Here is a 65,633-nt window from a genome sequence, read left to right on the forward strand (position 1 = left end):
AAGTTTCATAATTTTTTAAATAATATTATGTCACTTTTGTTGGTGATATCTTTTTCAATAATATTATGTCATTTCTAATGGCAATATAATATATTTCTTGAAAACTCTCCTAGAGTTCAAGTAGATATTTTACTATAAGATACTCAACTTTCATAGAAATGATAATGAAATAAATATTATCTAAATGAATCTAATATCCATAAATAGTTTTTTCTCGTAATATCAAGGGTCACAAATTCAAACTTTGACAAATTTGACATACTATAAAAAAAAATGCATGGGTTAGAAACAAGAAAGCAATTATTATGATAAAATATCAATAACAAAATTATCTTAGAGTATTCTTAGTAATTTCTTAATGTGGATAACAATATTTCCTTTTAGCCAGGTTGTTGTAAATCACCAAATGTCCAATTGTCCAATCTTAGTGCCTTTGAAACTGTAGAGAAGAAAATATAAAACCTATATATGATTGAGGCTTGAGAATCTTGCTGATAATGTGTTATAAAAAAAGGTAAAACTAAGAGAATAATAAAAAAGAGAATATTGATAGAAAGTAGATTTCTCATTGATTTTCAAGTAAGTGAAACATTACATACAATGCCTATATTTATAAGTATACGAGAGAAGATGGAAGGTTCATAATTAATAAAGTACTTAATGAAATACATTAAATATATTGAGAGAAAATGAGGAGTTTGAAATTTTAAAATGCTAATGGACATCCACATAAATATATTCATAACAAAATATAATATTTCAAAAAATAAGTGGTGGGTTTTTTCATTATCTATTACCATTTCTTATTATTGATTAACACTTGTTTGACTTGACATTTTAAATTAAGTGTCGAAATTAACAATGGATTTGAATACGTTAGTAATTTGTGAGATATTAAAAAATTTAAGTCTTAAAATTATTAATGGAATTCAAGATCCATTGGTAATTTACCAAAGAATTTTGAATTCGTAGGCAGTTTGTGAAACATAAAAAAAAAAAAAAAAAAAAATTACGTGTTATATAATTTTTGAAGGAAAAAATCCAGCCTTTTTAGTCTACCTTTCTTTCATTTACCAACATATTACCAACTAATTTTGAAATTCGATGGTATTTTGCCAATGAATTTCAAATTCTATTGCTAATTCTTGGGAAAAAAAATTACCGATTTTTTATATAATTTAGTAGCAGATTTGTAATTTGTTGATAAATCTATCGATAGTTCACATGTTTATATTTACAAACACTACATAACATATTGCATCTCGATAGCAGATTTGTAATTTGTTGACAGGTATGTAACCTTTAATATAACATTCATTTTTAATATTTTTCTTTTCCGATCACTATTTTGCTACTTCTGGTGGTGAGATGCAATATTATGGTTAGAATAGTAATTATTATGACCACCACAATTGTGGAAAATATATCAATTTCAATCATATTCATGTTTATGGTCACGATCGCATCCACGAATTTTATTAAATATTGTCACATTCACTTTAGGAAATGGATCATAATCAGATGAATAAGTTTCATAATTTTTCAATAATATTATGTCACTTCTATTGGTGATATCTTTTTCAATAATATTATGTCACTTCTAATGGCAATATATTTCTTGAAAACTCTCCTAGAGTTCAAGTAGATATTGTACTATAAGATACTCAACTTTCATAGAAATAATAATGAAATAAATATTATCTAAATGAATCTAATATCCATAAATAGTTCTTTCTCATAATATCAAGGGCCAAAAATTCAAACTTTGACAAATTTGACATACTATAAAAAAAAAATACATAGGTTAGAAACAAGAAAGCAATTATTATGATAAAATATCAATAACAAAATTATCTTAGAGTATTCTTAGTAATTTCTTAATGTGGATAACAATATTTCCTTTTAGCTAGAATGTTGTAAATCACCAACTGTCTAATTATCCAATTTTAGTGCCTTTGAAACTGTAGAGAAGAAAATATAAAACCTATATATGGTTGAGGCTAGAGACTTTTGCTGATAATGTGTTGTAAAAAAAGGTAAAACTAAGAGAATAATAAAAAAGAGAATATTGATAGAAAGTAGATTTCTCATTGATTTTCAAGTAAGTGAAACATTACATACAATGCCTATATTTATAAGTATACGAGAGAAGATGGAAGGTTCATAATTAATAAAGTACTTAATGAAATACATTAAATATATTGAGAGAAAATGAGGAGTTTGAAATTTTAAAATGCTAATGGACATCCACATAAATATATTCATAACAAAATATAATATTTCAAAAAATAAGTGGTGGGTTTTTTCATTATCTATTACCATTTCTTATTATTGATTAACACTTGTTTGACTTGACATTTTAAATTAAGTGTCGAAATTAACAATGGATTTGAATACGTTAGTAATTTGTGAGATATTAAAAAATTTAAGTCTTAAAATTATTAATGGAATTCAAGATCCATTGGTAATTTACCAAAGAATTTTGAATTCGTAGGCAGTTTGTGAAACATAAAAAAAAAAAAAAAAAAAAAAAAAATTACGTGTTATATAATTTTTGAAGGAAAAAATCCAGCCTTTTTAGTCTACCTTTCTTTCATTTACCAACATATTACCAACTAATTTTGAAATTCGATGGTATTTTGCCAATGAATTTCAAATTCTATTGCTAATTCTTGGGAAAAAAAAATTACCGATTTTTTATATAATTTAGTAGCAGATTTGTAATTTGTTAATAAATCTATCGATAGTTCACATGTTTATATGTACAAACACTACATTTTCTTTTATCATTTCATTCATTAAACAATTTTCTTCTCTCCCATTTCAATTTTCTTCTCTTTCCTCTCATTTTTCTTTTTTTTTTTTTATCTTATTTTCTTTCACTTTCTCTCATTTTTTTCTTTTTCTATCATTTTTTTTCTCTTCTCTCATAATTTTCTTTCCTTTATTCTTGTTTTCTTTCCTTTTCTCTCATCATTTATTCTTTTTTTTTTCCGTCTCTCATCATATCTTCCCTTTTATTTCATTTTCTTTTCTTTTCTCTCATCATTTATTCCCTCTCTTATTTTTCTTCTCTTCCCTCATCATTTCTTCTTTTTTTTTATCTCATCATATTTTCTTCTCTTTTCTATCATTTTCTTTACTTTCATTTTTTTTTCTTTTTTCCTTTTAATGGTTACCTTATATTTTCCATCTTCATTAATATAATTTTCCCTCATTTAATTTCCTCATTTTTATTTTTTTCTTTTTTCAAATACATTTTTTCTCTCATTATAATATATTTCTAATAATTATTAATCATAAAATAAAAATATATTTATAATATTAAAATTATTTTAAATAATAAAAAATATCTAAAAATAATAAAAAAATTTATTATTTTAAATGAAAATAATTTTTAAAATTTTTTAAATTACTAACGGATTTTTTTTTTATTTTTATCTTGATTTACCAACAAATTTGAAATCCATTGATAAATACCAATGAACTTGAAATCTGTTGATAAAAAAAAAAAAATTACTAACAAGGTTTATTGCAATCAACATAATCCATTGGTAATTTTAATTACCAACTAACTTTAAAAGATTACCACAATAAAAATTCATTGGTAAATCCTAAGAATCTTGTAGTGTCTAGTCTCGGTTGCTCCAAGAAATGCTTCTCTCATCAGTTATTTGGGTTCAATCTCTGTTTTTCTCTTCTCGCTGCTTTGGGTCTCTCTGAGCTTGATGTCTCTCATCTCTCTGAGGAAGCCTCCCCTTACCTCCTTCACCGTTTTTTTATGTTTTGAAGTCTTTTCTTTATTATTATTATTATTATTATTATTATTATTATTATTATTATTATTATTATTATCTTTGTAGTCTTGTTTCTTTGTATTTTTTTTTTCTTTCCTTTGTATTTCCTGCCAGTTCTTTGGCTTGTTTAATAATTTTTTACTTGTATAAAAAAAAAAACTACTCTTGCAAGGAAATTTGAAGTCCCTGTCTGGAGAGAGAAGTATTTGATCCTGGAACACTGGTACCTTAAAGTCACTTCTGGGGACCACTAATGTAGAAAGGGTACTTTCTTTTTCATTAATGGAAGGATAGTTTCAAACTATTTCTATCTTTTAATTTATCTTTCTATATATGCTATCATGTGGCCCTTATGACTTGCAAAAAATAAATGAAAAGATTCTCAAAACTAAATTGATAAAACTTTTTTCTTTGTCCTCTATAAATTTGTTTGGAATTTCATGTTGAATGAAATCTTTACGATCAAATTTATCCTATTTACCCTTAGTTTAAGGGCCGTTTGATTTACCAATTGGACACACTCAATAATAGCTGATTGTGGGTAATATATAGCTTATTGTACATAGCTGATATATCCTAAACATTTTACCACGTTTGTTCAATTTATGTCTAATTATTATTGTTGATAAATGACTATATATATTATATTATTATTAACATAAACATATAATTATTAATTTATTATATAACTGTTAGCATAATTACAGCAATTAGCATGATTATAGGAGATTTGTGTAGCATAATTACAGTAATTATTATTTTTGTCTAAATTAGCTCATATTCTCATGTATAAATAGATGTAATATCTCTGTAAATAAGACACAGACAAATGCACAATTCTTTCCTTCATTACTTGTATTCTTTTTCTAACATGGTATCAGAGCCGTAAAACTTTTATTTCTAGTTTCTGGGGTCTCTCTTCTCTCTCTACAACCTGTTTTGGTTCATTTTTTTATTTCTGTTATTACACCATTTTTTTTTCTCCTCATCTTGTTATCAATGGATAAATCTGATATTTCAAAATCTATTGCAACAGTTCTGACTAGTTCCAACTATAATCTTTGAGTTCAAGGAATGAAAAGTTTTTTGATAGGTCGTACATTAGCATAATTATAGGAGATTTGTGTAGCATAATTACAGCAATTAGCATGATTAGAGGAGATTTGTGTAGCATAATTACAGTAATTATTATTCTTGTCTAAATTAGCTCATATTCTCATGTATAAATAGATGTAATATCTCTGTAAATAAGACACAGATAAATACACAATCATTTCCTTCATTACTTGTATTCTTTCTTCTAACAATAACATATATAAGAATTAAAAATATAATTATTTTTAATGTATATACATTTTTTCTACCATTTAAGAATGAATATTATAACTAGTTTGATTATTATTTATAATATTTTTATATTTATTTATAATTTAAAATAATTTATTAATGTAAAAAAAATTAATTTGAAGAGATAAAAATTAACATAGTCTAAACAAAAAAATAAATCAAATTAGCTACTAATTAATGAGAAAAAATTTCAAAAATAGAATCAGTAACTAATTCAAACTAAAATCAACTATCAATAGTTGATTCGTAAATTTTACCACATAGATATGAAGTAAGAAACAGTTACAAGCTATTCTAAAACGCTAAACCAAACAACACCTTCTTAATATTTTTAAATGGAGTATGATATTGGTTAAATATATAGTAAAGGAAAGACCCCTGCTATATGCAAATTCTGTCTGCTCTTTCTAAAATGGAAGGTAGATGGCTCATCATTCGGAACACTAGGTCCTAGTGCGAGCCTTTTGTCAAAATTATGTAAAAAAGAAAAAAAAATTCTCAAAATTGTGTGGAAGGGAAAATATTTCCCAAAGCAAGGTGAATATGTACACATTGAAAGGATCAAAGAGCATGCCGACAATAAGAGTGTCAGCATTTCATGCATAGTTGGCAACAGCTATTAAAAAATTAAAAGGGAAAAAATCAAACAGTATGCCGACAACATTACGGTCGGTAAAGTGAGTAAAAAAATTTTTTTTAAAAAGAGTAAAGGCATGTTGCAGAGATTGCAGGGTCCTCACAATATAATAAGATCGGCAGATTGTGTGCAATGCTGAATTTGATAGTATCGGCAACTATTACCTCCCCTTCCTGCCACACGTTACAACAGGTAGTAAGAAAAAAATTTTTAGAACTCTTAGCCGAGCAGTTCTCCCAACACATACCGTCTCTCTTAACTACGATCATATATGTAATATTCTTAATTTTTAAATAATTATTTTATATGTAAATATTTTATTCTAACTCTGGTATTGTGGGCTTTACATAGGTACTTTCGTTTCGTTGAAATTCGATCATCGCTCAGATGCAGTAAATTTGAGTCGGATAGGCAGTTCTTAGGAAAAACTTCAGGTCGAGGTTATAGGCTACCCCACCAATTGCAGATGCCCTGGACGTGTTTCAAGCATTGGAATTGGCATAGGTAAACCCAAACCCAAAGTTTTTCAGTATTTAGTGTCGGGTTTAGATTAAAAATTCATAAAATATTCGTTGATAGTTAGAAAATTATAATTCCTTTTGTATTAGCTTAGTAATATTGCTAAGAACCACAGGTAAATTTTTTAGAATTTTTAGAGCTCCTATGAGTAATTTTTACAGAATATAAGTTTTAGGGGTAAAGATGTAATTTTTGATTTTGTGAGATTTTGCTTGGATTGGAGAGCCCAAGAGGGGCCATGTATTGTTGATGGGATATGGGTTGACATATATGATATAGAAGTGTATTTTTAAGCCATTTTGCAGGTTGGGTAGGTCCTAGGTATGGGGGACTCTATCGTATTTTCGGCACGACTTAGGGTGTCTTTGGTTCTTTTTAAACTTGTATTGAGTCAATTATATTAAATAATTATAATAAAATTGTCAAGTGAGCCGGGACAGCCTTTCTCCTCGGCCCAGCCACCACATTGACTTTGTCTGTGAGTAAAATATTAATTTTAATTATAGTTTCAATATTATTATATGTCCAGGCATTCTCATGCATTACTTATAAATATGTATCTATGTAGTTAAACACTAAGCACGTTTTATATTGCATTCTTAATTGATGAAGTGTCATGAATGTTATTTATGATAATTTGGAGCAGTGTGCGTGCGTTGGCGTGCGTGTGGTGTGTGGTATTGGATATGGATAGGACGGGTAGACGCGGCTTGAGAGACACTCGCTGGAACTCAGTACTTTATGGATAAGTCGGGGTAGGCACAGCTTGAGAGACACTCGCTGGCCCCCGCATTTGGTTTATCAAGCGAAAGTTTGGCTTGAGAAACACTCGCTGGCAAAGGTTGGATTAAGAGAACTGTATAGGGGATCAGCTCCCATATATGTACTGTTTGAACATTATTGGGTGTGTGAGTACTCCAAATTGCCTTTTTGCTGTTATAATGTGATTTGTATGAAATTTGTGAAGGTGTTGCATTCCATTACTCAGGATGTATTAGCTTTAGATAGCTATAGAAATTGTAGTTAAAATTTGTATTTTACTCTCTAAGTCGAACGCTCACTCCTGTTCACCTTATTTTTCTAGGTTACAGGAGAATTATTTATTGTGACTAACTTGCTCCTCTTCTTCGTAGGTCAATTAATAATAATTAAATGTATTCTATTCAATTTAGCTAAATTCTAGAACTCCGCGTATGATAGGAGTATTTTAATTAGTTTGAAACTATAATATAATATTATGTGGAAATTATAAGAACATTAAATGCATGTATGATTGGACTGGATGAGGGAGCTGAGCTCCCATTGGATTGTATACCATTATGAGTATATGGAGGGTGAGCTGAGCTCCTCAAATTGTTATATATTGTGTTTATAGTTAGTGCGAGTCAAAAACTCCCCGTTGTATGGTCCATATTATGATCGGACTCTGTCCGGTTGAATTCTTGAAATTGGGCCTAAAATGGGCCTTAGGATTAGGTTAAGGAATAATTAGGCTTACTACGGGTCTCGGGAGCTTTAGGCTAGCCCAGGTCCTAATGCCGGTCCGACCCATAGGTTGGGTCGTGACAATATAGCTCTCTAAGGTATGAGTATTAATATTATATATCGATTTGTTATTATCTATTGGTGATGCTGGACCCTTTCTCTTTCCCTAGAATTGCTTGAAGGATCATCCAGACGATCTGCTTTTCCTCTAATACGGGCTCTAATGCTTCAAACATGAATTCAAGCAACAATCCAATCCATGCAGTTTAAAGGCAGCTTTGGCAGAGATGAGATTGTAGCTAGGTTTATTGGGTACTGATGAGCTCGGGACATTACTGTTTATACAAGACAAGAATGTGGAGTCTGTTTTACTTATTCCTTTGTGGGATACTTCGATAATATTTTTTTTCCTAGTATTTTTTTAATTGCAAAAGTGTATTACAAGGCTCTCACAGTATCAAGAGAGCAAATTCTAACAAGAGAACTAGGAACATCAATAAGTCAATTACATGGCAAAGCAAAGCTTTGCAAGATGATGAGCTGCTTCATTAGAATTCCTTTTAATGAGTTTAAATTCCACTTGAAGGAAATCGGCAGCCAGCTTCATTATAGCACCAAGTGTTGCGTGAATATCCACTATAATGGAAGAAAACCTCCTGCATTTGGCTAATTGTAAAGCCTGAAACACAGCTACCGCTTCTCCTGCAAGAGCCGAAGCACAAAAGATCTAGCTTCTTGTCAGAAATTATTTGAATCTTTAAACATGATCAGCACTAATCTAAGTAGTTTATTCGCTGTTTCTTTCCTAATTTTCTAGCATTAATGCTCACAAGTTATTATTTATCGAAAATTAGTTGGGTGATGGAGAAATTTGTCTCTAAATAAAGCCAGTCACTCATTTATTCCATTACTTTTAAATTGAAAATATTATTTATTTGTTTAAAAATAATTTATAAATTATGATGTAATCAATAGTTAGTGTTAATTATTATGTAAACTTCACTATTAAAATTTAAGAGAAAATGTTTTGTATGCATTTTATTATTATTATTTTGTTGCAACTGGACGTGCACATTCATGCATAAACAAATTTGAAAAATGACCACATTGTGTGTGGCCACCCTGCAATCTCTGCAATACGCCTTTCATTTTTGATATTGTTGCCAGCATACAGTTTTGCCGACTATAAAACTATTGGCATGAAAATGCCGAAGCTCTTAATGTCGGTATGCTCTTTGATCCTTCAGATGTGTACACATTCACCTTGCTTTGAGAAATATTTTCCCTTCCACATTATTTTGAGCAAATTTTTTTCCTTTTTATACAATTTTGGCGAAAAGCTTCATGTCCTATGCATTTTCTCTTCTCCTGTTAGAATTACAGACTCTAATGATGCAGAACTACAAGCAATCAATAATAGACCCTTGTGTTATCTTTGCATCATTCTCCATTTTGGGTAGGTTGTCATAGAATTTTAATTGAATTAGATTCTAACTATGCAATATTCAAGGAAACCACCAACCCAATTCGATCTCACTCAACTCAAAGAGATCTATAATCTGTTTTAAATTTATAGAAAATCCATAATAATCCGAAACCAAGTGACTTACAAAAGTGAGGATTTAATTGAGAGTTAATATGACTCAGAATTGACATGTTTGGATTAATTAATTAATTAATTAATTCAAATTTTGAACCGAAAATTAAATTAATAAAAATTAATTTTTATAGTAAAAATGTTTTGATCCAAAATAACTCGTTATTTGCCAACTAACTTGAATCCGATGTGAAACCCTTTTTGTATAGAGATACCATGAGTAACTTGAGTTGATCCTCAACAAAAATGACTCAACCTAAACCCAGCTCGAAAAGATAAAATTTGAATGATCCACCTCCTACCATAACTTGACCGTGCATGACTTGAATCTGAACCTGCCCGTTTTGCCACCTCTAAGTCCACAAACTCCGAGGAGGCTAAGTTAAATGATTAATAGCATCTTAAATGCCTTGCCTCTCTTCCACCTTGCAGCAATTTAGGAGGCAATTGATATTTTAAAAATAGTAATTTATCAAACATCAAAACTTATTTTACACTTTTTGCCTCAACATTTCCAATATTTTGCAAGAATGTAATGTAAACGTATTAGTGGATTCTCTTGTTAAATGAGGTGTCAATAGAGAGTTGAATTTATAGCCTGCATGTTAGTTGTCTTCTGATATCTTTTGTTTCTAAATTAAAGTAGCAGCAACAACAACAGTCGATCTAAGCTTTGCGAGGATATCTATGCCATTAATTCCTCACACTCTTCGCAACTGGTCCATTTTATTAGTTGAACTGCTTAGCTTTTGTAATATTACTAGCTTATGAAGCTTGGCTTCATTAAATATTGTGTTTCATTCTTGGAGGATGTGTTGCCAGTGATTAGTTTGATGTCATGATTAATCATCCTTAGGCTTTTTCCACTTAGATGCCACACCTGGATTAAGTATATGCTAAAGGAAAGTTTGCTTTACATGGAAGAATGATGTGTTGATGCTAAATTTTTCTTGGGTTATATAATTATTTATCTAATAATATACTTCTACTTGAAAAAAAAAGAAATCCATTCAAAAGTTAGAAAATGGGAGGAATGAGATAGAAATATTTCAAAATCCAAGTGAGAATTACTCTTAATACAAACATGATAGCTTTTACTTTAAAATTATTTTTATTCTAAATACCTTTTTCTCATAAGTAAAAATTTTATTAATTATAAGATCAGGAAAAATTTAAGGGTCGCCTACTAAACCAGGCCGATAGAATATCCCCAAACTAAGCATATTTATTTAGCATATTTATTTAGTACCCTAATATGACAGCTTCTTGCGCAAACCAAGTCCACCACATATTATGCCAACCCAGGCGTAGCAGTCATATCTTTTGAATAAGGAGATTCACACCATGCTCGGGCTCCAAAAGCAGACCGTAAGTAGGCGAGTGTTGATAATTGGGAGAGATTGTAAATTTGAATTTGGAGAGTATGACAGCAAAGAACACCTTCAATTCTATCACAGCCAAATTCTGCCCAGGACACACTCGAGCTCCCAAGCCAAAAGGTATATAGGCTTGTGAAGACTTGCAAGCTCCTGTAACTCCATTTATGAACCTCTCAGGATTAAATGTGTCTGCATCAGGTCCCCAAAGCTCTGGATCACGGTGCAATGATAGCAGCCAAATCCAAATGCCCATACCTTTTGGAACCTGCAAATCACCAAGTTTCACATCTTGCATTGCCTCCCTTGTCGCCAATGTCACCGCTGGATAAAGCCGTAAAACTTCTTGGATCACCATTTTTAACTGCATGAAAACACAAATCAGTTAAATCCTGATGAAGCGCAGCTTTTCAATTGATATCAACTTATGTGTGTAAATATATACCACTTTCATCTTGCTGAGAATATTGAAATCTAGGAGCTGTACTTGTCCCTCACAAACCTCTAAAACCTCAGACCGTGCACGATCTTGCCACTCAGGATGTGAAGCTAGCAACATTAAACCCCAAACTGCAGCTAGAGCAGGGGGTAGGTATCCACCAAGGAACATATTTTTGCAATTGTCACCTATGAACTCATCTTCTGTTAACGTCCCAAGCTCACCATTCTTGGAACCTTCAATGATAGCTTGTAATAAGTCCTGATGAGATATAGATCCAGTTCTCTCCTTAGCTATCTCCATAATGATCCCACGGATCTCTTTTGCTAATCCCCATGATTTTCTATTTCTTTCTATGGGAAGAAATCTTATTCATGAAAACAATGAGTATGGACGTGTAAGTGGTCGATGTGGATCAAATAAACAATGGTAGGACAAATATGTATATGTAAACAAAAAAGCAATTAATTATAAATTAAGGGTGAGGTTGATCTAACATAGACTTGAGTTACAGATATATGAATCTCTTGTATTTTACATTTAGGCTCTGTTTATTTCATGGAAAATATTTTTCTGAAAAATATTTTTTATATTTTTTAGCATCCGGAGTACTTAGGAAAATTGATCAACAGAAAATATTTTCCCAATTAAAAAGAAAACTAAGTCATTTCTTAGGAAAATGACTTCCATTTTCAAAAGAGGAAGTTATTTTTTATTTTCTATTATTAAAATGTAAATACACTTATACATAAATTGACCGTATATCATTAATTTAACATTGCAAACAAACAACGAAAAATATTTTCATGATATTTTCCATAAAAATATTTTTTTATAGAAAATATTTTCCATAAAAAATATTTTCAATATATAAATTATTTTCTGTAAAACAAATGGAGCCTTAGATCTCATTGTACATGTTATGTTTTGAGTTAACGATAGACCGAGGCTAGACTCAAATTTTTTAAAAGGGAAGCACATACATACCTTAAAAATGGAATCCCAAGAGTTGTGGTTGTACCAATAGCCTTGAGAAGGGCTTCACATTTGGGAAATATTTTTATTCCTTTATGATGATCAGATCCAAATATTATTTTTGAGGCTATATGAGAAGTAAAATTTTTCACATGCTCATCCACCACTATATCAACAATTCCACCCTCACCATTTGCATCAATTATCTTCTCCCATGATTTAACAAGTATGCTACTAGACTCCACCATCAGATTCACCATTTCCTGTAAATATTATTATTATTTCTGTAACAAATAATTTTGAATCTCTAATTTTTTTTTATTCACTAGTTTTGATTGGAATTAGTATTATCTTCTAGTCAACACTATAAACTAAATTCAAAAGTTTAAATTACCTTAACCTTGTGCATGTAGAGCGGGGGAGCAACGGTCTTTCTCTGATGATACCAAACTGCACCATTGGTGACATTAAGGCCTTTACCAAGTAAAGCTCCTCTTTCATTTCGTAGGTAAGCAGGTTTTCCAAGCTCCAATGATGTGAAGCTATTAATTTCCTTCACAATGCTCAGATTATTCACGTATAACAATTGTATCCTCCAACTGCAAACTTGAATAACTTACCTGTCATAAATGATTATTAATATTCAAACCTCAGTTGGAGTTCAGTAAAAAATAATGAAAAAAATACTGATAAAATTATGAAAATGATTATGAGTTTCTTTGTCATTAGGTAAGAGGAATTGGGAAAGCGGGGACTTAAATCTGGCTCTGCCAAATGGAGTGATGTGACTTTATTACTGAACTAAGTCAGGTTAGGGAAAATGATTATGAGTTAAGAGAAGGAGAAACTGAAATTTGAAAAAGTGCACAATATCATAATATGTATATGGAAAAATATGTATATGAAGTACCATAGATGTTGGTCCAATGCTTGAAATATGGTAAGACAGTCAAGGAACCATCTATTTTTGGAGTTTCAGGATTTTGAGACATCATTCTCTCCATTTCTGGTAAGTTTCCCAATAGCAATGAAGGCGGAGGACCTGTGATCCCTTGCTTTCTAATAAGCTTCATTTTATAACTCTCATGCTTCCACCACAAATACAAATAAACAAGAAAACTCCATAGCAGAACTAAAGCACCAAACCAAATAGGCAAGTATGTATGATTCATCGTAGATAGCATCATGTGATAGAAATTTACAACACTAACTTTGCATAATGCTGGATTCAGGACGTTGCTTTATATAGACAATGCGCCTGCATGCACCTTACATTACAACATATCAGCAGTAATTGCAAGTGATAAATATGTTAGGTTCATCCACGACTCTCATGCCATTAATTGGATGTAATAAATAGGTAATAAAAATAAGCCAATCAAGATGAATGGACTTTAGCGCAAACTTTAGCTTAATAGTTGAAGTCTTCGTCGAAGACAATAGTATTAAAAATTTAAAAAAATAAATCAGAGATAATCTAATTGGCCTTCTTTAATGATTTGTTTGGAAAAAAGTTTTTAAAAATAAGATATGAATTTTTAAAATACTATGCTTGTTTGAAAGAAGGTTTTTTTTTTAAAAAAAAAAGATGTAAGATTTTTGAAGATTTCAAACTCTCACTTCTTAAAAATGTAAGATTTTTTTTTAAAACTTTTAAAATGCTCAGAAAAATTTTAATATGTTGCCTTTTATTACTTTACCTTACGTTACTTCCGTTGTTCCTCCATTGAATACAAAATTATAGTGCAAATAATTTAATCTTATTTATTTATAATAAAATTATAAAAAAAAATTATCATGTAAAATTATTGTAAATTTAATTCTGGTTTGATTTCTTGTTAAACTTTTTTTATTTATAATCTAAACAAGTGAAATAAAATTTTATATGAAAAATATTTTAATAGTTAATTGCATTTTTTAATCTATAAATTTATGTTTATTCATATTTTATTGCAATTGATTTATTTTTATTTGACATAATATTTTAATTATAAGATAATCTTTTAAATAAAAGTAATAGTAATAATTATAAGATTAATATACTATGCTTTTATGTGATGATTTTTAATTTTTTTATTTAAAAATATAAACTAATGCCCATTTCAATGATTAAACTAACATTTTATAAAGAAAATATAATAACTTGAGAGTAGACTTATATATATACACGTATGTATGCATATATATAGAAGTTTTTGCATTTTCAGAAGTTTTTTTTTTTTCTATAGGAATACGGGACAATTCCTCCACATCAACTTGATATATTGCCTCTAGTTAAATCAAACCCTAATTAATAAACAACAGTAATTTTATTCTTATCGATTAGACTAACTCTACTGAATTAGACGAGAGAATAATTCTTTTGAACTTATGAATTGTGGTATGTATTTATGAGTATGGGTTTATTTGGTTAAGAATGTACATAAATCAAATTTATGCTGTCCACTAGTGATAAGACATAAAAAAATAAGTTTAAATCATTGATCCAGTGGTAACTACAAATACTTTGAATATAGAGACTCAGGTTCAACTTTGCTCTTTTATATATATAATAAAAAAAATTAAAACATGTATATTAATGTTATATTTTAATTTATAATATATAGGCATGATTTATAATATATAATTTTTCTTGGGTTATATAATATTTTATCTAATAATATACTTCTACTTAAAAAAATAAATAAATAAATAAATCCATTCAAAAGTTAGAAAATGGGAGGAATGAGACAGACATATTTCAAAATCCAAGTGAGAATTACTCTTAATACAAACATGATAGCTTTTACTTTAAAATTATTTTTATTCTAAATACTTTTGTCATAAATTTTATTAATTATAAGATCAGGAAAAATTTAAGGGTCGCCTATTAAAAAAGGCCGATAGAACATCCCCAACCTAAGCATATTTATTTAGCATATTTATTTAGTACCCTAATATGACAGCTTCTTGCGCAAACCAAGTCCACCACATATTATGCCAACTAAGGCGTAGCAGTCATATCTTTTGAATAAGGAGATTCACACCATGCTCAGGCTCCAAAGGAGACCGTAAGTAGGCAGTGTTGATAGTCAGGAGAGATTGTAAATTTGAAATTGGAGAGTATGACAGCAAAGAACACCTTCAATTCTATCACAGCCAAATTCTGCCCAGGACACACTCGAGCTCCCAATCCAAAAGGTATATAGGCTTGTGAAGACTTGCAAGCTCCTGTAACTCCATTTATGAACCTCTCAGGATTAAATGTGTCTGCATCAGGTCCCCAAAGCTCTGGATCACGGTGCAATGATAGCAGCCAAATCCAAATGCCCATACCTTTTGGAACCTGCAAATCACCAAGCTTCACATCTTGCATTGCCTCCCTTGTCGCCAATGTCACCCCTGGATAAAGCCTTAAAACTTCTTGGATCACCATTTTTAACTGCATGAAAACACAAATCAGTTAAATCCTGATGAAGCGCAACTTTTCAATTGATATCAACTTATGTATGTAAATATATACCACTTTCATCTTGCTGAGAATATTGAAATCTAGGAGCTGTACTTGTCCCTCACAAACCTCTAAAACCTCAGACCGTGCACGATCTTGCCACTCAGGATGTGAAGCTAGCAACATTAAACCCCAAACTGCAGCAAGAGCAGGGGGTAGGTATCCACCAAGGAACATATTTTTGCAATTGTCAGCTATGAACTCATCTTCTGTTAACGTCCCAAGCTCACCATTCTTGGAACCTTCAATGATAGCTTGTAATAAGTCCTGATGAGATATAGATCCAGTTCTCTCCTTAGCTATCTCCATAATGATCCCACGGATCTCTTTTGCTAATCCCCATGATTTTCTGTTCCTTTCTATGGGAAGAAATCTTATTCATGAAAACAATAAGCATGGACGTGTAAGCGATCGATGTGGATCAAATAAACACTGGTAGGACAAATATGTATATGTAAAGGAAAAAAAAAACAATTAATTATAAATTAAGGGTGAGGTTAATCTACCGTAGACTTAAGATACAGATATATGAATCTCCTGTATTTTATATTAAGGCTTCGTTTATTTTATGGAAAATACTTTTCTGAAAAACATTTTTCATTGTTTTTTGCATTTGGTGTACTCAGAAAAATTGATCAACAAAAAATATTTTCCTAGTTAAAGGGAAAAAAATTGATTAACAGAAAATATTTTCTTAGTTAAAGGGAAAACTAAGTCATTTTTTAGGATAATGACTTTCATTTTTCAAAAAAAAAAGTCATTTTTTCTAAATTTTAATAATATTATTAAAATATAAATATACTTATACATATACGAAATTGAACACATATCATTAATTTAATATTGCAACCAAACAATGAAAAATATTTTCATGGAAAATAAATTTTTACAAAAAATATTTTTCATGAAAAATATTTTATATATACAAGCTATTTTCTGTAAAACAAATGGAGCTTTAAACTCCATTGTATATGTTATGTTTTGAGTTAATGACAGACCGAGTCTAGACGCAAATTTTCTGAAAAGGAAGCACGTACATGAAAGGAAGCACATACATACCTTAAAATGGAATACCAAGAGTTGTGGTTGTACCAATAGCCTTGAGAAGGGCTTCACATTTGGGAAATATTTTTATTCCTTTATGATGATCAGATCCAAATATTATTTTTGAGGCTATATGAGAAGTAAAATTTTTCACATGCTCATCCACCACTATATCAACAATTCCACCCTCACCATTTGCATCAATTATCTTCTCCCATGATTTAACAAGTATGCTACTAGACTCCACCATCAGATTCACCATTTCCTGTAAATATTATTATTATTTTTGTAACAAATAATTGTGAATCTCTATTTTTTTTTTTATTCACTAGTTTTGATTGGAATTAGTATTATCTTCTAGTCGACACTATAAACTAAATTCAAAAGTTTAAATTACCTTAACCTTGTGCATGTAGAGCGGGGGAGCAACGGTCTTTCTCTGATGATACCAAACTGCACCATTGGTGACATTAAGGCCTTTACCAAGTAAAGCTCCTCTTTCATTTCGTAGGTAAGCAGGTTTTCCAAGCTCCAATGATGTGAAGCTATTAATTTCCTTCACAATGCCAGATTATTCACGTATAACAATTGTATCCTCCAACTGCAAACTTGAATAACTTACCTGTCATAAATGATTATTAATATTCAAACCTCAGTTGGAGTTCAGTAAAAAATAATGAAAAAAATACTGATAAAATTATGAAAATGATTATGAGTTTCTTTGTCATTAGGTAAGAGGAATTGGGAAAGCGGGGACTTAAATCTGGCTCTGCCAAATGGAGTGATGTGACTTTATTACTGAACTAAGTCAGGTTAGGGAAAATGATTATGAGTTAAGAGAAGGAGAAACTGAAATTTGAAAAAGTGCACAATATCATAATATGTATATGGAAAAATATGTATATGAAGTACCATAGATGTTGGTCCAATGCTTGAAATATGGTAAGACAGTCAAGGAACCATCTATTTTTGGAGTTTCAGGATTTTGAGACATCATTCTCTCCATTTCTGGTAAGTTTCCCAATAGCAATGAAGGCGGAGGACCTGTGATCCCTTGCTTTCTAATAAGCTTTATTTTATAGCTCTCATGCTTCCACCACAAAACATAATACAAATAAACAAGAAAACTCCATAGCAGAACTAAAGCACCAAACCAAATAGGCAAGTATGTATGATTCATCGTAGATAGCATTATGTGATAGAAATTTACAACACTAACTTTGCATAATGCTGGATTCAGGACGTTGCTTTATATAGACAATGCGCATGCATGCACCTTACATTACAACATATCAGCAGTAATTGCACGTGATAAATATGTTAGGTTCATCCACGATTCTCATGCCATTATCATGTAAAATTATTGTAAATTTAATTCTGGTTTGAATTCTTGTTAAAATTTTTAAATATTTGTAATCTAAACAAGTGAAATAAAATTTTATATGAAAAATATTTTAATAGTTAATTGCATTTTTTAATCTATAAATTTATGTTTACTCATATTTTATTGCAATTGATTTATTTTGATTTGACATAATATTTTAATTATAAGATAATCTTTTAAATAAAAGTAATAGTAATAATTATAAGATTAATATACTATGCTTTTATGTGATGATTTTTAATTTAGTTATTTAAAAATATAAACTAATGCCCATTTCAATGATTAAACTAACATTTTATAAAGAAAATATAATAACTTGAGAGTAGAGTTATATATACACATTATGAAAAAGCAGTTGAGTGATGAGTTTGAGATGAAGAATTTGGGTGCATAAAGAAGATATTGAGAATGGAAATTACCAGGAATAGAAGTGTTGGGAAGCTTTTCTTGTCTCAATAGGCATATGTTGATGAAGTGCTTAAGCGTTTTAACATGAATAATGCTAAGCCTGTGACTTTTCCATTTGCTGCCCATTTCAAGTTATCTGCAGATATGTCACCAAAAATAGATGAGGAGATTGAACATATGTCCAATGTTCCTTATTCAAGTGCTATTGGTAGCATCATGTATGCTATGGTTTGCACTTGACCTGACATTTCACATATAGTTGGTGTTGTGAGTAGATTTAGTGGGTGATCTTGGGTTGATACAGAACAAGCCAACAGTGTTTTGTGACAGCCAGAGTGCAATACATCTCACAAAGAATCAGATGTACCATAAGTGAACTAAGCATATTGATGTCAAATATAACTTCATTCGGGATGTTGTATCTCGAGGGATTTAGTTGTGCAGAAAGTCTCCACACATGATAATCTAGCAAATATGATGACCAAGGGAGTCCCAGTTAGTAAGTTTAGGCATTGCCTAAACTTGATTGGTGTTTGCAGTGCTCAGTAGTGCCCTTACAAGGGCATATGGAAAAACAGAGTATTTGTGGTTATTTTGTTCATGATGGAGGGATTCAAGCCAAGGGGAAGAATTGTTATTTTTTATGGCTTAAAGTTTGGATATGTTTTCATGGACTCGAATTGTGACCTGACCTGAAAGCTTCGCTCTGCAACTCAATTAGGATAAAAAGTGAGAACTGTGGTAGACTAGCATAAATATTGTAATATTCTGCCCTTTGTGGTAGAGTTATAAGATATTTAGAAAATACACTGAAGTTAGGGTTTGAGAGTTCTGAGTGATTGTATCTTGCTCTTTTTATCATAGTGGAACTTTTTCTCTTGTCTTGCTCATGGATGTAGATCTTACGGTTAAACAACATTAAATCCTGTATTATTCTTTTTCTCTTTTTTATACTGTGTGCTTGTACGATTTTGTGTGTGCCTTAGATTTGTGTGCCTCTTAGAACAGGAACATTTTCCATATTTTTTTACTTTATATCAGAATCTTTTAGTTAGAGATATAATTAAGTATACGGATCAATCAAATAATAAAGAAAAGTTATTATCCTGCAGGGATTTGTGTTTAAGTACTAAACTATGTGATTGAAATGATTATTTGGGCTAACCAATAGGTGCAAAATTAAGGGTAGTAAACTAAGGTATATGTAAATTAAACTAAATAAGGAAAGCTAATTAAAATTAAAGCAATAAGTATGCAATTAATTGTAACTAAATGGGCAAATTAAAAGAAACAAAAAAGGCATCAATAAGTTAAAAAGCAATCCCAAAGTTTGGGGATTCACACTCCAAATAACCAGGCATTCCTCTAATTAATCTTGAATGGGCACTAACAATCCTTGAAGGAAATTAATTCTGAAATAACTAAGATTCTTTCTCAAGCAATCAAAGAAATATTTTAAACAAGTCAATTACTACTTTCGCTCTCATGACTTAGTTAAAACCCTTTAAACTTTGTAATTAATTTATAAAATCCTCTCACAAATTTTTGTTTATCTCTACATATAAATTTGTAGGCTCTAAATCTTGGTTTTCCACTAATAAATTTCATCTCTTAGTCCATCAATTAATTACTTAAAATAATACTTTGAGAGGCCTAACACAAAGTATGTAAAAATAAGTTACAAGCCAAAGAATCAAAGTGTAACACCCATTTCACTAAACCAAATCATATTAATACCATAGTTAAAATAGAGTATTACATTCCAAACTTTGAAATCTATAAAAATCGACTCACTTGTGCTTGGATTTACAATGAAAACTATGTGGAAAAATACTATAAACATGAAATAAAACTAGACAATCAAAGAACCCAAATAAGGAATCAGTCTTGATGATGGATATAGGTTGAAACCAATCTGGTGCAGTAGAAAATAATGAATCTCCAGCTTCCATTCTTTAAATCCAAAAGAAATAAAAATTGTTCCTCTAAATTTCTCTCCCTTTCCAAATGCAGCATTTCCCAATGGAAATTGCTTTGCCAAAATTTTATCAACATTATTAGAGGCACAAGCAATCCACAAGTCACAGAAATTTAAGATACAAAGCAAAATTCTCAAGTTCAAGTTGATACAGTTTAAGATTTCAAGAGGCAGTCAATGGGTTTTCTTACATCCAATGTCCCAAAAATTCACATAAGCTCAATTTCACAAGAAAAATCAAGGTATCATGTGGAATGGTCAAGAATATACAATATCAATTTCATTAAAGGTTCATTATTCAAAAAATTCTGATACTCAAATTCTCCAATTTTTATCAAAAGTTTGTTACCTAAAAAATCTAATACTCCTAATACAGGAAAAAATTCACAAGAGAATTCATCTTTTTCCTTGATTTTCCTTCCTTTTCCTTTACTTTTTCTTCTTTTCTTCCCTTTTCTTTCCTTTTTTCCTTGCGCTTTGCACTAATTTTCCTTCTTTCTTTTTATTTTTCTTCTTTCTTCTTCTTTCCTTCCATCTCTTTTTTGCTCTTCCTTTCCTTTTTTTTCCTCCCTTCTCTGTCTCCTTCTTGCCGACACCGTTCTCGTCCTTCCCTGGTCAACGCGCCAGCCCTTCTTCTTCCTCTTTGTGGCATTGACAATGGAGGTTTCTTCCTCCTTGTTTGACGCCAATGGTAACTTATGGGTATGGGTCTTGTAAGTTGTTGATTGGGTTTAGAGAAAATTGTGAGAATCGTTGATTGGGTTTAGAGAAAATTTTGAGAATTGTTGATTGGATTGAGAGAAAATTGTGAGAATGATTGATTGAGTTGAGAGAAAATTGTGAGATTGAGGGAATAAGGGTGCTTGATTGACCAAAAGAGAGAGAGTGTGTTTTGGCATGTTTTGGGAGAGAAGTGAGCTGATTAGGTAGTTTAGGAGAGAGAAAGTTAATTTTGGGTGAGAAAGAATTGTGCATTTTGATTGGGCAAGTGAAATTGAGTGAGTTTGGGTCAAATTGGGTCTCTTGGGTGAGAGAACTTGATTGATTGGGTCTCTAAAAATTAAAATAAATGTTATGTGTGGATTGAGAGGAAAATTGAGCTGTGGGCTGTGAGCAAATATTTTTTTAAAAAAAGGTTGAGAGATAAAAATAAATAAATAAATAAATAAATTGAACTATGGGTTGTGAGCTAAAAAAAATAAAGCAGTGTGTTAAAAAAATAAAATAAAAAAAAAGCTGAGAGAAAAATGTGAGCCTTAGTCTTAGGAAAAAATTCAAATTTTGATTTTATTAAATAAAATTTAGCTAGTACATTGCTAGTTAATTTTTATTTAGCAAAATTAAATTGGTCTCCTATTTAATTTATTGCGCGAAATTTTGGCTTTTCCATTATTATTAATTTTTATTCAATAAATTGAATTGTTCAAGAATATCTCCATGAAAACAAGTCAACAAGTGCAAATTTCAAGTTCAATCAAGTTAAGTAGCTGTGGGCCGCCAAGGTGAAATTTAATTTATATCTACATGTGTACAACCTAAATTCTCAAGCTATACACAGAGGATATAAATTTACACCACAATTTAATTTTAATATTTGGGGTCCCAATTAATTAATGAATTCAAGACATTAAGTTAAATTGTCTAATTAACATTGTCTGGCTCATGGCTCAAGCTGGCATAAAACCAATAATTAAAAAGCAATAATTAATTTGGAGCTGGAACCAGCTAAATAGTTACTTGGATCAGTGGGTAGTTATTTAATTAAAGTAGTTGTAGATAATGGAGTAGTATCTTCTGTCTCTTAAAATAAAGATTACAAGAGATAATTGTCTTGACTGGTGGTTATTCTAAAGATAAGCTAAGGAGATCATGGGTTATTATTCAAAATATCAGATAGTGGAGAGTGTGGCTTCATTTGTGGATAAGATGTTGCAAGTGGTTAGGTGGTTGCAACAAGTGGAGTAATTGTGTAAAAAAGGTGGACAAGCAACTGAAGATAAAATCACGTGTTTTTCTTTGGAAGACTTAGTGCAGCAATTAAATTAAGGGGTAGAAGGCTGATGCCGAAGGTTAAAAGCTTATTCAATTGATTATAACCTAAGGTAGCATAATTTTAATATTTTGGGTGCCAATTAATTAATGGGTTCAAGATATCAAATTAAATTGTCCAATTAATATTGTTTGACTCATAGCTCAAGCTGGACGAAGATCAATAGTCAGAGAGCAATAATTGATTTGGAGCTGGAACTAGTTATATAGTTACCTGAATCAGTGGGTAGTTATTTAAATAATGCAGTTGCAAATAATGGAGTAGTATCTTTTGTCTCCTAAAATCAAGATTACAAGAGATAATGGTGCTGACTGGTGGTTATCCTAAAGATAAGCTAAGGATATCTTGGGTTTCAAATAGTGTGGTTTCATTTGTGGATAAGATGTTGCAAATGGTTAGGTGGTTGCAGCTAGTGGAATAGCGGTGCAAAAAAGATGTACAAGTATCTAAAGAGAAAATCACATGTTTTTTCTTTGGAAGACTTGGTGCAGCAACTGAATCAATGTGCAAAAGGTTAATGTCGGAGATTAAAAACTGATGCAATTGATTATAACCTGATGTAGCAACTTGGTTACCAAGCAAAATTTCTCTACAAATAGAGGTGATAGGCTTCATTTCAAAGGACACAGCCAATCAATTAATCAATACCTGACAGACACAATGTCTTAGATTAATTTTCTTTTTAGGTTTAACCTTTTTTTTTATAATTCAGCAGCTTGCTTTATTTTTTTAGTCTAGTATCAGTCTCATTTTAACCTTTTTATTTAACAATCAATTTTTAATTCTTCTCCAAATATTTCGATTCATATAATTAATCCTTTTAGTTTTCAATGCAATATACAATTTTCTATTCATATTTCAATACCTGTAAATCAATTATTTAATTTTTCTACAAACTTAAATTTACAATTTTATGCAAATGCCTATATTTTCAAGCAAATTAGTCTTTCAATTTTTTAAGGTTCTCATTTATATTTTTGCACATATTTACATATTCTTAGCAAGCAACTTACTTTTCGATCAAACACAAATTTTACACTTCTGTATAGATTTACTTTTTGAAGTAATTAGCCATGAACAACCTTTACTTTTCAAGTACAAAATTTACTCTTTCATGCACAAGCAATCATTCAATTTTCTAGGAACCAATCCCATTATCTCAAATTTCACAAAGTTAATACAAATAGAGATCTTGTGAAATGCATCTTAGTGGAGTTAAGAAACCCAAGAGAAAGTTCGGTCCATTGTTTCCCGCCAATTGTTCAAATTAGAAGCTAGAACAGTGCATTTACATTTTACAATTGGGATCTTAGAACTCCTGGCATACCCACAATCCAACACACACATGAGAAAAAGGTCACTTCCTCTTTTAACACGCTCAAAGTGGCTAAAATCAATTTAGCATGAAAACATTTATATTATAAAAGGGGAATAAAATGATGAAACCACATTAGCCGGGAAATATACTTGTCAAAATAGTTTTCGATGCTTTTTTAATTACGATTTTCATTTTGGCCAAGCCAAATCTAATAAACCTATGGAATCAGGATTAAATTATTAATTAGACAGAATCCTTTATTTTGCATAATTATTTTGAATAATTATCTTGGTGTGATAATCCAATTTCTAGTTTAAGTGCAAAATGATTTTTTTTTTTTTGAATTATTATCTAGAAAAAATGTAGCAGTTTATGCATTGGTTTAAATGAAATTATAAAAAGTTAAAAAAGTGTACTTTTGTAAATAAGAATTCAATCATTGTTGTCAGGTCACACATGAAAACACAGTTTTGTGAAAAGCAAGCCCCTTGCTGCTTTTCCAAAACTTGGGTTTTGAGCCCCCAAAACTCGAGTTCCAATTTTAACTAGACAAATTGTCGATCAACTTTTTTACTCCCATATTGCAGCACCAAACAGGTCCTTGGTTAATTGCATTTATTAATTTTTCTTTTAATTTATTACATTTTAAATTATATCATAAATATGATTATTTTTTATAATTTAGAAATAATTTACTTCTTAAAAATTAATTTATATATCAAATAATTTATATTATATGATTTAAAAAATAAATTCCTTAAAAGTGTACTTCCCGATAAGTACACATTTCTCAGAAAGTTAAGCATTTTGAAATAAGAGAAGACAGCACATAGGGGTGTGCATTCAGCTCAAATCGAATTGAATCGAATCAAATTAAATTAAATTATAAAAATTAAATTTTAAATTTTAAAAATCGAATTGAAATGGATGAAAAATCGAATCGAATTGAATCGTTCTATTTCGATTTGGTTTGATTTAAATCGATCGGTTTTAATTTTTAATTGATTTTTTTAATTTATATTTAATTTTTAAGTTGTTTGGTCTAATTTTGACTTTGATTTTAACCTAATAACCATTAATCAATAAAATTAAGAATTAATATATATATATATAATTAAATATAATTTACAAATTTCCTATAAAAATAAATCAATTCAAAAATCGATTCGGTTCAATTTGATTCGATTTGAATATATAAATTATAATTCGGTTCGATTCAATTTAATTAATTTTTTTCTTTAAAATCAAACCAAACCGAAATAACCGAAATTTTTATAATGTAAAACCGAATCAAAGTAATTAAATTTAAAATCAAACTTATTGAATTAAATTAACTCAATTTGATTCAATTTTTCAATTTAAACCGAATTTCCCTCGGCCCTAGCAACACACATGTACACTATAATGAAGGCACTGCCTGAGGACACGATATAATTACCAAATCAGAATAAAACAGCTAATCAGCAGGTGCTGAGATATTTTCCTCGATAAAAGCCAACTACAAGGCCGGTGACATAGAGCGAACAAGGATACCATGTCTATACATTACACATAAAAGAAAATTTATTACATGCTCCGAGATATATAAATATATAATCAATAGAAAATTATATACATGTAATTTTATATGAGATTCATTATAATTTAACTAAAATGTTAATCAATGATTAGCTGAGTGTATTCACCTTAGTGCAAGTAAACATGAAATAATAAAATAATAGAAAATAGATAAATATACAAATGTAGCTATTGAAATTAAACAAAAAAAAAAATGTACTTGATGTTTATAATTTGTTGAGACTCACTGTGTATACATGTTTATTTATTAATTATTTTTTTAGAAAAGATCATATCATTAACAAGAAATAGAAAGACCAGTACAAACTGCATCAAATAAGAATGAAGGAGGATAAGACCCATTCCTCAGACCAGACATAGAATCAGCATTCACTGCAAATAGATGGGTAACCTGATTCACTGATCTCTTAATAAAACACAGAGCAATCAACAAACTCTGATAGAAAGATTTACAGTCATGTACAACACACCAAAATAAGAAACATCTTCACTAAACGATCGAAGAGCTTAAACTAGAACCTGTGAATCAAATATGACGGCAGACGAAACTCAGACTTTCAACCAGCTCAACACCTTCCTAAAACACAGAGCCTCTACAACCAGAGGATCAGAGGGCCCTTCTAACACTTTCTGGCATGCAACGCTACCCGTCCTCCACTTCATGACCAACCCACCGAACTCTAATCATCCCAAAATCGTGTAACAAGGCAGCATCAGAATTACATTTAATATAACTATCTCTCTGCCATTTCCATTTCATTGCACCTTCGCATGGCAAAGAAACACAAGCTGACGTGATAGTAGCTGCTGGATTACACTGAGCTTATTGCTAATTACGCAAAAATGAGGAGACTAGAGGAACAATAGTAGAAGATCACTACCCTTCCTTTCCAAATAATGTTATTCCTATTTTGTCATAGAGCCCATAAAACCATACAAAACAAACACAAATCATCCCCAAGCTTACCAAATGCATCACAGAGACAGTCAGTAGGATCGTCCCTTACGAAAGATGGAACAACAGGTAGAATTGATACCCATATTTGTGTAGCCACATTGCAACAACTAAATAGATGACGTATAGATTTTGAGGCTACTTGATAAACTAGACATATTTCATCAACATCTACCCCTACGATTGCGAAGCAAATCTTTCATTGGCAAATACTGATTGCACATTCTCCAATAAGTACTTTTAACCTTATAAGGAACACGAACATGCCAAAGCTTACCCTAAACTACAAACAAATCACTAGCATGGTTAGAGATATCATTTTGCATAAGGACGTGATATGCACTCTTCATCATATAACGGCCTTTACGATCATAGGCCCAATGCTAACCATCTTCCACCCAACTGCGTCCTAGAGGAATTTGCAGAGCCAGATCCCTATCCCTTTCCTTCAGCAACTCCTGCAACTTAGGAACATCCCATTCCCTAGAACTTTGATGGATCAAAGAACTAACTAATGTATCCATCACACCCGAAGGTCTCTCAGACATGACTTTAGGATTATCAAGATGGGGCAGCCATTTTTCACCACTGGAACGCAAGCCAATAGACTTCTACAAATATAGCTAAGGTTGGACCTAATAACTTCATCAAACAAATGCCCTCAAGGAAAATACCTAACTTTATAAACTTGAGCCACAAGGGAATTTAAATTCACCACCAATCTCCACACTTGCTTGCCAAGAAGAGCCATATTGAATTTAGTATCTTTCTAAAATTTAGACTGCCCATGCACTTGGTACGACACATGAGGTCCCACTTTTGCCATCTTATTCTCCACCTCTCCCACATTGATCACCCAACTAAAAAGAATTTAACATCCATTCGAGTTCTTCACACATTCTAAAAGGGAAATGAAAAACACTCATGGCATAATTGGGAATTGCCTGAAGAAAATACTTCAATAAGATCTCCTATCCAACCCTAGACAACATTCTCCCCTTCTAGCTTTGCATTCTCTACCATTTAATAATTGGGAGCGTTGATTAGTCTTACCAACTGAATCAACAATTGTTGGCTTTATACGTCATGTTTTGAGGTTTATAAATTCTTACAATTAAAATTAAAAATTAAAAGTTAAAATAAAAATTGCATTTGAATATAACAATGAATTAACGAGATATTTTTAATAAAAATTAAATTTTAATTCTGAAAAAAAAAATAAATATATATATATATATATATATAAGGAGGGATGGATGAAGGATTCTCAATGAAAAATTAAAATGTGTTATAAAATAAGTTGAAATTAAGAGAATAATAGAAGAGAGAAGATTGAGAGAAAGTAGATTTCTTATTGATTTTCAAGTAAGTGAAACATTACCGATAATGCCTTTATTTATACGCATACATGAGAAGATGGATGGTTTTTAATTAATAAAGTGTTTAATGAAGTACATTGAATATATAGAGAGAAAATGAAAAGTCTAAAAGTTTAGAATGCTAATGGACATATACATAAATATTTTCATAACACTCTCCCTTGGATGTCCACACATTAAATAATATACCTCATTAAAATCTTACTAGGAAAAAACCCTGTGGGAAAAAAATCCTAGTGAAGGAAAAAGAGGGTATTATTCTTTTATAAAATATGTGATTAATATTGCCTCATTAAAAACTTTTACCATCAAAACCCAGTGGGAAAAAACTACAGTAAAGGGAAAAATGTACAGTGTATATTAACTTCCCCTCATGAAGATATCAATTAAGATATTTAAGTATTTGCATCCTAATCTTGTTCACCAATTTTTTGAAACTTGTAGTTGGAAGTGCTTTGGTGAGCAAATCAGCAAGATTATTGCTTGAACAAATTTGTTGAACATTAATTTCACCATTCTTCTTAGGATAATGAGTGAAAAAGAATTTTGAAGAAATATGTTTTGTTCTATCTTCTTTAATGTATCCTTCCTTTAACAGATTTATACATGCAATATTATCTTCATACAAAATGGTTGAAACTTCCTTTTTAGTAGGTAGACCATATGTACTTCGAATATGTTGAATTACTGATTTCAACCAGATACATTTTCGACTTATTTTATGAATTGCAAAAATTTCTACATAGTTAGAAGTAGTAGCAACTATAATTTGTTTTGTAGAATACCATGAAATAGTCGTACCTCCACATGTAAATATATAGCATGTCTGGAATCTACCATTATGTGGATTAAATAAATAACCTGAATCTACATAACCAATCAAATTTGGTTGTAACATTTAGTATAATATAAATCCATAGTCATTGTGTCTCAAAGATATCATAATATATGCTTAATTCCATTACAATATCTTTGGGTTGGAGAAAAGTTATATCTTGCTAACAAATTTACAAGAAAAGCTATATCATGTCAAGTATGACTAACAAGATACATTAGTGTGCCTATTACACTAAGATATGATATTTCAGAATCAAGGAGTTTCTCGTTATTTTCTTATGGTCGAAAAAGGTCTTTTTTCTCATTAAGTGACCTCACAATCATTTTTATAGCATTTTTCTAGCAAATATTCACTAAGGTGATTATACCACATGCGTTTAGATTGCTTTAATCCATATAGAGCATTATATAATGTAATTGAACAAAGTTCTCAAGAATTTGATTTTTTGTGCTTTAGGCAACTTAAATCCTTCAAGGATTTTCATATAGACATCTTTGTCAAGTAAGCCATATAAATAGGCAGTCACTGCATCCATTAAACACATTTCAAGGTTTTCATGAATTAACAGGCTAAGCAAATATCAAAACGTAATTGCATCCACCACAGAAGAATATGTATCCTTATAATCAATGCTAGTGTAATAAGCCATGCTTTATATCTCATGATTTCATTTTTCTCATTTTGTTTTTGCACAAATACTCATTGATATCCCACTGGCTAGACATCTTCTGGTGTTCGAACTACAAGTCCAAAAATTTTACATTTCTCAAGTGAATTTAATTTTGCCTTGATTACATCATTACATTTTGACCAATCATTTCTACGTCTACATTCTTTTACAAACTTAGATTCATGTTCCTTATCATCTTTCACAATATTGAGTATATGCAAAAATATCATCAACATTTATTTCATCAATTCCATTTTTGTCCTAACGTGACATAGTTTATCAAAATCTCTTTAATTTCATTACTTTCAGGTACCTGCATTTCTTTTAGAAATTTATTAGTCATGTCTAGGTTCTCTTTTGGAATTTTTCTCTACTGGAGTTTGCTCTTCTAGAGTTTGACCATCTTGAAATTTTACTCCTTTTCATTTTCAAAGATTTTTATCCTTGGAACCGATAAGTCTACCACGCTTCAAGTGTGCTGTAGACACATTAGCACTAGCATTTTATGCAATTTATCCTTCAAGGACTTCAATTCTAATAGGAGTATTGGCAATTGGTATATGAGATTTTGTTACTCTCTTTGAGTCGGTGAATGCATCTAGTAATTGATTGGCAATATTTTGCAAATGAATTATCTTTTGAACTTCTAGTTCACACTGCCTAATATGAGGATAAAAATGTGATAATGATAATTCTTGCCAAGTAAATTGCTTGTCCAACTACTTATTTTCTCTGCCTAATGTTGGGAAAATTGATTCTTCAAAGTAACAATCAGCAAATTTGGTTGTAAATAAATAACTTGTCAAAAGCTCAAGATATTTAATCATATATGGAGACTCATACCTGAGATATATTCCTAACCTTCTTTGAGGATCCCTCTTATGCATTGTATGAGCAATTGGAACATATACTGCGCATCCAAAAATTCTTAGATAGGAAATATTTGGTTTCTAACCCAAAACCAATTGTAAAAGAGATAACTTATGATAATATGTTGGCTTGATGCACATAAGTTCCACTGCATCCAGAATAATATGTTCCCAAACAGAAATATGAAGCTTTGTTCTCATAAGTAATGGCCTTGTAATCAATTGCAAGCATTTAATAAATGATTCTGCCAGATCATTTTATGTGTGAACATGAGTTACAGGATGTTCTACAACTATTCCAATGCAATAATCATTGAAAGTCTAAGATGTGGATTCATTAGTATTATCAAGATAAATTATCTTAATTTGATGATTAGGAAATTGTGCTCGTAGGTGAATTATTTGTGTAAGCAATCTTGCAAATGCCAAATTGCAAGATGATAGTAAACACACATGTGACCATTTAATTTATGCATCACTTAAAACCATAAAATATCTAAATAGTCCTCAAGGTTGATGTATATGGCCGCATGTGTCATCCTGAATACATCCTAAAAATGCAAGAGCTTTAAATCCAATTTTAGCTGGTGATGGCCTAATAATTAATTTTCCTTAAGAACAGGTAATATATGAGAATTCATTGAATTGAAGAACCTCTGGGTTTTAATGAATGATTGCATGAATTCTTGATAATTTTTCACATTATAATTGATCTGGGACAACCCAACCTATCATACCAAATAATATAATTACTTTGATTAGTAAATTGTGTTTACATCAATAAACTTTGAGTTTACTATAACGTGTGTTTCAATCACAACAATTTTGTTGTAGTACAATCCAGAGGACAAAGAGGATAATTTTTCCAACAAACATTTCTTCTCAAAAATAATAGTAGTAATGCAAAGATAATTTATATTTTTCTTATTCATTGTCTCAATATGATATTCGTTAAATCAAATATTTTTAAAACTTAATAAATTCCTTTGAGACTTAAGGAAGAATAATGCATCATTTATAGTAAATTTTTTTTCCTCTGAGCAATGATATATCAGCTCTTCCAAAGCCCTCAATTAATTTCATACTATCAGATATCATATTAACACATGTTTGCCTCATAATCAAATTAGAAAAATATTTCTTATTGTTAAATATGGTGTGCGTGGTTGCACTATCTACGAGACATATATCCTTACCATTGATCTTTGATCTAGTTAAATGAAAAACCATATTTTCTTCATTAAATAAGATTAGTAGCATAAGCAAAACATTATAAGGAAACAATTTCAAAAAAACATTACATAAAAAATTCTAAAACCATAAGAAAGCATGTGAAATAAAATAAGAAATCATAGAATTATGACTCAAAATCCTAGTGAAATTTGGAGAGACATTTTTCTATATAAGTAGATCTCTTATTTTAGTGTTATTCCTAAATTGAGTGGGACTACTAATCAAATTAAGATTGAAAGAATTAACACTATAAATAAGAGAATGGTTAAAAGGTTATTTGGCTTTACCCATTGAAGAGAGTGGCTTTGCCCACGGAGAGGGATTGTCGCCCATTGCAGAGAGAGGCTTTGCTAATTGTTGAGGATTTGACTCTACCCATTGATGAGGGGCACTTGCCTATTAAAGTGGAGAGAGACTTTGGCCTAACATGGAGAAAGGACATAGAATTCAAGAGGAAGGAATTCTTGCTCATTGATAAGAAAGGTCTTGTCTATATAGTTGAAGGCACCTTTATGTGTAGCAATTGTAGTACTAAATATATTAGGTTATGTCTAGAGGAGACTAAGATGACTAACTAATATATTTACTATAAGCAGTTTGTAATGGGATCTCTTGGGTGTAATTGGGTTAATGGGTAGTGTAGTTTGAGCTTATAATTGATAATTTATTATTATTGATAGTGGAAGATGGCATGTCCGTGGATGTAGCCCTATGTTGAGAAAGTAAACTACGTAAATATTAGTGTTTTATATGTTTGCTTTATTTTTTTGCAGTTTACACACTTCCGCGGTGCACAACAGAAACATTATCTAATATCAAATACTTTCATCATTTACCATATGATCATTAATTTCTTCAGGAAGAAATCCATCATTAATCATATGGTCATTTCCTCCTTTGGGGAGAAAATTAGCAACATCTAAATGTGTTGTATTAATTTGGCCATGGTCAAAATTATTATAGACAAGATTTGTTTCAATAGTTTTTCCTTTGCCTTTCAAAGATGCTAATTTAGCGTACGACAGGTATGTAACCTTTAATATAACATTCATTTTTAATATTTTTCTTTTCCGATCACTATTTTGCTACTTCTGGTGGTGAGATGCAATATTATGGTTAGAATAGTAATTATTATGACCACCACAATTGTGGAAAATATATCAATTTCAATCATATTCATGTTTATGGTCACGATCGCATCCACGAATTTTATTAAATATTGTCACATTCAATTTAGGAAATGGATCATAATCAGATGAATAAGTTTCATAATTTTTCAATAATATTATGTCACTTCTATTGGTGATATCTTTTTCAATAATATTATGTCACTTCTAATGGCAATATATTTCTTGAAAACTCTCCTAGAGTTCAAGTAGATATTTTACTATAAGATACTCAACTTTCATAGAAATAATAATGAAATAAATATTATCTAAATGAATCTAATATCCATAAATAGTTCTTTCTCATAATATCAAGGGCCAAAAATTCAAACTTTGACAAATTTGACATACTATAAAAAAAAAAAATACATAGGTTAGAAACAAGAAAGCAATTATTATGATAAAATATCAATAACAAAATTATCTTAGAGTATTCTTAGTAATTTCTTAATGTGGATAACAATATTTCCTTTTAGCTAGAATGTTGTAAATCACCAACTGTCTAATTATCCAATTTTAGTGCCTTTGAAACTGTAGAGAAGAAAATATAAAACCTATATATGGTTGAGGCTAGAGACTTTTGCTGATAATGTGTTGTAAAAAAAGGTAAAACTAAGAGAATAATAAAAAAGAGAATATTGATAGAAAGTAGATTTCTCATTGATTTTCAAGTAAGTGAAACATTACATACAATGCCTATATTTATAAGTATACGAGAGAAGATGGAAGGTTCATAATTAATAAAGTACTTAATGAAATACATTAAATATATTGAGAGAAAATGAGGAGTTTGAAATTTTAAAATGCTAATGGACATCCACATAAATATATTCATAACAAAATATAATATTTCAAAAAATAAGTGGTGGGTTTTTTCATTATCTATTACCATTTCTTATTATTGATTAACACTTGTTTGACTTGACATTTTAAATTAAGTGTCGAAATTAACAATGGATTTGAATACGTTAGTAATTTGTGAGATATTAAAAAATTTAAGTCTTAAAATTATTAATGGAATTCAAGATCCATTGGTAATTTACCAAAGAATTTTGAATTCGTAGGCAGTTTGTGAAACATAAAAAAAAAAAAAAAAAAATTACGTGTTATATAATTTTTGAAGGAAAAAATCCAGCCTTTTTAGTCTACCTTTCTTTCATTTACCAACATATTACCAACTAATTTTGAAATTCGATGGTATTTTGCCAATGAATTTCAAATTCTATTGCTAATTCTTGGGAAAAAAAATTACCGATTTTTTATATAATTTAGTAGCAGATTTGTAATTTGTTGATAAATCTATCGATAGTTCACATGTTTATATTTACAAACACTACATAACATATTGCATCTCGATAGCAGATTTGTAATTTGTTGACAGGTATGTAACCTTTAATATAACATTCATTTTTAATATTTTTCTTTTCCGATCACTATTTTGCTACTTCTGGTGGTGAGATGCAATATTATGGTTAGAATAGTAATTATTATGACCACCACAATTGTGGAAAATATATCAATTTCATTCATATTCATGTTTATGGTCACGATCGCATCCACGAATTTTATTAAATATTGTCACATTCACTTTAGGAAATGGATCATAATCAGATGAATAAGTTTCATAATTTTTCAATAATATTATGTCACTTCTATTGGTGATATCTTTTTCAATAATATTATGTCACTTCTAATGGCAATATATTTCTTGAAAACTCTCCTAGAGTTCAAGTAGATATTGTACTATAAGATACTCAACTTTCATAGAAATAATAATGAAATAAATATTATCTAAATGAATCTAATATCCATAAATAGTTCTTTCTCATAATATCAAGGGCCAAAAATTCAAACTTTGACAAATTTGACATACTATAAAAAAAAAATACATAGGTTAGAAACAAGAAAGCAATTATTATGATAAAATATCAATAACAAAATTATCTTAGAGTATTCTTAGTAATTTCTTAATGTGGATAACAATATTTCCTTTTAGCTAGAATGTTGTAAATCACCAACTGTCTAATTATCCAATTTTAGTGCCTTTGAAACTGTAGAGAAGAAAATATAAAACCTATATATGGTTGAGGCTAGAGACTTTTGCTGATAATGTGTTGTAAAAAAAGGTAAAACTAAGAGAATAATAAAAAAGAGAATATTGATAGAAAGTAGATTTCTCATTGATTTTCAAGTAAGTGAAACATTACATACAATGCCTATATTTATAAGTATACGAGAGAAGATGGAAGGTTCATAATTAATAAAGTACTTAATGAAATACATTAAATATATTGAGAGAAAATGAGGAGTTTGAAATTTTAAAATGCTAATGGACATCCACATAAATATATTCATAACAAAATATAATATTTCAAAAAATAAGTGGTGGGTTTTTTCATTATCTATTACCATTTCTTATTATTGATTAACACTTGTTTGACTTGACATTTTAAATTAAGTGTCGAAATTAACAATGGATTTGAATACGTTAGTAATTTGTGAGATATTAAAAAATTTAAGTCTTAAAATTATTAATGGAATTCAAGATCCATTGGTAATTTACCAAAGAATTTTGAATTCGTAGGCAGTTTGTGAAACATAAAAAAAAAAAAAAAAATTACGTATTATATAATTTTTGAAGGAAAAAATCCAGCCTTTTAGTCTACCTTTCTTTCATTTACCAACATATTACCAACTAATTTTGAAATTGATGGTATTTTGCCAATGAATTTCAAATTCTATTGCTAATTCTTGGGAAAAAAAAATTACCGATTTTTTATATAATTTAGTAGCAGATTTGTAATTTGTTAATAAATCTATCGATAGTTCACATGTTTATATGTACAAACACTACATTTTCTTTTATCATTTCATTCATTAAACAATTTTCTTCTCTCCCATTTCAATTTTCTTCTCTTTCCTCTCATTTTTCTTTTTTTTTTTTTATCTTATTTTCTTTCACTTTCTCTCATTTTTTTCTTTTTCTATCATTTTTTTTCTCTTCTCTCATAATTTTCTTTCCTTTATTCTTGTTTTCTTTCCTTTTCTCTCATCATTTATTCTTTTTTTTTTTCCGTCTCTCATCATATCTTCCCTTTTATTTCATTTTCTTTTCTCTCATCATTTATTCCCTCTCTTATTTTTCTTCTCTTCCCTCATCATTTCTTCTTTTTTTTTATCTCATCATATTTTCTTCTCTTTTCTATCATTTTCTTTACTTTCATTTTTTTTTCTTTTTTCCTTTTAATGGTTACCTTATATTTTCCATCTTCATTAATATAATTTTCCCTCATTTAATTTCCTCATTTTTATTTTTTTCTTTTTTCAAATACATTTTTTCTCTCATTATAATATATTTCTAATAATTATTAATCATAAAATAAAAATATATTTATAATATTAAAATTATTTTAAATAATAAAAAATATCTAAAAATAATAAAAAAATTTATTATTTTAAATGAAAATAATTTTTAAAATTTTTTAAATTACTAACGGATTTTTTTTTTATTTTTATCTTGATTTACCAACAAATTTGAAATCCATTGATAAATACCAATGAACTTGAAATCTGTTGATAAAAAAAAAAAAATTACTAACAAGGTTTATTGCAATCAACATAATCCATTGGTAATTTTAATTACCAACTAACTTTAAAAGATTACCACAATAAAAATTCATTGGTAAATCCTAAGAATCTTGTAGTGTCTAGTCTCGGTTGCTCCAAGAAATGCTTCTCTCATCAGTTATTTGGGTTCAATCTCTGTTTTTCTCTTCTCGCTGCTTTGGGTCTCTCTGAGCTTGATGTCTCTCATCTCTCTGAGGAAGCCTCCCCTTACCTCCTTCACCGTTTTTTTATGTTTTGAAGTCTTTTCTTTATTATTATTATTATTATTATTATTATTATTATTATTATTATTATTATTATTATTATTATTATTATTATCTTTGTAGTCTTGTTTCTTTGTATTTTTTTTTTCTTTCCTTTGTATTTCCTGCCAGTTCTTTGGCTTGTTTAATAATTTTTTACTTGTATAAAAAAAAAAACTACTCTTGCAAGGAAATTTGAAGTCCCTGTCTGGAGAGAGAAGTATTTGATCCTGGAACACTGGTACCTTAAAGTCACTTCTGGGGACCACTAATGTAGAAAGGGTACTTTCTTTTTCATTAATGGAAGGATAGTTTCAAACTATTTCTATCTTTTAATTTATCTTTCTATATATGCTATCATGTGGCCCTTATGACTTGCAAAAAATAAATGAAAAGATTCTCAAAACTAAATTGATAAAACTTTTTTCTTTGTCCTCTATAAATTTGTTTGGAATTTCATGTTGAATGAAATCTTTACGATCAAATTTATCCTATTTACCCTTAGTTTAAGGGCCGTTTGATTTACCAATTGGACACACTCAATAATAGCTGATTGTGGGTAATATATAGCTTATTGTACATAGCTGATATATCCTAAACATTTTACCACGTTTGTTCAATTTATGTCTAATTATTATTGTTGATAAATGACTATATATATTATATTATTATTAACATAAACATATAATTATTAATTTATTATATAATCAAGTTAGCATAATTACAGCAATTAGCATGTTATAGGAGATTTGTGCAGCATAATTACAGCAATTATTATTTTTGTCTAAATTAGCTCATATTCTCATGTATAAATAGATGTAATATATCTGTAAATAAGACACAGATAAATATACAATTATTTCCTTCATTACTTGTATTCTTTCTTCTAACATGGTATCGTGAGAAACTTTTATTTCTAGTTTCGGGTCTCTTCTCTCTCTACAACCTGTTTTGGTTCATTTTTTTATTTCTGTTATTACACCATTTTTTTTTCTCCTCATCTTGTTATCAATGGATAAATCTGATATTTCAAAATCTATTGCAACAGTTCTGACTAGTTCCAACTATAATCTTTGAGTTCAAGGAATGAAAAGTTTTTTGATAGGTCGTACATTAGCATAATTATAGGAGATTTGTGTAGCATAATTACAGCAATTAGTATGATTATAGGAGATTTGTGTAGCATAATTACAGCAATTATTATTTTTATCTAAATTAGCTCATATTCTCATGTATAAATAGATGTAATATCTCCGTAAATAAGACACAGATAAATACACAATCATTTCCTTCATTACTTGTATTCTTTCTTCTAACAATAACATATATAAGAATTAAAAATATAATTATTTTTAATGTATATACATTTTTTCTACCATTTAAGAATGAATATTATAACTAGTTTGATTATTATTTATAATATTTTTATATTTATTTATAATTTAAAATAATTTATTAATGTAAAAAAAATTAATTTGAAGAGATAAAAATTAACATAGTCTAAACAAAAAAATAAATCAAATTAGCTACTAATTAATGAGAAAAAATTTCAAAAATAGAATCAGTAACTAATTCAAACTAAAATCAACTATCAATAGTTGATTCGTAAATTTTACCACATAGATATGAAGTAAGAAACAGTTACAAGCTATTCTAAAACGCTAAACCAAACAACACCTTCTTAATATTTTTAAATGGAGTATGATATTGGTTAAATATATAGTAAAGGAAAGACCCCTGCTATATGCAAATTCTGTCTGCTCTTTCTAAAATGGAAGGTAGATGGCTCATCATTCGGAACACTAGGTCCTAGTGCGAGCCTTTGTCAAAATTATGTAAAAAAGAAAAAAAAATTCTCAAAATTGTGTGGAAGGGAAAATATTTCCCAAAGCAAGGTGAATATGTACACATTGAAAGGATCAAAGAGCATGCCGACAATAAGAGTGTCAGCATTTCATGCATAGTTGGCAACAGCTATTAAAAATTAAAAGGGAAAAAATCAAACAGTATGCCGACAACATTACGGTCGGTAAAGTGAGTAAAAAAATTTTTTTTAAAAAGAGTAAAGGCATGTTGCAGAGATTGCAGGGTCCTCACAATATAATAAGATCGGCAGATTGTGTGCAATGCTGAATTTGATAGTATCGGCAACTATTACCTCCTTCCTGCCACACGTTACAACAGGTAGTAAGAAAAAAATTTTTAGAACTCTTAGCCGAGCAGTTCTCCCAACACATACCGTCTCTCTTAACTACGATCATATATGTAATATTCTTAATTTTTAAATAATTATTTTATATGTAAATATTTTATTCTAACTCTGGTATTGTGGGCTTTACATAGGTACTTTCGCTTCGTTGAAATTCGATCATCGCCGTCCAGAATTTCGAGTCGATAGACAGTTGCGGAAAAACTTGTGTCGAGATTATAGGCTACCACACCAATTATAAATGCCCTAGATGCGTTCCAAGCGTTTGAATTGACATAGCTAAACCCAAATCCAAAGTTTTTCAATATTTAGTGTCGAGTTTAAATTAAAAATCCATAAAATATTCGTGGATTGTTAAAAAATTATAATTCCTTTTGTATTAGCTTAGTAATATTGCTAAGGACCACATGGTAAATTTTTAGAATTTTTAGAGCTCCTTTGAATATTTTTTACAGAATATAAGTTTTAGGGGTAAAAACTTAATTTTTGATTTTGTGAGATTTTGCTTGGATTGGAGGGCCTAAGAGGGGCCATGTGTTGTTGATGGGATATGGGTTGACATATGTGATATAGAAGTGTATTTTTGAGCCATTTTGTAGGTTGGGTATGTTCTAAGTATGGGGGACTCTATCGTATTTTCGACACGACTTAGGGTGTCTTTGATTCTTTTTAAGCTTGCATTGAGTCAATTATAATAAACAATTACAATATAATTGTCAGGTGAGACAGCCTTTCTCCTCGGCCCAGCCACCACATTGACTTTGTCTGTGAGTAAAATATTAATTTTAATTATAGTTTCAATATTATTATATGTCCAGGCATTCTCATGCATTACTTATAAATATGTATCTATGTAGTTAAACACTAAGCACGTTTTATATTGCATTCTTAATTGATGAAGTGTCATGAATGTTATTTATGATAATTTGGAGCAGTGTGCGTGCGTTGGCGTGCGTGTGGTGTGTGGTATTGGATATGGATAGGACGGGTAGACGCGGCTTGAGAGACACTCGCTGGAACTCAGTACTTTATGGATAAGTCGGGGTAGGCACAGCTTGAGAGACACTCGCTGGCCCCCGCATTTGGTTTATCAAGCGAAAGTTTGGCTTGAGAAACACTCGCTGGCAAAGGTTGGATTAAGAGAATCAGATAGGGATCAGCTCCCATATATGTACTGTTTGAACATTATTGGGTGTGTGAGTACTCCAAATTGCCTTTTTGCTGTTATAATGTGATTTGTATGAAATTTGTGAAGGTGTTGCATTCCATTACTCAGGATGTATTAGCTTTAGATAGCTATAGAAATTGTAGTTAAAATTTGTATTTTACTCTCTAAGTCGAACGCTCACTCCTGTTCACCTTATTTTTCTAGGTTACAGGAGAATTATTTATTGTGACTAACTTGCTCCTCTTCTTCGTAGGTCAATTAATAATAATTAAATGTATTCTATTCAATTTAGCTAAATTCTAGAACTCCGCGTATGATAGGAGTATTTTAATTAGTTTGAAACTATAATATAATATTATGTGGAAATTATAAGAACATTAAATGCATGTATGATTGGACTGGATGAGGGAGCTGAGCTCCCATTGGATTGTATACCATTATGAGTATATGGAGGGTGAGCTGAGCTCCTCAAATTGTTATATATTGTGTTTACAGGTCGTGCGAGTCAAAAACTCCTCATTGTATGGTCCATATTATGATCGGAATTTGTCAGGTTGAATTCTTGAAATCGAGCTTAAAATAGGTCTTAGGATTGGGTTAAGGAATAATTAGGCTTACTACGGGTCTCGGAGCTTTAGGCTAGCCTGTGTCCTATCTGGTCCGACCCATAGGTTGGGTCGTGACAATATAGCTCTCTAAGGTATGAGTATTAATATTATATATCGATTTGTTATTATCTATTGGTGATGCTGGACCCTTTCTCTTTCCCTAGAATTGCTTGAAGGATCATCCAGACGATCTGCTTTTCCTCTAATACGGGCTCTAATGCTTCAAACATGAATTCAAGCAACAATCCAATCCATGCAGTTTAAAGGCAGCTTTGGCAGAGATGAGATTGTAGCTAGGTTTATTGGGTACTGATGAGCTCGGGACATTACTGTTTATACAAGACAAGAATGTGGAGTCTGTTTTACTTATTCCTTTGTGGGATACTTCGATAATATTTTTTTTCCTAGTATTTTTTTAATTGCAAAAGTGTATTACAAGGCTCTCACAGTATCAAGAGAGCAAATTCTAACAAGAGAACTAGGAACATCAATAAGTCAATTACATGGCAAAGCAAAGCTTTGCAAGATGATGAGCTGCTTCATTAGAATTCCTTTTAATGAGTTTAAATTCCACTTGAAGGAAATCGGCAGCCAGCTTCATTATAGCACCAAGTGTTGCGTGAATATCCACTATAATGGAAGAAAACCTCCTGCATTTGGCTAATTGTAAAGCCTGAAACACAGCTACCGCTTCTCCTGCAAGAGCCGAAGCACAAAAGATCTAGCTTCTTGTCAGAAATTATTTGAATCTTTAAACATGATCAGCACTAATCTAAGTAGTTTATTCGCTGTTTCTTTCCTAATTTTCTAGCATTAATGCTCACAAGTTATTATTTATCGAAAATTAGTTGGGTGATGGAGAAATTTGTCTCTAAATAAAGCCAGTCACTCATTTATTCCATTACTTTTAAATTGAAAATATTATTTATTTGTTTAAAAATAATTTATAAATTATGATGTAATCAATAGTTAGTGTTAATTATTATGTAAACTTCACTATTAAAATTTAAGAGAAAATGTTTTGTATGCATTTTATTATTATTATTTTGTTGCAACTGGACGTGCACATTCATGCATAAACAAATTTGAAAAATGACCACATTGTGTGTGGCCACCCTGCAATCTCTGCAATACGCCTTTCATTTTGATATTGTTGCCAGCATACAGTTTTGCCGACTATAAAACTATTGGCATGAAAATGCCGAAGCTCTTAATGTCGGTATGCTCTTTGATCCTTCAGATGTGTACACATTCACCTTGCTTTGAGAAATATTTTCCCTTCCACATTATTTTGAGCAAATTTTTTTCCTTTTTATACAATTTTGGCGAAAAGCTTCATGTCCTATGCATTTTCTCTTCTCCTGTTAGAATTACAGACTCTAATGATGCAGAACTACAAGCAATCAATAATAGACCCTTGTGTTATCTTTGCATCATTCTCCATTTTGGGTAGGTTGTCATAGAATTTTAATTGAATTAGATTCTAACTATGCAATATTCAAGGAAACCACCAACCCAATTCGATCTCACTCAACTCAAAGAGATCTATAATCTGTTTTAAATTTATAGAAAATCCATAATAATCCGAAACCAAGTGACTTACAAAAGTGAGGATTTAATTGAGAGTTAATATGACTCAGAATTGACATGTTTGGATTAATTAATTAATTAATTAATTCAAATTTTGAACCGAAAATTAAATTAATAAAAATTAATTTTTATAGTAAAAATGTTTTGATCCAAAATAACTCGTTATTTGCCAACTAACTTGAATCCGATGTGAAACCCTTTTTGTATAGAGATACCATGAGTAACTTGAGTTGATCCTCAACAAAAAATGACTCAACCTAAACCCAGCTCGAAAAAGATAAAATTTGAATGATCCACCTCCTAACATAACTTGACCGTGCATGACTTGAATCTGAACCTGACCGTTTTGCCACCTCTAAGTCCACAAACACCGAGGAGGCTAAGTTAAATGATTAATAGCATCTTAAATGCCTTGCCTCTCTTCCACCTTGCAGCAATTTAGGGAGGCAATTGATATTTTAAAAATAGTAATTTATCAAACATCAAAACTTATTTTACACTTTTTGCCTCAACATTTCCAATATTTTGCAAGAATGTAATGTAAACGTATTAGTGGATTCTCTTGTTAAATGAGGTGTCAATAGAGAGTTGAATTTATAGCCTGCATGTTAGTTGTCTTCTGATATCTTTTGTTTCTAAATTAAAGTAGCAGCAACAACAACAGTCGATCTAAGCTTTGCGAGGATATCTATGCCATTAATTCCTCACACTCTTCGCAACTGGTCCATTTTATTAGTTGAACTGCTTAGCTTTTGTAATATTACTAGCTTATGAAGCTTGGCTTCATTAAATATTGTGTTTCATTCTTGGAGGATGTGTTGCCAGTGATTAGTTTGATGTCATGATTAATCATCCTTAGGCTTTTTCCACTTAGATGCCACACCTGGATTAAGTATATGCTAAAGGAAAGTTTGCTTTACATGGAAGAATGATGTGTTGATGCTAAATTTTTCTTGGGTTATATAATTATTTATCTAATAATATACTTCTACTTGAAAAAAAAAGAAATCCATTCAAAAGTTAGAAAATGGGAGGAATGAGATAGAAATATTTCAAAATCCAAGTGAGAATTACTCTTAATACAAACATGATAGCTTTTACTTTAAAATTATTTTTATTCTAAATACCTTTTTCTCATAAGTAAAAATTTTATTAATTATAAGATCAGGAAAATTTAAGGGTCGCCTACTAAACCAGGCCGATAGAATATCCCCAAACTAAGCATATTTATTTAGCATATTTATTTAGTACCCTAATATGACAGCTTCTTGCGCAAACCAAGTCCACCACATATTATGCCAACCCAGGCGTAGCAGTCATATCTTTTGAATAAGGAGATTCACACCATGCTCGGGCTCCAAAAGCAGACCGTAAGTAGGCGAGTGTTGATAATTGGGAGAGATTGTAAATTTGAATTTGGAGAGTATGACAGCAAAGAACACCTTCAATTCTATCACAGCCAAATTCTGCCCAGGACACACTCGAGCTCCCAAGCCAAAAGGTATATAGGCTTGTGAAGACTTGCAAGCTCCTGTAACTCCATTTATGAACCTCTCAGGATTAAATGTGTCTGCATCAGGTCCCCAAAGCTCTGGATCACGGTGCAATGATAGCAGCCAAATCCAAATGCCCATACCTTTGGAACCTGCAAATCACCAAGTTTCACATCTTGCATTGCCTCCCTTGTCGCCAATGTCACCGCTGGATAAAGCCGTAAAACTTCTTGGATCACCATTTTTAACTGCATGAAAACACAAATCAGTTAAATCCTGATGAAGCGCAGCTTTTCAATTGATATCAACTTATGTGTGTAAATATATACCACTTTCATCTTGCTGAGAATATTGAAATCTAGGAGCTGTACTTGTCCTCACAAACCTCTAAAACCTCAGACCGTGCACGATCTTGCCACTCAGGATGTGAAGCTAGCAACATTAAACCCCAAACTGCAGCTAGAGCAGGGGGTAGGTATCCACCAAGGAACATATTTTTGCAATTGTCACCTATGAACTCATCTTCTGTTAACGTCCCAAGCTCACCATTCTTGGAACCTTCAATGATAGCTTGTAATAAGTCCTGATGAGATATAGATCCAGTTCTCTCCTTAGCTATCTCCATAATGATCCCACGGATCTCTTTTGCTAATCCCCATGATTTTCTATTTCTTTCTATGGGAAGAAATCTTATTCATGAAAACAATGAGTATGGACGTGTAAGTGGTCGATGTGGATCAAATAAACAATGGTAGGACAAATATGTATATGTAAACAAAAAAGCAATTAATTATAAATTAAGGGTGAGGTTGATCTAACATAGACTTGAGTTACAGATATATGAATCTCTTGTATTTTACATTTAGGCTCTGTTTATTTCATGGAAAATATTTTTCTGAAAAATATTTTTTATATTTTTTAGCATCCGGAGTACTTAGGAAAATTGATCAACAGAAAATATTTTCCCAATTAAAAAGAAAACTAAGTCATTTCTTAGGAAAATGACTTCCATTTTCAAAAGAGGAAGTTATTTTTTATTTTCTATTATTAAAATGTAAATACACTTATACATAAATTGACCGTATATCATTAATTTAACATTGCAAACAAACAACGAAAAATATTTTCATGATATTTTCCATAAAAATATTTTTTTATAGAAAATATTTTCCATAAAAAATATTTTCAATATATAAATTATTTTCTGTAAAACAAATGGAGCCTTAGATCTCATTGTACATGTTATGTTTTGAGTTAACGATAGACCGAGGCTAGACTCAAATTTTTAAAAGGAAGCACATACATACCTTAAAAATGGAATCCCAAGAGTTGTGGTTGTACCAATAGCCTTGAGAAGGGCTTCACATTTGGGAAATATTTTTATTCCTTTATGATGATCAGATCCAAATATTATTTTTGAGGCTATATGAGAAGTAAAATTTTTCACATGCTCATCCACCACTATATCAACAATTCCACCCTCACCATTTGCATCAATTATCTTCTCCCATGATTTAACAAGTATGCTACTAGACTCCACCATCAGATTCACCATTTCCTGTAAATATTATTATTATTTCTGTAACAAATAATTTTGAATCTCTAATTTTTTTTTATTCACTAGTTTTGATTGGAATTAGTATTATCTTCTAGTCAACACTATAAACTAAATTCAAAAGTTTAAATTACCTTAACCTTGTGCATGTAGAGCGGGGGAGCAACGGTCTTTCTCTGATGATACCAAACTGCACCATTGGTGACATTAAGGCCTTTACCAAGTAAAGCTCCTCTTTCATTTCGTAGGTAAGCAGGTTTTCCAAGCTCCAATGATGTGAAGCTATTAATTTCCTTCACAATGCTCAGATTATTCACGTATAACAATTGTATCCCTCCAACTGCAAACTTGAATAACTTACCTGTCATAAATGATTATTAATATTCAAACCTCAGTTGGAGTTCAGTAAAAAATAATGAAAAAAATACTGATAAAATTATGAAAATGATTATGAGTTTCTTTGTCATTAGGTAAGAGGAATTGGGAAAGGGCACTTAAATCTGGCTCTGCCAAATGGAGTGATGTGACTTTATTACTGAACTAAGTCAGGTTAGGGAAAATGATTATGAGTTAAGAGAAGGAGAAACTGAAATTTGAAAAAGTGCACAATATCATAATATGTATATGGAAAAATATGTATATGAAGTACCATAGATGTTGGTCCAATGCTTGAAATATGGTAAGACAGTCAAGGAACCATCTATTTTTGGAGTTTCAGGATTTTGAGACATCATTCTCTCCATTTCTGGTAAGTTTCCCAATAGCAATGAAGGCGGAGGACCTGTGATCCCTTGCTTTCTAATAAGCTTCATTTTATAACTCTCATGCTTCCACCACAAATACAAATAAACAAGAAAACTCCATAGCAGAACTAAAGCACCAAACCAAATAGGCAAGTATGTATGATTCATCGTAGATAGCATCATGTGATAGAAATTTACAACACTAACTTTGCATAATGCTGGATTCAGGACGTTGCTTTATATAGACAATGCGCCTGCATGCACCTTACATTACAACATATCAGCAGTAATTGCAAGTGATAAATATGTTAGGTTCATCCACGACTCTCATGCCATTAATTGGATGTAATAAATAGGTAATAAAAATAAGCCAATCAAGATGAATGGACTTTAGCGCAAACTTTAGCTTAATAGTTGAAGTCTTCGTCGAAGACAATAGTATTAAAAATTTAAAAATAAATCAGAGATAATCTAATTGGCCTTCTTTAATGATTTGTTTGGAAAAAAGTTTTTAAAAATAAGATATGAATTTTTAAAATACTATGCTTGTTTGAAAGAAGGTTTTTTTTTTAAAAAAAAAAGATGTAAGATTTTTGAAGATTTCAAACTCTCACTTCTTAAAAATGTAAGATTTTTTTTTAAAACTTTTAAAATGCTCAGAAAAATTTTAATATGTTGCCTTTTATTACTTTACCTTACGTTACTTCCGTTGTTCCTCCATTGAATACAAAATTATAGTGCAAATAATTTAATCTTATTTATTTATAATAAAATTATAAAAAAAAATTATCATGTAAAATTATTGTAAATTTAATTCTGGTTTGATTTCTTGTTAAACTTTTTTTATTTATAATCTAAACAAGTGAAATAAAATTTTATATGAAAAATATTTTAATAGTTAATTGCATTTTTTAATCTATAAATTTATGTTTATTCATATTTTATTGCAATTGATTTATTTTTATTTGACATAATATTTTAATTATAAGATAATCTTTTAAATAAAAGTAATAGTAATAATTATAAGATTAATATACTATGCTTTTATGTGATGATTTTTAATTTTTTTATTTAAAAATATAAACTAATGCCCATTTCAATGATTAAACTAACATTTTATAAAGAAAATATAATAACTTGAGAGTAGACTTATATATATACGCGTATATATGCATATATATAGAAGTTTTTGCATTTTCAGAAGTTTTTTTTTCCATAGGAATACGGGACAATTCCTCCACATCAACTTGATATATTGCCTCTAGTTAAATCAAACCCTAAGTAATAAACTACAGTAATTTTAATCTTATCGATTAGACTAATTCTACTGAATTAGATGAGAGAATAATTCTTTTGAACTTATGAATTGTGGTATGTATTTATGAGTATGGATTTATTTGGTTAAGAATATACATAAATCAAATTTATGCTGTCCACTAGTAATAAGACATAAAAATAAGTTTAAATCATTGGTCCAGCGGTAACTACAAATACTTTGAATATAGAAACTCAGGTTCAACTTTGCTCTTTCATATATATAATAAAAAAAATTAAAACATGTATATTAATGTTATATTTTAATTTATAATATATAGGCATGATTTATAATATATAATTTTTCTTGGGTTATATAATATTTTATCTAATAATATACTTCTAATTAAAAATAAATAAATAAATCCATTCAAAAGTTAGAAAATGGGAGGAATGAGACAGAAATATTTCAAAATCCAAGTGAGAATTACTCTTAATACAAACATGATAGCTTTTACTTTAAAATTATTTTTATTCTAAATACTTTTTTTCATAAATTTTATTAATTATAAGATCAGGAAAAATTTAAGGGTCGCCTATTAAAAAAGGCCGATAGAACATCCCCAACCTAAGCATATTTATTTAGCATATTTATTTAGTACCCTAATATGACAGCTTCTTGCGCAAACCAAGTCCACCACATATTATGCCAACTCAGGCGTAGCAGTCATATCTTTTGAATAAGGAGATTCACACCATGCTCGGGCTCCAAAAGGAGACCGTAAGTAGGCGAGTGTTGATAGTCGGGAGAGATTGTAAATTTGAAATTGGAGAGTATGACAGCAAAGAACACCTTCAATTCTATCACAGCCAAATTCTGCCCAGGACACACTCGAGCTCCCAATCCAAAAGGTATATAGGCTTGTGAAGACTTGCAAGCTCCTGTAACTCCATTTATGAACCTCTCAGGATTAAATGTGTCTGCATCAGGTCCCCAAAGCTCTGGATCACGGTGCAATGATAGCAGCCAAATCCAAATGCCCATACCTTTTGGAACCTGCAAATCACCAAGCTTCACATCTTGCATTTCCTCCTTGTCGCCAATGTCACCCTGTATAAAGCCTTAAAACTTCTTGGATCACCATTTTTAACTGCATGAAAACACAAATCAGTTAAATCCTGATGAAGCGCAACTTTTCAATTGATATCAACTTATGTATGTAAATATATACCACTTTCATCTTGCTGAGAATATTGAAATCTAGGAGCTGTACTTGTCCCTCACAAACATCTAAAACATCAGACCGTGCATGATCTTGCCACTCAGGATGTGAAGCTAGCAACATTAAACCCCAAACTGCAGCAAGAGCAGGGGGTAGGTATCCACCAAGGAACATATTTTTGCAATTGTCAGCTATGAACTCATCTTCTGTTAACGTCCCAAGCTCACCATTCTTGGAACCTTCAATGATAGCTTGTAATAAGTCCTGATGAGATATAGATCCAGTTCTCTCCTTAGCTATCTCCATAATGATCCCACGGATCTCTTTTGCTAATCCCCATGATTTTCTGTTCCTTTCTATGGGAAGAAATCTTATTCATGAAAACAATAAGCATGGACGTGTAAGCGATCGATGTGGATCAAATAAACACTGGTAGGACAAATATGTATATTTAAAGGAAAAAAAAAACAATTAATTATAAATTAAGGGTGAGGTTAATCTATCAGAGACTTAAGATACAGATATATGAATCTCCTGTATTTTATATTAAGGCTTCGCTTATTTTATGGAAAATACTTTTCTGAAAAACATTTTTCATTGTTTTTTGCATTTGGTGTACTCAGAAAAATTGATCAACAAAAAATATTTTCCTAGTTAAAGGGAAAAAAATTGATTAACAGAAAATATTTTCTTAGTTAAAGGGAAAACTAAGTCATTTTTTAGGATAATGACTTTCATTTTTCAAAAAAAAAAGTCATTTTTTTTTCTAAATTTTAATAATATTATTAAAATATAAATATACTTATACATATACGAAATTGAACACATATCATTAATTTAATATTGCAACCAAACAATGAAAATATTTTCATGGAAAATAATTTACAAAAATATTTTCATGAAAATATTTTATATATACAAGCTATTTTCTGTAAAACAAATGGAGCTTTAAACTCCATTGTATATGTTATGTTTTGAGTTAATGACAGACCGAGTCTAGACGCAAATTTTCTGAAAAGGAAGCACGTACATGAAAGGAAGCACATACATACCTTAAAAATGGAATACCAAGAGTTGTGGTTGTACCAATAGCCTTGAGAAGGGCTTCACATTTGGGAAATATTTTTATTCCTTTATGATGATCAGATCCAAATATTATTTTTGAGGCTATATGAGAAGTAAAATTTTTCACATGCTCATCCACCACTATATCAACAATTCCACCCTCACCATTTGCATCAATTATCTTCTCCCATGATTTAACAAGTATGCTACTAGACTCCACCATCAGATTCACCATTTCCTGTAAATATTATTATTATTTTTGTAACAAATAATTGTGAATCTCTATTTTTTTTTTTATTCACTAGTTTTGATTGGAATTAGTATTATCTTCTAGTCGACACTATAAACTAAATTCAAAAGTTTAAATTACCTTAACCTTGTGCATGTAGAGCGGGGGAGCAACGGTCTTTCTCTGATGATACCAAACTGCACCATTGGTGACATTAAGGCCTTTACCAAGTAAAGCTCCTCTTTCATTTCGTAGGTAAGCAGGTTTTCCAAGCTCCAATGATGTGAAGCTATTAATTTCCTTCACAATGCCAGATTATTCACGTATAACAATTGTATCCTCCAACTGCAAACTTGAATAACTTACCTGTCATAAATGATTATTAATATTCAAACCTCAGTTGGAGTTCAGTAAAAAATAATGAAAAAAATACTGATAAAATTATGAAAATGATTATGAGTTTCTTTGTCATTAGGTAAGAGGAATTGGGAAAGGGGGACTTAAATCTGGCTCTGCCAAATGGAGTGATGTGACTTTATTACTGAACTAAGTCAGGTTAGGGAAAATGATTATGAGTTAAGAGAAGGAGAAACTGAAATTTGAAAAAGTGCACAATATCATAATATGTATATGGAAAAATATGTATATGAAGTACCATAGATGTTGGTCCAATGCTTGAAATATGGTAAGACAGTCAAGGAACCATCTATTTTTGGAGTTTCAGGATTTTGAGACATCATTCTCTCCATTTCTGGTAAGTTTCCCAATAGCAATGAAGGCGGAGGACCTGTGATCCCTTGCTTTCTAATAAGCTTTATTTTATAGCTCTCATGCTTCCACCACAAAACATAATACAAATAAACAAGAAAACTCCATAGCAGAACTAAAGCACCAAACCAAATAGGCAAGTATGTATGATTCATCGTAGATAGCATTATGTGATAGAAATTTACAACACTAACTTTGCATAATGCTGGATTCAGGACGTTGCTTTATATAGACAATGCGCATGCATGCACCTTACATTACAACATATCAGCAGTAATTGCACGTGATAAATATGTTAGGTTCATCCACGATTCTCATGCCATTATCATGTAAAATTATTGTAAATTTAATTCTGGTTTGATTTCTTGTTAAACTTTTTTTTTATTTGTAATCTAAACAAGTGAAATAAAATTTTATATGAAAAATATTTTAATAGTTAATTGCATTTTTTAATCTATAAATTTATGTTTACTCATATTTTATTGCAATTGATTTATTTTGATTTGACATAATATTTTAATTATAAGATAATCTTTTAAATAAAAGTAATAGTAATAATTATAAGATTAATATACTATGCTTTTATGTGATGATTTTTAATTTAGTTATTTAAAAATATAAACTAATGCCCATTTCAATGATTAAACTAACATTTTATAAAGAAAATATAATAACTTGAGAGTAGAGTTATATATACACATTATGAAAAAGCAGTTGAGTGATGAGTTTGAGATGAAGAATTTGGGTGCCGCAAAGAAGATATTGAGAATGGAAATTACCAGGAATAGAAGTGTTGGGAAGCTTTTCTTGTCTCAATAGGCATATGTTGATGAAGTGCTTGCCGCTTTAACATGAATAATGCTAAGCCTGTGACTTTTCCATTTGCTGCCCATTTCAAGTTATCTGCAGATATGTCACCAAAAATAGATGAGGAGATTGAACATATGTCCAATGTTCCTTATTCAAGTGCTATTGGTAGCATCATGTATGCTATGGTTTGCACTTGACCTGACATTTCACATATAGTTGGTGTTGTGAGTAGATTTAGTGGGTGATCTTGGGTTGATACAGAACAAGCCAACAGTGTTTTGTGACAGCCAGAGTGCAATACATCTCACAAAGAATCAGATGTACCATAAGTGAACTAAGCATATTGATGTCAAATATAACTTCATTCGGGATGTTGTATCTCAGGGGACTGTAGTTGTGCAGAAAGTCTCCACACATGATAATCTAGCAAATATGATGACCAAGGGAGTCCCAGTTAGTAAGTTTAGGCATTGCCTAAACTTGATTGGTGTTTGCAGTGCTCAGTAGTGCCCTTACAAGGGCATATGGAAAAACAGAGTATTTGTGGTTATTTTGTTCATGATGGAGGGATTCAAGCCAAGGGGAAGAATTGTTATTTTTTATGGCTTAAAGTTTGGATATGTTTTCATGGACTCGAATTGTGACCTGACCTGAAAGCTTCGCTCTGCAACTCAATTAGGATAAAAAGTGAGAATCAGGTAGACTAGCATAAATATTGTAATATTCTCTTTGTGGTAGAGTTATAAGATATTTAGAAAATACACCAAGTTAGGGTTTGAGAGTTCTGAGTGATTGTATCTTGCTCTTTTATCATAGTGGAACTTTTTCTCTTGTCTTGCTCATGGATGTAGATCTTACGGTTAAACAACATTAAATCTCAGATTATTCTTTTTCTTTTTTATACTGTGTGCTTGTACGATTTTGTGTGTGCCTTAGATTTGTGTGCCTCTTAGAACAGGAACATTTTCCATATTTTTTTACTTTATATCAGAATCTTTTAGTTAGAGATATAATTAAGTATACGGATCAATCAAATAATAAAGAAAAGTTATTATCCCGCAGGATTTGTGTTTAAGTACTAAACTATGTGATTGAAATGATTATTTGGGCTAACCAATAGGTGCAAAATTAAGGGTAGTAAACTAAGGTATATGTAAATTAAACTAAATAAGGAAAGCTAATTAAAATTAAAGCAATAAGTATGCAATTAATTGTAACTAAATGGGCAAATTAAAAGAAACAAAAAAGGCATCAATAAGTTAAAAAGCAATCCCAAAGTTTGGGGATTCACACTCCAAATAACCAGGCATTCCTCTAATTAATCTTGAATGGGCACTAACAATCCTTGAAGGAAATTAATTCTGAAATAACTAAGATTCTTTCTCAAGCAATCAAAGAAATATTTTAAACAAGTCAATTACTACTTTCGCTCTCATGACTTAGTTAAAACCCTTTAAACTTTGTAATTAATTTATAAAATCCTCTCACAAATTTTTGTTTATCTCTACATATAAATTTGTAGGCTCTAAATCTTGGTTTTCCACTAATAAATTTCATCTCTTAGTCCATCAATTAATTACTTAAAATAATACTTTGAGAGGCCTAACACAAAGTATGTAAAAATAAGTTACAAGCCAAAGAATCAAAGTGTAACACCCATTTCACTAAACCAAATCATATTAATACCATAGTTAAAATAGAGTATTACATTCCAAACTTTGAAATCTATAAAAATCGACTCACTTGTGCTTGGATTTACAATGAAAACTATGTGGAAAAATACTATAAACATGAAATAAAACTAGACAATCAAAGAACCCAAATAAGGAATCAGTCTTGATGATGGATATAGGTTGAAACCAATCTGGTGCAGTAGAAAATAATGAATCTCCAGCTTCCATTCTTTAAATCCAAAAGAAATAAAAATTGTTCCTCTAAATTTCTCTACCTTTCCAAATGCAGCATTTCCCAATGGAAATTGCTTTGCCAAAATTTTATCAACATTATTAGAGGCACAAGCAATCCACAAGTCACAGAAATTTAAGATACAAAGCAAAATTCTCAAGTTCAAGTTGATACAGTTTAAGATTTCAAGAGGCAGTCAATGGGTTTTCTTACATCCAATGTCCCAAAAATTCACATAAGCTCAATTTCACAAGAAAAATCAAGGTATCATGTGGAATGGTCAAGAATATACAATATCAATTTCATTAAAGGTTCATTATTCAAAAAATTCTGATACTCAAATTCTCCAATTTTTATCAAAAGTTTGTTACCTAAAAAATCTAATACTCCTAATACAGGAAAAAATTCACAAGAGAATTCATCTTTTTCCTTGATTTTCCTTCCTTTTCCTTTACTTTTTCTTCTTTTCTTCCCTTTTCTTTCCTTTTTTCCTTGCGATTTGCACTAATTTTCCTTCTTTCTTTTTATTTTCTTCTTCTTCTTTCCTTCCATCTCTTTTTGCTCTTCCTTTCCTTTTTTCCTCCCTTCTCTGTCTCCTTCTTGCCGACACTGTTCTCGTCCTTCCCTGGTCAACGCGCCAGCCCTTCTTCTTCCTCTTTGTGGCATTGACAATGGAGGTTTCTTCCTCCTTGTTTGACGCCAATGGTAACTTATGGGTATGGGTCTTGTAAGTTGTTGATTGGGTTTAGAGAAAATTGTGAGAATCGTTGATTGGGTTTAGAGAAAATTTTGAGAATTGTTGATTGGATTGAGAGAAAATTGTGAGAATGATTGATTGAGTTGAGAGAAAATTGTGAGATTGAGGGAATAAGGGTGCTTGATTGACCAAAAGAGAGAGAGTGTGTTTTGGCATGTTTTGGGAGAGAAGTGAGCTGATTAGGTAGTTTAGGAGAGAGAAAGTTAATTTTGGGTGAGAAAGAATTGTGCATTTTGATTGGGCAAGTGAAATTGAGTGAGTTTGGGTCAAATTGGGTCTCTTGGGTGAGAGAACTTGATTGATTGGGTCTCTAAAAATTAAAATAAATGTTATGTGTGGATTGAGAGGAAAATTGAGCTGTGGGCTGTGAGCAAATATTTTTTTAAAAAAAGGTTGAGAGATAAAAATAAATAAATAAATAAATAAATTGAACTATGGGTTGTGAGCTAAAAAAAATAAAGCAGTGTGTTAAAAAAATAAAATAAAAAAAAAGCTGAGAGAAAAATGTGAGCCTTAGTCTTAGGAAAAAATTCAAATTTTGATTTTATTAAATAAAATTTAGCTAGTACATTGCTAGTTAATTTTTATTTAGCAAAATTAAATTGGTCTCCTATTTAATTTATTGCGCGAAATTTTGGCTTTTCCATTATTATTAATTTTTATTCAATAAATTGAATTGTTCAAGAATATCTCCATGAAAACAAGTCAACAAGTGCAAATTTCAAGTTCAATCAAGTTAAGTAGCTGTGGGCCGCCAAGGTGAAATTTAATTTATATCTACATGTGTACAACCTAAATTCTCAAGCTATACACAGAGGGGATATAAATTTACACCACAATTTAATTTTAATATTTGGGGTCCCAATTAATTAATGAATTCAAGACATTAAGTTAAATTGTCTAATTAACATTGTCTGGCTCATGGCTCAAGCTGGCATAAACCAATAATAAAAAGCAATAATTAATTTGGAGCTGGAACCAGCTAAATAGTTACTTGGATCAGTGGGTAGTTATTTAATTAAAGTAGTTGTAGATAATGGAGTAGTATCTTCTGTCTCTTAAAATAAAGATTACAAGAGATAATTGTCTTGACTGGTGGTTATTCTAAAGATAAGCTAAGGAGATCATGGGTTATTATTCAAAATATCAGATAGTGGAGAGTGTGGCTTCATTTGTGGATAAGATGTTGCAAGTGGTTAGGTGGTTGCAACAAGTGGAGTAATTGTGTAAAAAAGGTGGACAAGCAACTGAAGATAAAATCACGTGTTTTTCTTTGGAAGACTTAGTGCAGCAATTAAATTAAGGGGTAGAAGGCTGATGCCGAAGGTTAAAAGCTTATTCAATTGATTATAACCTAAGGTAGCATAATTTTAATATTTTGGGTGCCAATTAATTAATGGGTTCAAGATATCAAATTAAATTGTCCAATTAATATTGTTTGACTCATAGCTCAAGCTGGACGAAGATCAATAGTCAGAGAGCAATAATTGATTTGGAGCTGGAACTAGTTATATAGTTACCTGAATCAGTGGGTAGTTATTTAAATAATGCAGTTGCAAATAATGGAGTAGTATCTTTTGTCTCCTAAAATCAAGATTACAAGAGATAATGGTGCTGACTGGTGGTTATCCTAAAGATAAGCTAAGGATATCTTGGGTTTCAAATAGTGTGGTTTCATTTGTGGATAAGATGTTGCAAATGGTTAGGTGGTTGCAGCTAGTGGAATAGCGGTGCAAAAAAGATGTACAAGTATCTAAAGAGAAAATCACATGTTTTTTCTTTGGAAGACTTGGTGCAGCAACTGAATCAATGTGCAAAAGGTTAATGTCGGAGATTAAAACTGATGCAATTGATTATAACCTGATGTAGCAACTTGGTTACTAAGCAAAATTTCTCTACAAATAGAGGTGATAGGCTTCATTTCAAAGGACACAGCCAATCAATTAATCAATACCTGACAGACACAATGTCTTAGATTAATTTTCTTTTTAGGTTTAACCTTTTTTTTTATAATTCAGCAGCTTGCTTTATTTTTTTAGTCTAGTATCAGTCTCATTTTAACCTTTTTATTTAACAATCAATTTTTAATTCTTCTCCAAATATTTCGATTCATATAATTAATCCTTTTAGTTTTCAATGCAATATACAATTTTCTATTCATATTTCAATACCTGTAAATCAATTATTTAATTTTTCTACAAACTTAAATTTACAATTTTATGCAAATGCCTATATTTTCAAGCAAATTAGTCTTTCAATTTTTTAAGGTTCTCATTTATATTTTTTGCACATATTTACATATTCTTAGCAAGCAACTTACTTTTTCGATCAAACACAAATTTTACACTTCTGTATAGATTTACTTTTTGAAGTAATTAGCCATGAACAACCTTTACTTTTCAAGTACAAAATTTACTCTTTCATGCACAAGCAATCATTCAATTTTCTAGGAACCAATCCCATTATCTCAAATTTCACAAAGTTAATACAAATAGAGATCTTGACGAAATGCATCTTAGTGGAGTTAAGAAACCCAAGAGAAAGTTCGGTCCATTGTTTCCCGCCAATTGTTCAAATTAGAAGCTAGAACAGTGCATTTACATTTTACAATTGGGATCTTAGAACTCCTGGCATACCCACAATCCAACACACACATGAGAAAAAGGTCACTTCCTCTTTTAACACGCTCAAAGTGGCTAAAATCAATTTAGCATGAAAACATTTATATTATAAAAGGGGAATAAAATGATGAAACCACATTAGCCGGGAAATATACTTGTCAAAATAGTTTTCGATGCTTTTTTAATTACGATTTTCATTTTGGCCAAGCCAAATCTAATAAACCTATGGAATCAGGATTAAATTATTAATTAGACAGAATCCTTTATTTTGCATAATTATTTTGAATAATTATCTTGGTGTGATAATCCAATTTCTAGTTTAAGTGCAAAATGATTTTTTTTTTTTTGAATTATTATCTAGAAAAAATGTAGCAGTTTATGCATTGGTTTAAATGAAATTATAAAAAGTTAAAAAAGTGTACTTTTGTAAATAAGAATTCAATCATTGTTGTCAGGTCACACATGAAAACACAGTTTTGTGAAAAGCAAGCCCCTTGCTGCTTTTCCAAAACTTGGGTTTTGAGCCCCCAAAACTCGAGTTCCAATTTTAACTAGACAAATTGTCGATCAACTTTTTTACTCCCATATTGCAGCACCAAACAGGTCCTTGGTTAATTGCATTTATTAATTTTTCTTTTAATTTATTACATTTTAAATTATATCATAAATATGATTATTTTTTATAATTTAGAAATAATTTACTTCTTAAAAATTAATTTATATATCAAATAATTTATATTATATGATTTAAAAAATAAATTCCTTAAAAGTGTACTTCCCGATAAGTACACATTTCTCAGAAAGTTAAGCATTTTGAAATAAGAGAAGACAGCACATAGGGGTGTGCATTCACCAAATCGAATTGAATCGAATCAAATTAAATTAAATTATAAAAATTAAATTTTAAATTTTAAAAATCGAATTGAAATGGATGAAAAATCGAATCGAATTGAATCGTTCTATTTCGATTTGGTTTGATTTAAATCGATCGGTTTTAATTTTTAATTGATTTTTTTAATTTATATTTAATTTTTAAGTTGTTTGGTCTAATTTTGACTTTGATTTTAACCTAATAACCATTAATCAATAAAATTAAGAATTAATATATATATATATAATTAAATATAATTTACAAATTTCCTATAAAAATAAATCAATTCAAAAATCGATTCGGTTCAATTTGATTCGATTTGAATATATAATTATAATTCGTTCGATTCAATTTAATTAATTTTTTCTTTAAAATCAAACCAAACCGAAATAACCGAAATTTTTATAATGTAAAACCGAATCAAAGTAATTAAATTTAAAATCAAACTTATTGAATTAAATTAACTCAATTTGATTCAATTTTTCAATTTAAACCGAATTTCCCTCGGCCCTAGCAACACACATGTACACTATAATGAAGGCACTGCCTGAGGACACGATATAATTACCAAATCAGAATAAAACAGCTAATCAGCAGGTGCTGAGATATTTTCCTCGATAAAAGCCAACTACAAGGCCGGTGACATAGAGCGAACAAGGATACCATGTCTATACATTACACATAAAAGAAAATTTATTACATGCTCCGAGATATATAAATATATAATCAATAGAAAATTATATACATGTAATTTTATATGAGATTCATTATAATTTAACTAAAATGTTAATCAATGATTAGCTGAGTGTATTCACCTTAGTGCAAGTAAACATGAAATAATAAAATAATAGAAAATAGATAAATATACAAATGTAGCTATTGAAATTAAACAAAAAAAAAATGTACTTGATGTTTATAATTTGTTGAGACTCACTGTGTATACATGTTTATTTATTATTTATTTTTTTTTAGAAAAAGATCATATCATTAACAAGAAATAGAAAGACCAGTACAAACTGCATCAAATAAGAATGAAGGAGGGATAAGACCCATTCCCTCAGACCAGACATAGAATCAGCATTCACTGCAAATAGATGGGTAACCTGATTCACTGATCTCTTAATAAAACACAGAGCAATCAACAAACTCTGATAGAAAGATTTACAGTCATGTACAACACACCAAAATAAGAAACATCTTCACTAAACGATCGAAGAGCTTAAACTAGAACCTGTGAATCAAATATGACGGCAGACGAAACTCAGACTTTCAACCAGCTCAACACCTTCCTAAAACACAGAGCCTCTACAACCAGAGGATCAGAGGGCCCTTCTAACACTTTCTGGCATGCAACGCTACCCGTCCCTCCACTTCATGACCAACCCACCGAACTCTAATCATCCCAAAATCGTGTAACAAGGCAGCATCAGAATTACATTTAATATAACTATCTCTCTGCCATTTCCATTTCATTGCACCTTCGCATGGCAAAGAAACACAAGCTGACGTGATAGTAGCTGCTGGATTACACTGAGCTTATTGCTAATTACGCAAAAATGAGGAGACTAGAGGAACAATAGTAGAAGATCACTACCCCTTCCTTTCCAAATAATGTTATTCCTATTTTGTCATAGAGCCCATAAAACCATACAAAACAAACACAAATCATCCCCAAGCTTACCAAATGCATCACAGAGACAGTCAGTAGGATCGTCCCTTACGAAAGATGGAACAACAGGTAGAATTGATACCCATATTTGTGTAGCCACATTGCAACAACTAAATAGATGACGTATAGATTTTGAGGCTACTTGATAAACTAGACATATTTCATCAACATCTACCCCTACGATTGCGAAGCAAATCTTTCATTGGCAAATACTGATTGCACATTCTCCAATAAGTACTTTTAACCTTATAAGGAACACGAACATGCCAAAGCTTACCCTAAACTACAAACAAATCACTAGCATGGTTAGAGATATCATTTTGCATAAGGACGTGATATGCACTCTTCATCATATAACGGCCTTTACGATCATAGGCCCAATGCTAACCATCTTCCACCCAACTGCGTCCTAGAGGAATTTGCAGAGCCAGATCCCTATCCCTTTCCTTCAGCAACTCCTGCAACTTAGGAACATCCCATTCCCTAGAACTTTGATGGATCAAAGAACTAACTAATGTATCCATCACACCAGAAGGTCTCTCAGACATGACTTTAGGATTATCAAGATGGGGCAGCCATTTTTCACCACTGGAACGCAAGCCAATAGACTTCTACAAATATAGCTAAGGTTGGACCTAATAACTTCATCAAACAAATGCCCTCAAGGAAAATACCTAACTTTATAAACTTGAGCCACAAGGGAATTTAAATTCACCACCAATCTCCACACTTGCTTGCCAAGAAGAGCCATATTGAATTTAGTATCTTTCTAAAATTTAGACTGCCCATGCACTTGGTACGACACATGAGGTCCCACTTTTGCCATCTTATTCTCCACCTCTCCCACATTGATCACCCAACTAAAAAGAATTTAACATCCATTCGAGTTCTTCACACATTCTAAAAGGGAAATGAAAACACTCATGGCATAATTGGGAATTGCCTGAAGAAAATACTTCAATAAGATCTCCTATCCAACCCTAGACAACATTCTCCTTCTAGCTTTGCATTCTCTACCATTTAATAATTGGGAGCGTTGATTAGTCTTACCAACTGAATCAACAATTGTTGGCTTTATACGTCATGTTTTGAGGTTTATAAATTCTTACAATTAAAATTAAAAATTAAAAGTTAAAATAAAATTGCATTTGAATATAACAATGAATTAACGAGATATTTTTAATAAAAATTAAATTTTAATTTGAAAAAATAAATATATATATATATATATATATAAGGAGGGATGGATGAAGGATTCTCAATGAAAATTAAAATGTGTTATAAAATAAGTTGAAATTAAGAGAATAATAGAAGAGAGAAGATTGAGAGAAAGTAGATTTCTTATTGATTTTCAAGTAAGTGAAACATTACCGATAATGCCTTTATTTATACGCATACATGAGAAGATGGATGGTTTTTAATTAATAAAGTGTTTAATGAAGTACATTGAATATATAGAGAGAAAATGAAAAGTCTAAAAGTTTAGAACGCTAATGGACATATACATAAATATCTTCATAACACTCTCCCTTGGATGTCCACACATTAAATAATATACCTCATTAAAATCTTACTAGGAAAAAACCCTGTGGGAAAAAAATCCTAGTGAAGGAAAAAGAGGGTATTATTCTTTTATAAAATATGTGATTAATATTGCCTCATTAAAAACTTTTACCATCAAAACCCAGTGGGAAAAAACTACAAGAAAGGGAAAATGTACATGTATATTAACTTCCTCATGAAGATATCAATTAAGATATTTAAGTATTTGCATCCTAATCTTGTTCACCAATTTTTGAAACTTGTAGTTGGAAGTGCTTTGGTGAGCAAATCAGCAAGATTATTGCTTGAACAAATTTGTTGAACATTAATTTCACCATTCTTCTTAGGATAATGAGTGAAAAAGAATTTTGAAGAAATATGTTTTGTTCTATCTTCTTTAATGTATCCTTCCTTTAACAGATTTATACATGCAATATTATCTTCATACAAAATGGTTGAAACTTCCTTTTTAGTAGGTAGACCATATGTACTTCGAATATGTTGAATTACTGATTTCAACCAGATACATTTTCGACTTATTTTATGAATTGCAAAAATTTCTACATAGTTAGAAGTAGTAGCAACTATAATTTGTTTTGTAGAATACCATGAAATAGTCGTACCTCCACATGTAAATATATAGCATGTCTGGAATCTACCATTATGTGGATTAAATAAATAACCTGAATCTACATAACCAATCAAATTTGGTTGTAACATTTAGTATAATATAAATCCATAGTCATTGTGTCTCAAAGATATCATAATATATGCTTAATTCCATTACAATATCTTTGGGTTGGAGAAAAGTTATATCTTGCTAACAAATTTACAAGAAAAGCTATATCATGTCAAGTATGACTAACAAGATACATTAGTGTGCCTATTACACTAAGATATGATATTTCAGAATCAAGGAGTTTCTCGTTATTTTCTTATGGTCGAAAAAGGTCTTTTTTCTCATTAAGTGACCTCACAATCATTTTTATAGCATTCTTTCAACAAATATTCACCAAGGTGATTATACCACATGCATCCAGATTGTTTTAATCCATATATAGCTCTATAAACATAATTGAATAAAGTTCTCGAGAATTTGATTTTTGTGTTTCAGGCATCTTGAATACTTTAAGGATTTTCATATTGATATCTTTATCAAGTGAGCCATATAAATAAGTAGTCACTACATCCATTAATTGCATTTAAAATCATGAATTACTAGAGCAAGCAAATATTGAAAGGTAATTGCATCCACCATAAAAGAATATGTATCCTCATAATCAATGCTAGGTCCTTGCAGGAAACCTTGTGCAACAAGTCATGCTTTATATTTCACGATTTCATTTTTCTCATTTCGTTTTTGCATAAATACCTATTTGTATCCTACTGGCTGAACATCTTTTGGTGTCTGGACTATAAGTCCACAAATTTTACATTTCTCAAGTAAATTTAATTTTGCTTTAATTGCATCATTCCATTTTGGCCAATCATTTTTACGTTTGCATTCTTTTACAAACTTAGGTTCATGATCCTCATCATCTTTTACAATATTAAGCACTAAATTATATGCAAAATATCATCGATATTTATTTCATATCAGTTCCATCTTTGTCCTGACACGACATAATTTATCGAGATCTCTTCATATTCATTACTTTTAGGTACATGAATTTCTTCTAAAAATTTATTACTCATGTCTAGGTTCTCTTTTGAAGTTTTCTCACTGAGTTTGCTCTTCTAGAGTTTGACCATCTTGAAATTTTACTCCTTTTCATTTTCAAAGATTTTTATCCTTGGAACCGATAAGTCTACCACGCTCAAGTGTGTCAGAGACACATTAGCACTAGCATTTTATGCAATTTATCCTTCAAGGACTTCAATTTAATAGGAGTATTGGCAATTGGTATATGAGATTTTGTTACTCTCTTTGAGTCTGAATGCATCTAGTAATTGATTGGCAATATTTTGCAAATATGTTATCTTTTAAACTTCTAGTTCACACCGCCTAATATGAGGATAAAAATGTGATAATGATAATTTTGCCAAGTAAATTGCTTGTCCAACTACTTATTTTCTCCTAATGTTGGGAAAATTGATTCTTCAAAGTAACAATCAGCAAATTTGGTTGTAAATAAATAACTTGTCAAAAGCTCAAGATATTTAATCATATATGGAGACTCATAATTAGATATATTCCTAACCTTCTTTGAGGATCCTCTTATGCATTGTATGAGCAACTGAACATATACTGCGCATCCAAAAATTTTTAGATAGGAAATATTTGGTTTCTGACCCAAAACCAATTGTAAAAGAGATAACTTATGATAATATGTTGGCTTGATGCACATAAGTTCCACTGCATGCAGAATAATATGTTCCCAAATAGAAATATGAAGTTTTGTTCTCATAAGTAATGGCCTTGTAATCAATTGCAGTCATTTAATAAATGATTCTGCCAGATCATTTTGTGTGTGAACATGAGTTACAGGATGTTCAAAAACTATTCCAATGCAATAATCATTGAAAGTCTAAGATGTGAATTCATTAGTATTATCAAGACAAATTGTCTTAATTTGATGATTAGGAAATTGTGCTCGTAGGTGAATTATTTGTATAAGCAATCTTGCAAATGCCAAATTGCAAGATGATAGTAACACACATGTGACTATTTAATTTATGCATCACTTAAAACCATAAAATATCTAAATAGTCCACATGGTTGATGTATATGGCCGCATATGTCACCCTGAATACATCCTAAAAATGCAAGAGCTTCAAATCCAATTTTAGCTAGTGATGGCCTAATAATTAATTTTCCTTAAGAACAGGTAATATATGAGAATTCATTGAATTAAAGAACCTCTGGGTTTTAATGAATGACTGCATGAATTCTTGATAATTTTTCACATTATAATTGATCTGGGATGACCCAACCTGTCATACCAAACAATATAATTACTTTAATTAGTAAACTGTGTTTACATCAATAAACTTCGGGTTTACTATAACGTGTGTTTCAATCACAACAATTTTGTTGTAGTACAATCCAGAGGACAAAGAAAGTAATTTTTCCAACAAACATTTCTTCTAAAAAATAATGGTAGTAATGCAAAGCTAATTTTTATTTTTCTTATTCATTGTCTCAATATGATATTTGTTAAATCAAATATCTTTAAAACTTAATAAATTCCTTTGAGACTTAGGGAAGAATAATGCATCATTTATAATAATTTCTATTCCTCGAGCAATGATATATTAGCTTTTCTAGAGCCTTCAATTAATTTCATACGACTAGATATCATATTAACACATGTTTGCCTGATAATCAAATCAGAAAAATGTTTCTTATTGTTAAATATGGTGTGCGTGGTTGCACTATCTACGAGACATATATCCTTACCATTGATCTTTGATCTAGTTAAATGAAAAACCATATTTTCTTCATTAAATAAGATTAGTAGCATAAGCAAAACATTATAAGGAAACAATTTCAAAAAAACATTACATAAAAAATTCTAAAACCATAAGAAAGCATGTGAAATAAAATAAGAAATCAAGTAGAATTATGACTCAAAATCCTAGTGAAATTTGGAGAGACATTTTTCTATATAAGTAGATCTCTTATTTTAGTGTTATTCCTAAATTGAGTGGGACTACTAATCAAATTAAGATTGAAAGAATTAACACTATAAATAAGAGAATGGTTAAAAGGTTATTTGGCTTTACCCATTGAAGAGAGTGGCTTTGCCCACGGAGAGGGATTGTCGCCTATCATAGAGAGAGGCTTTGCTAATTGTAGAGGATTTGACTCTACCCATTGATGAGGGGCACTTGCCTATTAAAGTGGAGAGAGACTTTGGCCTAACATGGAGAAAGGACATAGAATTCAAGAGGAAGGAATTCTTGCTCATTGATAAGAAAGGTCTTGTCTATATAGTTGAAAGCACCTTTGCGGTGTAGCAATTGTAGTACTAAATATATTAGGTTATGTCTAGAGGAGACTAAGATGACTAACTAATATATTTACTATAAGCAGTTTGTAATGGGATCTCTTGGGTGTAATTGGGTTAATGGGTAGTGTAGTTTGAGCTTATAATTGATAATTTATTATTATTGATAGTGGAAGATGGCATGTCCGTGGATGTAGCCCTATGTTGAGAAAGTAAACTACGTAAATATTAGTGTTTTATATGTTTGCTTTATTTTTTTGCAGTTTACACACTTCCGCGGTGCACAACAGAAACATTATCTAATATCAAATACTTTCATCATTTACCATATGATCATTAATTTCTTCAGGAAGAAATCCATCATTAATCATATGGTCATTTCCTCCTTTGGGGAGAAAATTAGCAACATCTAAATGTGTTGTATTAATTTGGCCATGGTCAAAATTATTATAGACAAGATTTGTTTCAATAGTTTTTCCTTGCCTTTCAAAGATGCTAATTTAGCGCATTTACTGTGTATGTAACCTTAATATAACATTCATTTTAATATTTTTCTTTCCGATCACTATTTTGCTACTCGTGGTGAGATGCAATATTATGGTTAGAATAGTAATTATTATGACCACTACAATTGTGGAAAATATATCAATTTCAATCATATCCATGTTTATGGTCACGATCGATCCACGAATTTTATTAAATATTGTCACATTCAATTTAGGAAATGGATCATAATCAGATGAATAAGTTTCATAATTTTTCAATAATATTATGTCACTTCTATTGGTGATATCTTTTTCAATAATATTATGTCACTTCTAATGGCAATATATTTCTTGAAAACTCTCCTAGAGTTCAAGTAGATATTTTACTATAAGATACTCAACTTTCATAGAAATAATAATGAAATAAATATTATCTAAATGAAACTAATATCCATAAATAGTTCTTTTTCATAATATCAAGGGCCAAAATTCAAACTTGACAAATTTGACATACTATAAAAAAAATACATAGGTTAGAAACAAGAAAGCAATTATTATGATAAAATATCAATAACAAAATTATCTTAGAGTATTCTTAGTAATTTCTAATGTGGATAAATAATATTCTCCTTTTTAGCTAGAATGTTGTAAATCACCAACTGCCTAATTATCCAATTTTAGTGCCTTTTGAAATCTTAGAGAAGAAAGTTATAAAAC

General features: G+C 30.4%; 1 protein-coding gene and 3 pseudogenes across 1 annotated transcript; all 4 read right to left on the reverse strand.

The window, feature by feature from the left end:
* Positions 1-10,516: 10,516 nt before the first annotated feature.
* Positions 10,517-13,394, reverse strand: LOC131178582 (cytochrome P450 714C2-like; annotated as a pseudogene).
* A 1,775-nt stretch (positions 13,395-15,169) lies between these two features.
* Positions 15,170-17,886, reverse strand: LOC131170263 (cytochrome P450 714C2-like; annotated as a pseudogene).
* A 25,264-nt stretch (positions 17,887-43,150) lies between these two features.
* Positions 43,151-45,984, reverse strand: LOC131170529 (cytochrome P450 714C2-like; annotated as a pseudogene).
* Positions 45,985-47,748: 1,764 nt separating this feature from the next.
* On the reverse strand, positions 47,749-50,461 carry LOC131183808 (cytochrome P450 714C2-like). The gene is given in 7 exon segments (XM_058154444.1): positions 47,749-48,132; positions 48,254-48,614; positions 49,297-49,547; positions 49,680-49,849; positions 49,852-49,875; positions 49,878-49,904; positions 50,194-50,461. Coding segments are annotated over 7 exon segments (1,485 nt in total).
* Between the last annotated feature and the right edge of the window lie 15,172 nt (positions 50,462-65,633).

The sequence above is a fragment of the Hevea brasiliensis genome, chromosome 1 (assembly GCF_030052815.1).
Source record: "Hevea brasiliensis isolate MT/VB/25A 57/8 chromosome 1, ASM3005281v1, whole genome shotgun sequence".
In the NCBI taxonomy this organism is placed as follows: Eukaryota; Viridiplantae; Streptophyta; class Magnoliopsida; order Malpighiales; family Euphorbiaceae; genus Hevea; species Hevea brasiliensis.